At 48.3% G+C, this 67,962-nt stretch overlaps 7 protein-coding genes across 7 annotated transcripts; all 7 read right to left on the bottom strand.

Moving 5' to 3' along the window:
• Nucleotides 1-23,484: 23,484 nt before the first annotated feature.
• Nucleotides 23,485-27,821, bottom strand: LOC100971047 (mucin-17). Its single transcript, XM_055115318.2, has 3 exons — nt 25,943-27,821; nt 25,766-25,818; nt 23,485-23,709 (listed from the first exon to the last, which is right to left on the bottom strand). The coding sequence occupies exons 1-3, from the start codon at nt 27,819-27,821 to the stop codon at nt 23,485-23,487; spliced, it is 2,157 nt and encodes a 718-aa protein (XP_054971293.2).
• Nucleotides 27,822-28,816: 995 nt separating this feature from the next.
• On the bottom strand, nt 28,817-31,538 carry LOC129398343 (mucin-17-like). The gene is made up of 3 exons (XM_055115317.1): nt 30,963-31,538; nt 29,483-30,809; nt 28,817-28,827 (listed from the first exon to the last, which is right to left on the bottom strand). Exons 1-3 carry the CDS (start codon nt 31,536-31,538, stop codon nt 28,817-28,819), a joined length of 1,914 nt encoding a protein of 637 aa, XP_054971292.1.
• A 274-nt stretch (nt 31,539-31,812) lies between these two features.
• Nucleotides 31,813-34,724, bottom strand: LOC129398342 (mucin-17-like). Its single transcript, XM_055115316.1, has 3 exons — nt 32,846-34,724; nt 31,961-32,013; nt 31,813-31,833 (listed from the first exon to the last, which is right to left on the bottom strand). The coding sequence occupies exons 1-3, from the start codon at nt 34,722-34,724 to the stop codon at nt 31,813-31,815; spliced, it is 1,953 nt and encodes a 650-aa protein (XP_054971291.1).
• A 2,725-nt stretch (nt 34,725-37,449) lies between these two features.
• LOC117981260 (mucin-17-like) lies at nt 37,450-45,884 on the bottom strand. The gene is made up of 3 exons (XM_055115315.1): nt 39,395-45,884; nt 38,156-38,208; nt 37,450-37,470 (listed from the first exon to the last, which is right to left on the bottom strand). Exons 1-3 carry the CDS (start codon nt 45,882-45,884, stop codon nt 37,450-37,452), a joined length of 6,564 nt encoding a protein of 2,187 aa, XP_054971290.1.
• A 613-nt stretch (nt 45,885-46,497) lies between these two features.
• LOC129398341 (mucin-17-like) lies at nt 46,498-47,993 on the bottom strand. Its single transcript, XM_055115314.1, has 3 exons — nt 46,823-47,993; nt 46,646-46,698; nt 46,498-46,518 (listed from the first exon to the last, which is right to left on the bottom strand). The coding sequence occupies exons 1-3, from the start codon at nt 47,991-47,993 to the stop codon at nt 46,498-46,500; spliced, it is 1,245 nt and encodes a 414-aa protein (XP_054971289.1).
• Nucleotides 47,994-48,444: 451 nt separating this feature from the next.
• Nucleotides 48,445-50,294, bottom strand: LOC106634424 (mucin-17-like). Its single transcript, XM_055115313.1, has 2 exons — nt 48,621-50,294; nt 48,445-48,498 (listed from the first exon to the last, which is right to left on the bottom strand). Exons 1-2 carry the CDS (start codon nt 50,292-50,294, stop codon nt 48,445-48,447), a joined length of 1,728 nt encoding a protein of 575 aa, XP_054971288.1.
• An 805-nt stretch (nt 50,295-51,099) lies between these two features.
• On the bottom strand, nt 51,100-52,961 carry LOC117981258 (mucin-17-like). The gene is made up of 2 exons (XM_055115312.1): nt 51,294-52,961; nt 51,100-51,123 (listed from the first exon to the last, which is right to left on the bottom strand). The coding sequence occupies exons 1-2, from the start codon at nt 52,959-52,961 to the stop codon at nt 51,100-51,102; spliced, it is 1,692 nt and encodes a 563-aa protein (XP_054971287.1).
• Nucleotides 52,962-67,962: the final 15,001 nt, after the last annotated feature.

Genomic DNA, 67,962 nt, shown 5'->3' with positions numbered 1-67,962 from the left:
CGTGTTAGTCAGGATGGTCTCGATTTCCTGACCTCGTGATCTGCCCGCCTCGGCCTCCCAAAGTGCTGGGATTACAGGGGTGCGCCACTGCGCCTGGCCCAGTTGCTCTTGACCTTAGCACACCACAGCTCCTGGAACTCCACCTTGATGATGCTGACTTGACTGCCTGCCCCCTCTTCCCCTGCACTGCCTCCTGCCCTTGGCTCCCACCAGGAGGCACTGAGCTAATCAGGCTGATGATCACCCAGGTTCAATTCCACTTTCCCTGGCTACGACCTGCTGTAAATTTCCTTAGCTTCCTGGCTCCCCTGTGAGTCCTGCCTCTCGTCAGGCGGCCTGACTTAGGAAGCCGCCAGCTCCCCGACCTGCTGTATCATCGCAGATGAATCAGGCCTGCCTACCTTGGGGGTGTCATTTCAACAGGCCCTACAGAGTCACATCACCCACCGCAGCAAAGCACGACTGGTCACGTCTTCCCCCAGGTCTAGCACAACCTCTGGAGATCTAAACGGCAAGACCCCTCCTGTTCTTCAAAAGCTGTGTTATAATCTGCCTGCAAGAGAGCTGAATTTTACAAGATGCTTTGGAAAATGATTTCCCTCATCTCCATGCATCTCCAGGGTGGGGGAGAGGCATACATTTTCATTTATTGGTCAGGAGATGGTCCTTGAACTTCCAGCCTCCTGTCATTCTTGCCCCACCCCCAGGGTGTCTGGTGACTGAGGGTGACCTGAAAAGACTCAGAGGAGGAGAAGGAGAAAGATCAGACGCTGTGTTTATGCTCAAGCCAAGGGCCCCCTGGGATGCAGAAATAAGCTCTGCTTACCATTCCATTTGTCTTGATCCCTTCCAGAAAGGGAGAGGCTCGGCCGTGGGAGGAAAGCAGAAGACAGAGAGCCCCAGGGGGCCCACAGCTTGCACTGCCTGAGCTGGGCTCTGTGGCCCACAGGGGCTGGCTTTCTGTGGGGTTGGTGTAAGCATGCGTGAAGTAACCAGAACAAGTGAGAACTTGGTCACGTCGTGTTGATACAAGCCCAAAAGGATTATAAGAAGGACAGGGTGAATGTAACAGGAGACGGTTTTTTGTTTTTGTTTGAGACAGAGTCTCCCTCTGTTGCCCAGGCTGGAGAGCAGTGGCATGATCTCGGCTCAATACAACCTCTGCCTCCCAGGTTCAAGCAATTCTTCTGCCTCAGCCTCCCAAGTAGCTGGGATTACAGGCACCCGCCATCATGCCCGGCTAATTTTTGTATAGCTGGAGTTTCACCATGTTGGCCAGGCTGGTCTTGAACTCCTGCGCTCAGGTGATCCATCCACCTCGGTCTTCCAAAGTGCTGGGATTACAGCGTGAGTCACTACGCCCAGCCAGTAGATGTTTAAAAAACTTTGTGGATACGCCTGTAATCCCAGCACTTTGGGAGGCCAAGGCGGGTGGATCACTTGAGGTCAGGAGTTCGAGACCAGCCTGGCTAACATGGTGAAACCGCCCCCCCATCTCTACTAAAAATAACAAAAATTAGCTGGTGTGATGGCAGATGCTTGTAATCCCAGCTACTAGGGAGGCTGAGGCAGGAGAATTGCTTGAACCTGGGAGGTGGAGGTTGCAGTGAGCTGAGATCATGCCACTGCACTCCAGCCTGGGTGACAGAGTGAGACTCTGTCTTAAGAAACAAAACAAAACAAACAAACAAACAAAAACAACTTTGTGGAGATGAGTTGTTTTTGTTTTTTGTCTTGAGATGGGATCTTGCTCTGTGGCCCAGACTGGAGTGCAGTGACATGATCATAGCTCACTGCAGCCTCCAACTCCTGGGCTCAAGTGATCCTCCCACTTCAGCCTCCCGAGTAGCTGGGACTACAAGTGTGCACCACCATGCCTGGCTAATTTTTTGTAGAGATGGGGTCTTGCTATGTTGTCCAGGCTGGTCTTGAACTCCTGGGCTCAAGCAATCCTGCTGCCTTGGCCTCCCAAAGTGTTGGGATTACAGGCATGAGCCACTGTGCCTGGCCAAGAGAGATGAGTTTGTTTGTTTGTTTGTTTTTGAGACAGGGTCTCACTCTGTTGCCCAGGTTGAAGTGCAGTGGTGTGATCTCAGCTGACTGCAGCCTCGACAATCCAGGCTCAAGCAATCCTCTCACCTCAGCTCCCCAAGTAGCTGGGACTACAGGCACGCACCACCATGCCCAGCTAATTTTAAAACTTTTTGTAGAGATGGAGTATCACCATGTTGCCCAGGCTGGTCTTGAACTCCCAAGCTCAAGTGATTCTCCTGCCTCAGCCTCCCAAAAAGGGGAGGGATTACAGGCATGAGCCACTGTGCCTGGCCAAGGGAGAGAAGTTTTAATTAAAGTTAACAAGCATTCACGGCATCTTCTATGCACAAGGCACGGTGTTAGGTGCTGTGGGGTACAGAAAGTAACAAAGCCTCATCCTCACCCTGGAGCGAACAAGGGGAAATGATGAACGCAATGAGAGAAGTAGACAAAGGTGGTATCAGAGAGGGCTTCCTGGAGGAAGTGGAATTGGAGTTGCAGGATGGGTCAGGTTCTAGAGAGAGATATGTGGGAAGAGGAGGGTAGAGAAGCGGCCGGGAGGCCGAGTGCAGTGGCTCATGCTTATAATCCCAGCACTTTGGGAGGCCGAGACAGGCGGATCGCCTGAGGTCAGGAGTTCGAGATCAGCCTGGCCAACATGGAGAAACCCCGTCTCTAATAAAAATACGAAAATTAGCTGGGTGTGGTGGCATGTGCCTGTAATTCCAGCTACTGGGGAGGCTAAGGCAGGAGAATCACTTGAGCCTGGGAGGCGGAGGTTGCAGTGAGCCGAGATCACACCACTGCACTCCAGCCTGGGCGACAGAAGGAGACTCTGCCTAAAAAAAATAAAAAAAAAAAAAGAAGGAGCTGCAGGGTGGCAGTTCGACAACCCACGTGCCACGTGGCCTGGGACATGGGTGGGTGGTGGAAGAGATGGAGTCAGGAGGAAAATGAGATCAGATTCCAGGGACATTGAAAACCATGCTGAGGTGGAGATATTGCTTTAATCAGAAGGCCAGGGCGTTAGTGTTGGAGCAGGTGAACCGCATAACTGGGAAGGCAATGGTGGGCTGTGGCAGGAAACAGTGATTGGCAGTGGGACAGACCACAGGGAGAGCAGCCAGTGGACGCCATGGGCTGGGTGCAAGGAGATGCCTGTGAACAGACTCAAGGGTCGGCAGGAGCGGCGCTGAAGGTCAAGCAGTGGTACGTGTGCACCTGCGTGACGGTGAGGAACGGTGCAGGTGACCCGAGGTGAGCCCGGAGGGGTGGTCCCTGAGTGCCTCTTTGCCTTTAGGTCCTGTGTTAGTCCGTTTTTACGTTGCTATAAAGCAACACCTGGGGCTGGGTAATTTCTCAAGAAAAGAGGTTGTATTTTGGCTCTCGGTTCTGCTGGCTGTCTGAGAAGCATAGTGGCATCTGCTTCTGTTGAGGGCCTTAAGAAGGCTCACAAACATGGAGGAAGGCGAAGACAGAGCCAGTCACATGGCGCACGCGAGATAGAGACACAGAGAGAGAGAGAGAGAGAGAGAGAGAGAGAGAGAGAAAGACAGAGAAAGTGCTTTTCTTTTCTTTTTTTTTCTTTTTTTTTTTTCTTTTTGAGATGGAGTCTCGCTCTGTCGCCCAGGCTGGAGTGCAGTGGTGCAATCTCGGGTCACTGCAACCCCCACCCCCCAACAGGCTCAAGTGATTCTCCTGCCTCAGCCTCCGGAGTTGCTGAGATTACAGGCGCGGGCCACCACACCCTGCTAATTTTTGTATTTTTATTAGAGACGAGGGTTTCTCTATGTTGGCCAGGCTGGTCTCGAACTCCTGACTTCAAGTGATCCACCTGCCTCGGCCTCCTAAAGTGCTGGGATTACAGGCACGAGCCACCATGCCCGGCTTATTTGGAGACAGGCTCTCCCCCTGTCACCCATGCTGGAGTGCAGTGGTGCGATCATAGCTCACTGCAGCCTCAACCTCCCAGGCTCATACAATCCTCCCGCCTCAGCCTCCTGAGTAGCTGGGATTACAGGTGTATGCCACCATGCCTAGCTAATTTTTTTAACTTTTGGTAGAGATGGGGGCAGGGAGGTCTCACTAGGTTGCCCAGGCTTGTCTCAAACTCCTAGGTTCAATCAATCCTCCCGTCTTGGCCTCCCAAAGTGCTGGGGTTACAGGCATGTGCCACTTTGCCTGGCCTAAACTCTTTTGAACAACCAGATCTCCCATGAACTAACTGAGTCAGAGCTCATTCGTTTCCAAGGGGATGGTGCTGAGCCATTCATGAGGGATCTGCCCCGATGACTCAGTGCCACTAGGCCCCACTACCGACATCGGGGATAACATTTCAACATGAGATTTGGAAGGGACACGCATCCAAACCATATCAAGCCCTCACCAGACCCCTCTTTCTGTGACTTAGTGTATCTGCCTCCAACTATCTCTTTGCATCTCTATGCATTTGGATTTCTTGGTTTCTGCAAAGTGACAGGGCCAGCCTTCTGTCTTGCTTCAAGTCCAGCCATCACTCTTGTATGGTTGGAGGAGAGAGAAGAAACTTAAGAGGGATGAGCTGCAAAGAGAGAATTATGACAGGGAAGCTGATGTAGCAATAGCTCATGTTTTCTCTCTCCCACTCTTTCTCTTTTAGAATTTTTTATATGCCAGAATTTGTTCCAAGCATTTTACATGTATTAACCCAGTTTATCCCAAGAGTGGTCCCACGGGGAGGGCACATAAGTGATAGATAAGAACGCAGACTTGAGTCGGGCACTGTGGCTCACACCTGTAATCCCAGAACTTTTGGGAGGCCGAGGTGGTAGGATCATTTGAAGTCAGGAGTTCGAGACCAGCCTGGGCAACATAGCAAGACCCCTGTCTCTATTTTAAAAATGTTAAAAATTAGCTGAGCATGGCAATGCACACCTGCAACTACTTAGGAGGCTGAGGCAAGAAGATTGCTTGAGCCCAGAAGTTTGAGGCTGCAGTGAACCGTGATCTCACCACTGCACTCCAGCCTGGGTAACAGAGCAAGACCCTGTCTCAAAAAAAAAAAAAAAAAGAACACAGGTTTGACCAGATGCCACCCTGTTTTCTAATCCCAGCCTCATACCCATTGGTTTCATGATCTTGGGCAAGTTGCTAGGATGTCTGCCTTGGTTGCCCTCATTGGTGGACTGGGAATGATGAAAGGTACTTTGCACATGGTAGGTGGTCATTGGGCTTATTTTTCTTTTTGAATACAGAGTTGTTTTGCTCTTATTGCCCTGGCTGGAGTGCAATGGTGCAATCTCGGCTCACTGTAACTTCTGCCTCCTAGGTTCAAGTGATTCTTCTGCCTCAGCCTCCCAAGTAGCTGGGGTTACAGGTGTGTGCCACCACACCTGGCTAATTTTCCTATTTTTAGTAGAGACGGGAATTCACCATGTTGGCCAGGCTGGTCTCAAACTCCTGACCTCAGGTGATCCACCCGCCTCAGCCTCCCAAAGTGCTGAGATTACAGATGTGAGCCACCACGCCCAGCTACTCAGTTTTTTTGTTGTTGTTGTGTTTTGTTTTGTTTTTTTTTTTTTACAGCTGAGGGAGCAGAGGTTCAGAGAGAAGAAGTTACTTTCCCAAGCTCACGCAGGTAGTAAATGGCTCACCAAGAGTGGACCTGGGCAGCCTATGGGTCTGGGTGCTCTGTCCTGCCTCTCCGTTTCACAGATAAGATGAGAGAGTGGGAAGGTGCTGAGATTTCAGTTCCAGATGGGATGTGGGGTCTGTAGCCCTGTTAAGTCCCCCCTCCCATGGCCACAGATGCCTATGGGAGGCAGGAGGCAGGTCTGAAAGTGAAGATGTATGAATTCAGCTCAGTTTTGGGAACTGAGGATTGTTCATTACTGGGTATGTACTCCAAGGAAAAATAAACTATTCTACCCCCAACACACCTGCACCTGTACGTTTATTGCAGCACTATTCACAGTAACAAAGACATGGAATCAGCCTAGGTGCCCATCAATGGTGGATTGGGTAAAGAAAATGTGGTACATGTACACCATGGAATACTATGCAGCCATAAATAAAACAATGAAATCGTCCTTTGCAGCAACGTGGATGCAACTAGAGGCCATTATCCTAAATGAATTAACACAAAGACAGAGAACCAAATACCGCATGTTCTCGCTTATAAGTGAGTGCTAAACGTTGAGTGTACATGGACGCAAATATGGGAACAGTTGACACTGGGGACCCCAAAATCAGAGAAGGAGGGAGAGGGTCAAGGGTCGGAAAAGTACCTATTGGGGCCGGGTGTGGTGGCTCATGCCTGTAATCTCAGCATTTTGGGAGGCCAAGGCAGGCAGATCACTTGAGGTCAGGCATTCGAGACCAGCCTGGCTAACATGTCAAAACAACGTCTCTACTAAAAATATAAAAATTAACCAGGCATGGTGGTGCACGCCTGTAATCCCAGCTACTTGGGAGGCTGAGGCAGGAGAACCACTTGAACCCGGGAGGCAGAGGTTGCAGTGAGCTGAGATTGTGCCACTGCACTCCAGCCTGGGTGACCGCGAGTCTCGGTCTCAAGAAAAAAAAAGAAGAAGAAAAGAAAAAAAAAGAAAAACTACCTATTGGGTACTATGCTCACTACCTGTGTGACAGATTTATTCATACTCTAAGCCTCAGCACCACACAATATACCTTTGAAACAAACCTGCACATGTACCCCTTGAGTCTAAAATTTAAAAAAAAAGGTCAGGTTCGTGGTAATTTTCTATTTGTAACTTTTCTAATTTTTAATTTCCAATTTTGCGTAATTCGAAAAAATACATACCACTTTAGAGCAAATAGGACACAACGTTAACAACTGATAACTCCAGGTGAAGGTTATATGGGGTTCACTGTTATATATACATATATATGTGTAATTTTTTTTTTTTTTTAAGACAGACTCTGTCTGTCACCCAGGCTGGAATGCAGTGGTACGATCTCCGCTCACTGCAACCTCCGCCTCCCAGGTTCAAGCCATTCTCCTGCCTCAGCCTCCTAAGTAAGTGGGATTACAGGCATGCGCCACCATTCCCGGCTAGTTTTTGTATTTTTAATAGAGTCAGGGTTTTACCATGTTGGCCAGGCTGGTCTTGAACTCCTGACCTCAGGTGATCCGCCTGCCTCGGCCTCCCAAAGTGGTAGGATTACAGGCGTGAGCCACCACGCCCAGGTAGGGTTCACTTTTTTAACTTTATTGTTTTAACTTCCCTGTAGATTTGCAAATTTTCAAAATTAAAAAAAAAAAAAAAAAGGCCGGGCATAGTGGCTCATGCCTGGAATCCCAGCATTTTGGGAGACAGAAGTGGTTGGATCGTTTGAGCCTAGGAATTCAAGACCAGCCTGGACAATACAGCGAAACCCCGTCTCTACGAAAAAATAAAAAATTAGCCGGGCGTGGTGGCCGGCATCTGTGGTCTCAGTTACTTGGGAGGCTGAGGCTGGAGGAATTCTTGAGCCCAGGAGCTCAAGGTTGCAGTGAGCAGTGATCACACCACTGTGCTTTGGCCTTTGCGAAAGAGTGAGACTTTGTCTCAAAAAAAGGAAAAGAAAATAAACAGAATTTTGATGGCAAATATGGAAATGATCAAGTGTAACGGAATATTTTTGTCACAGGAGAGGCCAGAAGGGGACCGCTGAGAAACGGCATGGTGCCTGCAGGTGCTCAGAGCGTCCAGTAGGGGGAAGCAGAGTCCAGGTTCTGTCTCAGGTTAGGCTTTGAAGCGGGTGGCGGGTGGGACAGACTTTCAAGAATACAATGAATCCTGAGCGGCATGGCTGGAATAACAATAATTATTAAAAAGCGTCCTAGGAATATTAAGAAGGACAGCGATGAAAGAGGCTTTAGAAATAACCTAGTCCTTATTCGGCAGAAGGCAAGACTGAGTCCAAATAGATTTTTCCCAGATTTAACCCAAGGAATTCACGAGAAGGCTGGAAATAGAACCCAGGTCTCTATCTCTTTAGATGCATGGAAAGAAATAAAAGCCCGTTTTCAGAAGGAGAGCTTGGAAAAGTTGGTTTTCTTTGGTAGGAAGTGAGTCTCTCTCTCTCTCTCTCTCTCTCTCTCCCCCTCTGTGTGTATGTGTATGTGTGTGTGTGTGTCTGTCTGTCTGTCTGCCTTGCCTCTTGGACACCAGCAAATGGTGTCAGTGGAGTTCAAGGAATGGTCCTCTTTCCACTGCAAATCTCTCTCTTGTTGTCTTGAACCCCAAAAGCATCCGATTTTATGTTCTGGAGGAGAGAGAGAGAGTCTGGGAGGTTAGAAACAGGAGCAATGGGAAACAGGAGGAAAAGATCTGGGAACCATGAAAATTGTAATAAAATTGCTTTATTATTTTTAGTTACTACAAATATATATTATAATATTTACTAAGGAAAAAATCAGAACTCATAACAATAAGAACTTAAAAAATACCCACAATCTTATATACCAAAGGTAAATGCTCTATATTTAAATACAGGTGTTTTTCATGAAGATGGTATGCAATAATTCTTATGAGAGCATTTTGTGATATGTAAAGTGCATGCAGTCCAGTGTCCAAGGGGTCATGGTTGTAAACAGCCGGTCGAGGGCGCTGTCCATGGTACTGAACCCGGGGAGACGAGGGGAGGAACATCTCTGAGCTTGTTTGGAAGTGCTAGCAGGGAAGTCCAGATAGGTACTTGTATGCCTTTGACTGAAGCGTGGTCCTCCTCTATCAGAGAAGGTCGTCCTCTCGTCCTCTTCAACTGAGCATGCAGCTTTAGGAGGGACACATATGGGGCAGCGAGGGAGGACGGGGACACCCGCCTACTCAGCCAGATCAACCAAATCAATCCTGGCGATCAATGGGGTGATAGATGTTGCAGTCAGAGTACCCTCAAATCTGGAGCCTAGCCTGATATCATGACAAGCCCATTGGAGCTTCCACGGGTTTCTATTTGAGAATCTCCCAGCACTGCTGTCTCTCCTCTTTCTCCTTGGTAAGTACAGGGCTTGTTTCCTGTACTTACAATGGGAACATTGAGTTCCCATGGAAGGCTCTCAATGGGAAAATGCTCCACCAAGCTTAGCCGGACTGGGATCTCCTCACTCCCAGACTTCTCACCTCCATGCCTTAAAATGATGTCGTCATTACCTGAGGCCTCTGAATTCGGATCTGAAAAGAGAGATAAAACCAAGTGAGGGCTCAGCCCATGAGGAATTTGGGATTCTGGAAGCATAAGGAAGATTGGGATAGGAAGTGTTCTGTTTAATTATTTTTATTTTTTATTATTTTTTTGAGACAGGGTCTTACTCTGCCATCCAGGCTGGAGTGCAGTGGCACAATCACGGCTCACTATGGCCTGTAACTTCTGGCCTCAAGCGATCCTCCCACCTCAGCCTCCCAAGTAGCTAGGACTACATGTGCACACAACCACACCTGAATAATTTTTAAATTTTTTGTAGAGATGAGGTTTCACTATGTTGCCCAGGGTGATCTCAAACTCCTGGGCTCAAGCAATCCATTCACTTCAACCTCCCAAAGTGCCGGGATTACAGGTGTGAGCCACTGTACCTGGCTATGATTATTATTTCTTTTATAGCAACAGAGTCTCACTTTGTTGCCCAGGCTGGTCCTAAACTCCTGACTTCAGACAATCTTCCTGCCTTGGCCTCACGAAGTGCTGGGATTGCAGGCATGAGCCACCGCACCTGGCCTAAGTGGTTGGTTTAGAATTTGTCCCATTACCTGGATTCTAGCACAAACCAATTGTGCCTTCCCCTCCCCGCCAGGTAGGTTTACAGTTATCCTTGCTGGAGATTTCATCCTTGCCCAAAGGGCTATGTCAAGGGAGCATAGCACCTGAAGACGTTCACACTTGTTATTTCTCCTACCCTCAAATATCCATCTAGTTTAAATCATATTAAGGCAGTGATCAGGGAGTGGTCACTTTTTGCCCAAGTGACCAATCTTGGCCTTAATCATGAGGGGAAAACCTGATGTTATATACTTGTTGAAGTGAGGCGATAGCATTATCTATGATATAACAAAAATGTTTAATCTGATTCCAGTTAAGCCTCTAGACCCAACCTCCAGTATTTCCAATCCTAGAATACCTCTAATACCTCTGATACTAAGGATGGGGGGACAAGTTAGGTGACACCATGAAACAAACCAGGAGTGTGAGACATTTTTCAAGACAACCATCCTAGACTCTTAAAAAAAGCAGTATGTTAAAAAATGTAGGAGCCCATTCTAGATTAAAAGACCAAAGAGACATAACAGAAGTCAGTGAGTGAAATCTGTTATATCTACATCTGAGAAAAAAAATAGTAATAAAAGATGTTCTTGGGCTAATTGGAAACACTGGGTACCAGACGATATTGTGAAGTTATGATCAATGTATTGGATATAATCGTGGTATTGGGAAGTGTGTGCTGAAATGGTTAGAGATCAAGTGTCATAATGTTGGCAGCTGACTTCCAAATTATTCAGCAAAAATTAGTGAATAGATCAATACAAAGAAAGAAACATATGGCATGTTAAGCCTTGTTGAGCTAGATGGAATATGTAAGTATTTACTGCACTGCTATTTTGACTTTTATGTGTGTTTACAAATTAAAATAACTAAGTAAGTTGGCCATCAAGGATGTACTTAGAGTAGGGAAGGAAACCTCCGAACCTGAAGCCTCAGGGGTCAAAGGAAAGTGATTCCACCTTGCTACTTAGCTTTTATTCTTCCCCGGAGTTAGGCTTGTTTCCTGGCAGTATGGACCTGGGAGGATCACCTGGACCAATAAACAGTAAACATGGTTCTGTTTTTCTGAAGGTCCTACCATGTAGGAAAGGAGAAGAAGAAAGTCGCAGGGTTGGGGGAGGCCAGCATCCCATCCAGGCCCTTCTTACCTTTGTTTCAGGGTCTATGTGTCTCAAGGAGGGCTGGAAATTACTATAGATGGACTCCAGGTGGATGGAATCATCATCTTGTGGAGGGATGGAAAGCACCATGGAAACAGGAGGTTAGAAGGACAAACTTTCATCTCTCCCTTTAATCCCATCTGATGGAGGATGAGACAGTTTTTCTCTACCCCTAGGAAACTGCAAACCCTTGAAAATGTGACAAACTGTCAACATTACCTGACTCAGCACCTCCCTAATACAGGCATATTAAGGCTATGAATTTTCTGAGTACAGCTGTAGCTGCATCCCACAAGTCTTGACACTAATTTCTCACTTTCACTATAATCTCTTATCTGATCCATACATTATTTAGACACTTGAAAAAAATTTCCAAAGATACGGGATTTTTGTTTTTGTTTTCCAAAACTATTTTTGTTATTGATTTCTAACATACTTGCATTATGGTCAGATAATATCATCTGATTTAAATAATTTTTTATAAGTTTTTTGAGGCTTTTTTAATGGTCTGTGTATGGCCATCCTTAAAAGTTTTCTTGTGGACTCAGGTAATAAATATGCACCCTCTATTTGTTGAATGTGGTGTTCTGTATTGTATTAAGGCTAATTATTTTGTACAAAAGTTCTGTAATCCTCACTGACTTTTGTCAATTACCAAGAGAGGCGTTTTAAAAATCTCTTACCATGTTGGTGAATTTGTTAATTTTTTTCTTGCAGCTTTGTCAGTTTTTGCTTTATCTATTTCGAGATTGTACTAACAGAGCATACAAATTAGACTTGTGTCTAACAGAGTAAGCCATTTCCTAATATTGATCATTTTTATACCTAGTAATTCTTTTTGCTTTAAAGTTTATGTGCCTGCAATGAGTACAGCTATACACAAAACAACAGACACTTTGTTTAGTATTACCCTGTTTTGTCTTTTCTACACTTTTGTTTCTAACCTTTGTGTTTCTATTTAACATGTACCTCCCACCGACAGTGGATACCTAGATTTTTTTTTTAATCCTTTTTAAACTAGAGTTTAATCTACTTATATGTATTATGATTTGTGATATATTTGCATTACGTCCTATCATTTTATTTTCTATTTTCTATGTGTCCTATCTCCTCTTCCTCTTCCCCTTCCTCCTCCTCCTCCTCCTCCTTCTACGGAATCTTGCTCTGTTGCCCAGGCTGGAGTGTAGTGGTGCGATTTCAGCTCACTGCAGCCTCCACTTCCCAGGTTCCAGCGATTCTCCTGCCTCAGCCTCCCAGGTGGTTGGGATTACAGGCACATGCCACCACGTCCAGCTAATTTTTGTGTTTTTAGTAGAGACGGGGTTTCACCATGTTGGCCAGGTTGGTCTCCTGACCTCAGGTGACCCACTAGCCTCAGCCTCCCAAAGTGCTAGGATTACAGGCATGAGCCACATTTTTTTTTTTTTGTTTTGTTTTAGAGACAGGGTCTTGCTCTGTTGCCCAGGTTGGAGTGCAGTGGTGCAGTCATAGCTCACGCAGCCTTGACCTCCTGGGCTCAAGTGATCCTCCTGACTCAGCCTCCTGAATAGCTAGGATTACAGGCATGCACCACTGTGCCTGGCTAATTTTTTTAATTTTTTGAACTCGTTATGTTGCCCAGGCTGGTCTTGAACTCCTGGCCTCAAGAGATCCTCCAGCCTCGGCCTCCCAAAGCATTGGGACTGTAAGCATGAGCCACTGCGTCTCACCTCCTTTTTCTTTTTCTCCCTTTCCTGCCTCTTTGTGGGTTGACTCGACTTTTCCTCATTCTAATCTTCCCCTTCTTTAGAATTTAAAGACTATTTTGAGAAATTTCTCATTCCACATATTTCCTTCTTTAGAATTTAAAGACTCTATTTTTAGACATTTTAACATGTGCCTTTAACCTAGCAAAATCTAATGTTAGTCTCTTTACTGAGGTACAACTCCCCTGCTAATGAGCTCACCCACTCCTGAGCACTAATCTGTGCACTAGAGAAATCTACCACCCTCAAGGAACCTGTGTCTCCCCAGTGGTTCAGTTCACTATGCCCCATCCAGGGTCTCACAGGAGTCAGTAATGGAAATAAGGTTTTAGCTGTGGAGCCAAACATTTTGGAGTGGGAAATATTTTCCCCCTTCACTCTATAAGCCTCAGGGTCTTCCCAGGTGCCTCCTATGTACTCTTTTTTTTTTTTTTTTTGACAGGGTCTTGTTCTGTTGCCCAGGCTGGATTGCAGTGGTACAATCACGGCTCACTGCAGCCTCCATCTCCCAGGCTCAAGCAATTCTCCTGCCTCAGCCTCATGAGTAGTTGGGACTTCAGGTGCATGCCACCATGCTCAGATAATTTAAATTTTTTTTTCTTTTTTTTTTTTTGAGACGGAGTTTCGTGCTTGTTGCCCAGGCTGGAGTGCAATGGCACAATCTCGGCTAACTGCAACCTCTGTCTCCCAGGTTCAAGTGATTCTCCTGCCTCAGCCTCCCGAGTAGCTGGGATTACAGGCAGCTGCCACCACGCCCAGCTAATTTTTTTGTATTTTCAGTAGAGACAGGGTTTCACTATGTGGTCCAGGCTGGTCTCAAACTCCTGACCTCAAGTGGTCCACCTGCCTCAGCCTCCCTTTTTTATTTTTATTTTTTATTTTTTTTTAAGAGATAGAGTTTTGCTGTGTTGTTGCCCAGGTTGATCTTGAGCTCCTGGCCTCAAGTAATACTCCTGCCTTGGCCTTTCAAAGTGCTGGGATTACAGGTGTGAGCCCACCGCACCCAGCCTGTTTCCACATTTTGAGCCATTCTGAGTTCAGAGAGGAAGGCCAATACCTCGGCAGATGTCAAAGCCAATGTTTTGGAAGGTCCCAGGAGCTGGTCCACCGTCCTCTTCTTGCCACTTGTATAACTGAGACAATCTGTACTTTTGCCTATTGATGGAAACATCAGAGAGACCCCATTAGGATTGGGGAACAGGAATAAGGACCAGGGACAAGCTGTATCCCCATTTTTAGCTGCCCCCGCTGCCCACCTAGACTATGAAGTGATTAGAGACAGAGGGTTCAGAGGAAGAGGAGGAGCTGGAGGGAGTTGGAAGAGGAGGTGGTAGGGGCTCGCTCACCGTTTCACCTCTCTCTTGGAGCGGAAAACGAGCATCAGGAGAGCTACCAGGATGATCAGCATCAGCACGACCCCTGCCCCCACGAGGCCATACACCAGACTCTTCTGGGTGCCCTGGTTACAGGCCTCCCCACTGTACCAGTGAGTTTCCGTGGTCACGAAGCTGAGATGGGAGAGAAGCGGCAGGTTGGGGAGAGAGAACGGAGTCAGCACCAGCTTCAGACCTGGGCCCTGCCCAGTGGGTGTTTAATGAAGAGGAGGCAAGAAGAGATTGCCAGGGGGCATAAAGCAAGGCACCCCGAGGGGATGAACAGAGATGAAGACCAGCATCCCTGGAGGTGGTCCTCAAATGAGCTCAATTCCCACTCCAAGCTTTTAGATTTTGCCTCCAGTTGCAACCCAGGACCTAGGATGGTTGGCCCAACCCTGGGTCTTCCCTGGGCTGCACCCCCAGGGACTCCAGGACCCCACAGTGATCTTGCATCCACCCATTAACCTCCTCACTTCCAGCCTTCCTCTCTGTCAAGAAAGCCAGGCTGCAGCCCTGATCCAGAGCTCCCACTACACCCCTGAAGCTCTTCTTCCCTGCTGCCTTGAGATGCCCTCTCTAAGCCCTGTTCCTTTCTTCCCCTTTCCAGCTTGTGACCCCCTCTTCCAGGAAGCCTTCCCAAATTAACTACTCAGGTCTTTGCCCACATGTGGCTTCTTCCCGCACCTGATACTCCAGCTGTTCTCTCTCTTTGGTTCTGTTTAAAGTGACAATGTTTTTCTTCGCTTTCCTACCTCTGTGACTGGGCTAGAGGGCTTCTCCCCACTCCCCATATGGGTGTGTAACCTTCTGTTTCTATTTCACCAGCAGAGGATCTTGTTCTCTCTCTGGAGAGAGAGCAAGGCTCTGTCTCTGTTCCCTCTGTCGGACAACCTTCCCAGGAGGTTGTCACCGTCCTCAGCCCTCCTTTGCACACAGAGGACATGATTAGGCTGTTCTGGACACAGCCTTGGAGCTCAACTACTCATGTTTTTACCTTATCCCCAACCCAATTCCTCTGCAGCTGGACACATTCAGGAGACGCTGGGACCTAGTCCCATGACCTTGGTCTCCAGGCAATGCCTGGGGTGAAGCCCTGCAGGGGAGGGGAGGACCAGGACGTCTGGGCTGGGCTGGAGGAGATGGGGGAGCACTCACAGGCACTGGGGTCCACTTAGAGACATCTGGCACTTGCCGAGGCTACAGTTCTTGGAGACATTGAAGCCAGGCTCACAGGGGCTGATGCAGTATGGCTTCTGGTCCCGGTACTCCACTACGAAGTAGTCTCCATATTCCTTGGCCATCTTCCGGCAGTCCTCTGGTGGGGGGTGCAGGGACAGGGAGCAGCCGTGATCAGAGGGCTGGGGGGACACTGTCCCACTCCTCCTGGGCTCCCCACCTCTCCAGCCTTCCCCCAAACCCCTTGTGTTATCACCTACCTTCAGGGTCGTACTGGGTCACCGTAATGTTTTGCACTTGGGTGCCAGTGGTGTTGAAACACATCATGGCTGTGAAAGAGACACATAAAACCCCTCACGACACATACACGCTTGTTCTGCGTCCTCAGGGAGCTGAGACATGTGTGTGTGTGAGAAGGGGGTTGGCTGCGATGGGGAGGTGGGAATCCGGCCCCGGCAGAGGGGCAGCATCAGCCTCGCGTCCAGTGACCCTCCAAGTGTCCTGAGCCTTTTTGTCCTATGCCTCCCTTTTCTCTCTTATTTTCTTTCTTTCTCTCTCTCTTTTTTTTTTTTTTGAGATGGAGTATTGCTCTGTCACCCAGGCTAGAGTACAGTGGTGCAATCTCAGCTCACTGCAACCTCTGCTTCCCGGTTTCAAGCGATTCTCCTGTCTCAGCCTCCCAAGTAGCTAGAACTACAGGCACCTGCCACCATGCCTGGCTAATTTTGTATTTTCAGTAGAGATGGGGTTTCACCATGTTGACCAGGCTGGTTTCGAACTCCTGGCCTCAAGTGATCTGCCCGTCTCAGCCTCCCAAAGTGCTGGGATTACAGGCGTGAGCCACCATGCCTGCCCAATGCCTCCTTCTTCCCTCTTCTGCCATGATCCACACACTTAGATGAACCCCTGTGTAACGAGGCCCATGGGTCCTCATTTCCAGCAGACTCCCCTGTCCTATAGCCGTTAGTCCTGGTGCCCTGCAAGATCTGGTCTGCTTGTATGTCTGGCCTTGCAGGTTCCGGGACGAATTCCTGGATCTCCATGTTCTCCTGCTCTCTCCATTTGCCTTTGTCCCTTCCCCTACCCCAGGGAAAAAAATGGGCCAGAGGATGATGAAGATTAAAGACTCTCTCGGCCCAATCCTGGGGCTTCTTTGCGCTGCAACCCCAGGGACTCTAGGACCCCACAGTGATTCTTGCACCCACCCATTAACCATCCTCACTCCCAGCCCTCCTGTCTATTAAGAAAGTCATGCCCCAGCTCTGATGCCTTCTCCCTTCCCTCCCTGGAAGCCCAGAGTTCACCTGAGCAAATATCATTAATCATTATTTGCTGTGCGGTCACATTTGTGATTTTCTCTTTCACTACTTCGGTGGCATTGTCCAATACTGTCTTGTATTCTGGTGTGTACTTGGTTCTTAGGAGGACGTCATGCTCCACCACCACACTGCCAAGACTGAAGAGGGAAGGGAAGACGTCCTGGGGTCAGAATTGGGTGCTTACCTCTAGAATCTGTACCAGGCAAGCTTCACCCTCTCTGATCCCAAGGGAAGGCAGAGCTGGGGGCAGGACAGTTGGGGTGATGACTCTGTCCTAGGCATTTGGGGCAGGACAGTTTGGGGTGATGGCTCTGTCCTACACACTGCACTGGGCCCCCTGCTATAGGAGTTCTCCCAGCAGCCTGTGCCTAAGAGAACTTTCCACAAAGGGAGTCTCTGGGAGGTCTTAGGGAAGCCCCAGCGATGAAGATGGATGGAGGAATGGGAACCACAGAAGAGGCCATCCTTGAGGTTTTTGGGTTTTTTGTTTTAGAGACAGAGTCTTACTCTGCTGCCCAGGCTGGAGAGCAATGGTGCGATCCTGGCTTACTCTAGCCTCTGACTCCTGGGCTCACGTGATCCTCCTGCCTCGGATTCCTGAGTAGCTAGGTCTACAGGTGTATACCACCATGCCCTGCTAATTTTTGTATTTTTTGTAGAGACAAGGTCTTGCTATGTTGCTCAGGCTGGTCTTGTGCTCCCGGCCTCAAATAATCCTTCCACCTCGGCCTCCCAAAGTGCTGGGATTACAGGTGTGAGCTACTGCACCTGGTGCCTCCTACATTTATATATTGAAGCCCTAACCTCCAGAACCTCAGAATGTGACTATATTTGGAGATAGGGTCTTTAAAGAGGTGAGTAAATTAAAATGAGGCCATTAGTGTAGGCCCTCATCCAGTCTGACTGGTGTCCTTATAAGGGGAAATTTGGATATGCAGAGACAGCAGGGAGATGTGCACAGAGGAAAGACCATGCAAAGACACAGCAAGAAGGCAGCCACCCACAAGCCAAGGAGAGAGGCCTCCAGAGAAACCACACCCACCCACACCTTCATCTTAGACCTCCAGCCCCTAGAACTGGGAGAAATAGATTTCTGTTGTTTAAGCCGCCCCATCGGTGGTATTCTGCAATAGCTGCCTGGGCACAGTAATGCAGGGGGCACAGTTCTAATTGCCTTTATAACTATGACCACTGCTTCCACGCCACAGACCCTCTTCCCACGGGCCCAGACACTTACCGTAGCTTTGTGATGTTCACCCCGACATACTCAGGGATCCCGGAATACACAATATTCATCTGAAAGGCAAGGGGCCACTGTGTCATCCCAGAGGGACCACGGGGCCTTTCCGTGGGACATCAGGAGGTCACAGGACCAGGGGATGATCCTGTCCCGCAGCATCATAGCACACTCATCAAATGGAGTGGTTTCTTTCCAGAGACCTGCTCCCCCCCAGGGGCCTCCTGAAGCCCCCAGGTAAAACCTGGCCTCATCTCTTCCCTCCTCCACTGGCAAGCCCTGAGGACGTGGGGGCCTGAGAGAACTCCCACACATCTAACAAGGGAACAGCCCCCAGCTACCTTCTTACCCTACAGACTCTGCTCTGGGGGGAACTGAGTAGCCATGGGGCCTTGCTCTCCCAGACTTACCTGTTCCGTGAATGTCTGATTGAACTCCTGGAATTCCTGGGAAGAGTGGTTTTTTAGCTCTTCGGTGAACTTCACACTGGTCACTGTCAAAGTCAGTTCCATTTGGGCAGAGATAGTCTCCGGTGGCCCTGAGGCGGGTAGACTTACTGAGCAAAGCATCTCTGAGTTTCCTACTCAGAAGATCTGCCCCCAGCCTGGGTGGAGGGAGTGAGCTCCATTGTATTTTATGGTAAAGTTTTGTGCCAAATTTGTATCCAAAATACACCTTCTTGTTTTATTTCCTTTTCTTTCCTTTTTATTCATTTTCTGTTCTTTCTTTATCTCTTTCCCTCTTTCTTTCTTTCTTTTTTCCTTCCTTCCTTCCTTCTTTCTTTTTTGTGACAGGGTATTGTTCTGTTGCTCAGGCTGGAGTGCAGTGGTGAGATCATAGCTCAGTGCAGTCTTGACCTCCTGGGCTCAAGCAATCCTCCCACATCAGCCTCCCAAGCAGCTAAGACTACAAGTATGCACCACCACACCCAGTCAAGTTTTTTTTTTTTTAAATAAATAAATTAGATCTCAGTATGTTGCCCAGGCTGGTCTCGAGCTCCTGGCCTCAAGTGATCCTGCCTCAGGCTCCCAAAGCACTGGAATTACAGGCGAGAGCCACCGTGCCTGGCCTATTTTATTCATTTTGTAATGCTTTAGCATTCATAGCACTGGGTGGAAACAAAACAAAACAAAACAAAAAACACCACAGCCCAGAAGAGGCGCTATTCCTGGCCTCACATCAAGGTGGGGCAGGAACTGTTGCTTGTATGGAGGTCGGGTCCCAGGGCACGGGGTGGGGGAAGGCCTGGGGTTGCACTCACCTATGTCAATGCTGCTGACCACCTCCTCACACAACTCCCCATAATAGAGGTTGGGACACTGGCACTTGAGCCCATCCCAGGTGCCTCCATTCTCGCAGCGAGAGGCCGTATTCTGGCACCCATCTCCAAAGCCTGTGGAACAATCACAGAAGTTTTCTTTCCAAGTTCCTCCATTGAGGCACCTCACTGGAAGGAGCAGGGATCTACTGTGGTTACATGTTGAGCACAGCACTTTACAGCTTACAATGCGTTTGCACGGACACTGTCTAATTTGTTTGTTTTTTGAATCCGAGTTTTACCCTTGTCACCCAGGCTGGAGTGCAATGGCGCAATCTTGGCTCACTGCAACCTCCACCTCCCAGGTTCAAGTGATTCTCCTGCCTCAGCCTCCTGAGTAGCTGAGATTACAGGCGCGTGCCACCACACCCAGCTAAGTTTTTGTATTTTTAGTAGAGACGGGGTTTCACCAGTTTGGCCAGGCTGGTCTCAAACTCCTGACCTCAGGTGATCTGCCCACCTCAGCCTCCCAAAGTGCTGGGATTACAAGCGTGAGCCACTGCGCCCGGCTCCGACACTGCCTAATATGATACTCTCATGAGACCCCAGGGGTGCACAGGACAGTTACTATTATCCTCACTTCACAGATACGCAAAGTGAGTCAGAGAGAGGCTAAGCCACCTCCCGATGGGTCCGAGTGCAGGCTACACTCCACCCAGTCCTAGTCCAGCATGCTTGACTTTACACCAAAAACGTGAAGAAAGAGAAACCTGGTATTGTGAGAGGTGAGCGACACAGTCAGGGCTGAGGAAGGGAGAACCCGGGTGAACTTGAACAGTCTAGATTCCACCCAGGTTGAGAATTAGATGGTCGTTGTTCCTCAACACCAGCTTTGGAAAAGCCCATACTGGCAATCGTTACTGTTATGACTCATTCTGATTCTTTTTTAATTTACTGGGATGTGGAGTTTGAGGGAGGAGTTTAGATCTTATTTTATTTATTTTTATTTTTTTTTTTTATTTTTATTTTTTTTTTTGAGACGGAGTCTTGCTCTGTCGCCCGGGCTGGAGTGCAGTGGCGTGATCTCGGCTCACTGCAAGCTCTGCCTCCCAGGTTCACGCCATTCTCCTACCTCAGCCTCCCAAGTAGCTGGGACTACAGGCATGCCTGCCACCACGCCCAGCTAATTTTTTGCATTTTTAATACAGACGATGTTTCACCGTGTTAGCCAGGATGGTCTTGATCTCCTGACCTCGTGATCCACCCACCTCAGCCTCCCAAAGTGCTGGGATTACAGGTGTGAGCCACTGTGCCGGGCATTTTATTATTTTTTTTTTTTGAGAGAGAGTCTCACCATCTCGTTCAGGTTGGAGCGCAGTGGTGCAATCATAGCTCACTACAGCCTTGACCTCCTGGGCTTAAGCAATCCTCCCACCCTAGCCTCCCAAGTAACTGGGACTGCAGGCATGAATCACCATGCCTGGCTAATTTTTAAATTTTTTCTGTGGAGATGGGGTATTGCTCTGTTGCTCAGGCTGGTCTCAAACTCCTGGCCTTAACAAATTCTCCAGTCTCGGCCTCACAAAATCCTGGGATTACAGGTATGAGCCATCATGCCCAGCCTAACAACTCCTTTTTAAATTGCAATTCCACAAATAAACTCTTAGTTTAAATAGGTAGGAAGTAGTGATAGCCAACTCTAGAATATCGGTGCCAATCAACCTGGAAAATCTAAAGCTCTGTTTTCTTTGGCTATTCTTGAAACTCGCTTTGCCTGGGTAGATCAGTATTCAAGGTGTAATTTGTCTGGGGAAGTGCACGAGGTATGTATAGACTCTGCAAAGACCTGCCTCACCTCTGCCTTCCGGTTTACCCTAAACAGACTCAGAGAGCAGGATCCACACTTGTGAAAATCACAGCATGCAGCCTCTATTTATGGGCTTTTGCTCCAAGACATTTGGAAAGAATAGAAGAGAGAAGTCAAGAGTCCTGGGCACACTGGAAACCCATACATCCTAAATCAGTCTCCTCCCTCTATCTCTCTCCCGCTTTCACTACTGAAGACGTCCAGACCTGAGCTAAGTGCCAAAACACAGGCTAGTCAGAAACAACAGAAGCAGATGCTGGGGCGCGTTCACCCATTGCTCAACAGTCTAAGGGAAGGCCAATCTCTGGTGAAGAAGAGGAAGACAGAAGGAGGACAATCTGCTTCAAAGATGTGACCGACACCAGATGGTGGGTCCAGTGGCATTGCAGCCACCTGGCCTTTGTCGTGAGACACCTACGAGGCTTCCTGGAAATACAAGGTCCAGATCTCCCACCTGAAAATTCTCAGACCACTCATCTGAGAATCAGAGAGCTCAAGAAGACAAAGATATATTGGAGACAATCCAGAGAAAAAAGCCATATGATAGAAAATCCAGCCAGGCACGGTGGCTAACACCTGTAATCCTAACACTTTGGGAAGCTGAGGCGGGTGGATCACCTGAGGTCAGGAGTTCAAGAACAGCCTGGCCAACATGGTGAAACCCTGTCTCTACTAAAAATACAAAAATTAGCTGGATGTGGTGGTGTGCTCTGTAATCCCAGCTACTTGGGAGGTTGAGGTGAGAGAATCGCTTGAACCCGGGAGGTGGAGGTTGCAGTGAGCCGTGATCGCGCCATTGCACTCCAGCCTGGGCAACAAGAGTGAAACTCCATCAAAAAAAAAAAAAAAAAAAGAAAAAAAGAAAAGAAAAGAAAAGAAGAAAGTTCAGGCAAAGTAGAATTCAGCAAAGGAAAAAAATCACAAAGTCCAGAGAAAACGTAGTAGTCAAAAGCTGAAGAACCACCCTTCATCATCATCAATTCAAGATGGGATTGGGCAGTTCTGTGGGCAGACACAGATCATATACCTGTGAGCCTATTCATCTAAATAAATCAGTGTTTTCAAGTATTTTAATTAGCATACTTTAAAAAATGTATGCAAAATATTCTTAATCTGGGAGTCATACTCACAGGTCTATTAGTGTATTACATGATTCATGTAATAAAATATACAGGATATTATAATAGCAGGTATTGAATGGTGCAACGCTCACCCTAACATGAGAGAAGAAGGCTGAGTGAAAGTTCTTGAGTCAGAGAAAGGAAAGGGATACGTAAGGACAGCAAAACACTCATAGGCATTGGAGGTAGAATTCAGAGCTGACAGAAGTGAAGGAATCTTCTTTTGCTTCTATAGTGGGTGCTCAGAGGATAAGATGAATCAAAATAAAAGTGAATGGTGGCAGAGATACTTGACAAAGGTACACATGAATGAATTGGCAAAAACCTTCTGCAAAAAAAAAGTTCATACTTTAGTATGAACAAAATCAATGAGAAAATCCACTAGAAAGTTTACAAAGTAAACTGAAAAGTTTAAAAGAAAACAAACCACTCAGAGTTAATAACATCGTGGCATACAAAGTGCAATGGAATAGAGACCTGCAGAATACAAAAGAGAGAAAATAGGACTTCTGGACAGAATACTGGAGATCGAGGTGCCCAGGCAAAGAGAGGTAATGCTTTGTTCAAAAAAGGGGAACTTGTGCAAGAAACAGTGAGAGCAGAGAAGTGAGAGAGTGCTGAGACAGAAAACCTTGATGCAGGTTTTATCAAAGGGAAAACAAGTAAGTCAGAGCAAAAGGAGTTTAGGAGTAAATGTTTAAGAAGAAAACCACAAAAAGTAGTGAGTGGAGATTGAAAAGAAAGGTTAGTTTCAAAAAGGAAAATTCTTTTGAAAAGTGTCTGTTCTTATCCTTTGCCCACTTTTTGATGGGGTTGTTTGATTTTTTTCTTGTAAATTTGTTTAAGTTCTTTGTAGATTCTGGATATTAGCTCTTTGTCAGATGGGTAGATTGCAAAAATTTTCTCCCATTCTGTAGGTTGCCTGTTCACTCCATGGAATACTATGCAGCCATTAAAAAAGGATGAGTTCACATCCTTTGTAGGGACATGGATGAAGCTGGAAACCATCATTCTGAGCAAACTATCACAAGGACAGAAAACCAAACACCACATGTTCTCACTCATAGGTGGGAATTGAACAACAAGAACACGTGGACACAGGGCAGGGAACATCACACACCAGGGCCTGCCATGGGGTAGGGGGATGGGGGAGGGATAGCATTAGGAGATATACCTAATGTAAATGATGAGTTAATGGGTGCAGCAAACCAACACGGCACACGTATACATAGGTAACAAACCTGCACATTGTGCACATGTACCCTAGAACTTACAGCATAATTTAAAAAAAAAAGGAAAATTCAAGAAATCACTTACATGTTGTGGTTGTTGGCACAGTAGGAGTTGAGGTGGGGTTGCTCTTAATTGTAGTATTCACGGTGGTGGTCACCGTGGGGGAGGAAGTGGTCCGTGTGCTGGGTTTTGTCCTGGTGGTCATGGTAGTGACAGCCTCAGGGTTCACAGTCGTGGAGGAGGCAGAGGTTGTTGGAGGTGTACTGGAGTGAGCAGGAGAAAATATAGGTGGGATGGTGTGAGAAGTAATTGTTGACGGCCTGCTGGATTCTGATGAAGGGGTCACAGGACGGGTGGTGACAGAAGTAGAGGTGTGAGGTGTACTCGTTGCAGAAAGCATTGATGCAGAAGTAGTGCAGCCTCTGCTGGTTGTGCTGGGTGTGCTGGGGGCAGTAGACATGGTCACATATGTGAGGGGAGCTGCAGTAGTCATTGCAGTTGTTGTATGTTCCTTAGTAGTTGAAAAAGATGTGGTGGTACTACTACTAGAGGTTGATGGTGTGTTTAGTTCAGTGGAAGTTATCACAGGGGTTGATACAGCACCAGTTGTTGCAGGAATGACATCAGCAGTAGAACTGGTGGCAAGAGTGCTGGGAATAAAAATGGTTGTCCCAGGTGTGCTTCCTTCTGTGATCACTGATACAGATATGGTGGTGGCTACAGGAATTGTGGGAGTTGAGGCAGTGTCAGTAGAAGGGGTAAAAGTTGTGCTTGTGGCAAGAGGAGGTGTTGAAGCTGTGCTGGCCCCAGGAAAGCTAGTTGGAAGTGTGGTGCTGACAAGGAGAGTTGTTAATGGAGTGCTTCTTTCACTGGTAGTTGAAATACGTATGGTAGTGACTTCAGCAGGTATGGAGAATGAACCGGCTTCGGTAGAGGTGAGCAAAGGTGTGCTGGTATCACCAGGAGGTGTTGAAAGTGTGCTGGCCTCAGAAGGACTCGTCACAGATATAGGGCTGATGAGGAGAGTTGTCAATAAAGTGCTTCTTTCACTCGTAGTTGACATAGGCATGGTGGTGGTGCCTTCAAGAGTTGTAGGAGATGAACTGCCTTCAGAGGCAGTGGTCATGGACATGCTGGTGTCAACAGATGGTATGGAAGGGGTGCTACTCTCAGGAAACCTCGTAACAGGTGTGGTACTGACAAGAATAGTGGTCCCAAGGGTGCTTATTTCCATGGGCATTGACACAGACATGGTGGTGCTGTCAAGAGTTGCAGAAGATGAAATGGCTTCAGTAGAAGTGGTCACAGGTGTGCTGGTGACAACAGAAGGTGTTGAAAGGGTGCTGCCCTCAGAGCTGGTCACATGTGTGGTGCTGACAGGCATAGTTGTTAATGGAGTGCTTCCTTCACTAGGCGTCCGGATTGGCATGGCGGTACCTTCAGGAGTCACAGGAGATGAACTGACTTGGGTAGAAGTGATCACAGGTGTGCTGGTGTCAACAGGAAGTGCTGAAGCTGTGCCAGCCTCAGAAATGGTCACCGATGTGGTGCTGACAGGCATAATGGTTAATGGAGTGCTTACTTCACTAGGAGTTGACATTGGCAGGGTGATAACTTCAGGAGGTGTAGGAGTAGAACTGCTCTGAGTAGAAGTGGTCACAGGTGTGCTTCTGTCAACAGAAGGTGTGGAAGGTGTGCTAGCCTCAGAACTGGTCACATACGTGCTGCTGAGGAGCACAGTTGTTGATGAAGAGCTTCCTTTACTTGGAGTAGACATACGCATAGTGGTGACCTGAAGAGTTGCTGGAGATGAACTGGCTTGACTAGAACTGGTAACAAAAGTGTTGGAGTCAACAGGAGTTGTTGAAAGGGTGCTAGCCTCAGAACTGGCCAACGGGGTGTTGCTGACAGGTACAGTAGTTAATGGAGTCGTTCCTTCACTAGGAGTTGAGGTTGGAATGCTGGTACCTTCAGCAGTTGTAGGAGATGAAGTGGCTTCAGTAGAAGTGGTCAAAGGAGTGTTGGAGTCAACAGGAGTTGTCGAAAGGGTGCTAGCCTCAGAACTGGCCCCCGGTGTGGTGCTGACAGGTATACTTGTTGATGGAGTCGTTCCTTCATTAAGAGTTGAGATTGGCATACCAGTACCTTCAGCAGTTGCAGGAGATGAACTGGATTCAGTAGAAGTGGTCACAAGTGTGCTGGTGCCAACAGGAGTTGTTGAAAGGGTGCTAGCCTCAGAACTAGCCACCAGCATGGTGCTGACAGGTATACTTGTTAATGGAGTGCTTCTTTCACCAGGAGTGGAGGTTGGCACGCTGGTAACTTCAGCAGATGTAGGACATGAACTGGCTTCAGTAGAAGTGGTCACAGGGGTCCTGGTGTCAACAGGAGTTGTTGAAAGGGTGCTAGCCTCAGAACTGGCTACTGGCATGGTGCTGACAATTATACTTGTTAATGGAGTACTTACTTCACTACGAGTTGAGATTGGCATGCTGGTACCTTCAGCAGTTGTAGGAGAAGAACTGCCTTCAGTAGAAGTGGTGACAGGTATGCTGGTATCAACAGGAGTTGCTGAAAGGGTGCTAGCCTCAGAAATGGCCACTGGCGTGGTTCTGACAGGTGTACTTGTTAATGGAGTGCTTCCTTCACTAGGAGATGAGGTTGGCATGCTGCTACCTTCAGAAGTTGTAGGAGATGAATGGGCTTCAGTAGAAGTGGTGACAGGTGTCCTGTTGTCAACAGGAGTTGTTGAAAGGGTGCTAGCCTCAGAACTGGCCACTGGCATGGTGCTGAGAGGTATATTTGTTAATGGAGGGCTTCCTTCACTAGGAGTTGAGGTTGGCATGCTGGTACATTCAGAAGTTGTAGGAGATGAATGGGCTTCAGTAGAAGTGGTCACAGGTGTGCTGGTGTCAACAGGAGTTGTTGAAAGGGTGCTGATTGCAGAACTGGCCATCGGTGTGCTGCTGACAGGCATACTTGTTAATGGAGTTCTTCCTTCACTATAAGTTGAGGTTGGCATGCTGGTATCTTCAGCAGGTGTAGGAGATGAACTGACTTCAGTAGAAGTGACCACAGGACTGTTGGAGTCAACAGGAGTTGTTGAAAGGGTGCTAGCCTCAGGACTGGCTACCGGCGTGGTGCTGACAGGTACACTTGTTAATGGGGTCGTTCTTTCACTAGGACTTGAGGTTGGTATGCTGGTACCTTCAGCAGTTGTAGGAGATGAACTGGCTTCAGTAGACGTGGTCACAGGTGTGCTTGTGTCAAGACGAGTTGTTGAAAAGGTGCTAGCCTCAGAACTGGCCACTGGCATGGTGCTGACAAGTATACTTGCTAATGGAGTGCTTCCTTCACTATAAGTTGAGGTTGGCATGCTGCTACCTTCAGCAGATGTAGCAGATGAACTGACTTCAGTAGAAGTGACCACAGAACTGTTGGAGTCAACAGGAGTTGTTGAAAGTGTGCTAGCCTCAGGACTGGCCACGAGCGTGGTGCTGAGAGGTATACTTGTTAATGGAGTGCTTCCTTCACTAGGACTTGAGGTTGGCATGCTGGTAACTTCAGCAGTTGTAGGAGATGAACTGGCTGCAGTAGAAGTGGTCACAGGTGTCCTGGTGTCAACAGGAGTTGTTGAAAGGGTGCTAGCCTCAGAACTGGCCACCGGCATGGTGCTGACAGGTATACTTCTTAATGGAGTGCTTCCTTCACTAGGAGTTGAGGTTGGCATGCTGCTACCTTCAGAAGTTGTAGGAGATGAATGGGCTTCAGTAGAAGTGGTCACAGCTGTGCTGGTGTCCACAGGAGTTGTTGAAAGGGTGCTGATTGCGGAACTGGCCACCGGTGTGGTGCTGACAGGCATACTTGTTAATGGAGTGCTTCCTTCACGATAAGTTGAGGTTGGCATGCTGGTATCCTCAACAGGTGTAGGAGATGAACTGACTTCAGTAGAAGTGACCACAGGACTGTTGGAGTCAACAGGAGTTGGTGAAAGGGTGCTAGCCTCAGGACTGGCCACCGGCGTGGTGCTGACAGGTGTACTTGTTAATGGGGTCGTTCTTTCACTAGGAGTTGAGGTTGGTATGCTGGTACCTTCAGCAGTTGTAGGAGATGAACTGGCTTCAGTAGACGTGGTCACAGGTGTGCTGGTGTCAACAGGAGTTGTTGAAAAGGTGCTAGCCTCAGAAATGGCCACTGGCATGGTGCTGACAAGTATACTTGTTAATGGACTACTTCCTTCACTAGGAGTTGAGATTGGCATGCTGGTACCTTCAGCAGTTGTAGGAGAAGAACTAGCTTCAGCAGAAGTGGTGACAGGTGTCCTGGTGTCAACAGGAGTTGTTGAAAGGGTGCTAGCCTCAGAACTGGCCACTGGCGTGGTGCTGACAGGTATACTTGTTAATGGAGTGCTTCCTTCACTATAAGTTGAGGTTGGCATGCTGGTACGTTCAGAAGTTGTAGGAGATGAACGGGCTTCAGTAGACGTGGTCACAGGTGTGCTTGTGTCAAGACGAGTTGTTGCAAAGGTGCTAGCCTCAGAACTGGCCACTGACATGGTGCTGACAAGTATACTTGTTAATGGAGTACTTGCTTCACTAGGAGTTGAGATCGGCATGCTGGCATCTTCAGCAGTTGTAGTAGAAGAACTGGCTTCAGTAGAAATGGTCAAAGTAGTGTTGGACTCAGCAGGAGTTGTTGAAAGAGTGCTAGCCTCAGAATTGGCCAACAGCTTGGTGCTGACAACTATACTTGTTAATGGAGTATTCACTTCACTAGGACTTGAGATTGGCATGCTGGTATCTTTAGCAGTTGTAGGAGAAGAACTGCCTTCAGTAGAAGTGGTGACAGGTATGCTGGTGTTAACAGGAGCTGTTGAAAGGGTCCTAGCCTCAGAACTGGCCACTGGCATGGTGCTGACAAGTATACTTGTTAATGGAGTGCTTCCTTCACTATAAGTTGAGGTTGGCATGCTGCTACCTTCAGAAGTTGTAGGAGATGAATGGGCTTCAGTAGAAGTGGTCACAGCTCTGCTGGTGTCCACAGGAGTTGTTGAAAGGGTGCTGATTGCAGAACTGGCCACCGGTGTGGTGCTGACAGGCATACTTGTTAATGGAATGCTTCCTTCATGATAAGTTGAGGTTGGCATGCTGGTATCTTCAACAGGTGTAGGAGATGAACTGACTTCAGTAGAAGTGACCACAGGACTGTTGGAGTCAACAGGAGTTTTTGAAAGGGTGCTAGCCTCAGGACTGGCCACCGGCGTGGTGCTGACAGGTGTACTTGTTAATGCGGTCATTCTTTCACTAGGAGTTGAGGTTGGTATGCTGGTACCTTCAGCAGTTGTAGGAGATGAACTGGCTTCAGAAGACGTGGTCACAGGTGTGCTGGTGTCAACAGGAGTTGTTGAAAGGGTGCTAGCCTCAGAATTGGCCACCAGCATGGTGCTGACATGTATAATTGTTAATGGAGTGCTTCTTTCACCAGGAGTTGAGGTTGGCATGCTGCTACCTTCAGCAGTTGTAGGAGATAAGCTGATTTCAGTAGAAGTGGTCACAGGTGTCCTGGTGTCAACAGGAGTTGTTGAAAGGGTGCTAGCCTCAGAACTGGCCACCGGCGTGGTGCTGACAGGTATACTTCTTAATGTAGTGCTTCCTTCACTAGGAGTTGAGGTTGGCATGCTGCTACCTTCAGAAGCTGTAGGAGATGAATGGGCTTCAGTAGAAGTGGTCACAGCTGTGCTGGTGTCCACAGGAGTTGTTGAAAGGGTGCTGATTGCAGAACTGGCCACTGGTGTGATGCTGACAGGCATACTTGTTAATGGAGTGCTTCCTTCACGATAAGTTGAGGTTGGCATGCTGGTATCCTCAACAGGTGTAGGAGACGAACTGACTTCAGTAGAAGTGACCACAGGACTGTTGGAGTCAACAGGAGTTGGTGAAAGGGTGCTAGCCTCAGGACTGGCCACCGGCGTGGTGCTGACAGGTGTACTTGTTAATGGGGTCGTTCTTTCACTAGGAGTTGAGGTTGGTATGCTGGTACCTTCAGCAGTTGTAGGAGATGAACTGGCTTCAGTAGACGTGGTCACAGGTGTGCTGGTGTCAACAGGAGTTGTTGAAAAGGTGCTAGCCTCAGAAATGGCCACTGGCATGGTGCTGACAAGTATACTTGTTAATGGACTACTTCCTTCACTAGGAGTTGAGATTGGCATGCTGGTACCTTCAGCAGTTGTAGGAGAAGAACTAGCTTCAGCAGAAGTGGTGACAGGTGTCCTGGTGTCAACAGGAGTTGTTGAAAGGGTGCTAGCCTCAGAACTGGCCACTGGCGTGGTGCTGACAGGTATACTTGTTAATGGAGTGCTTCCTTCACTATAAGTTGAGGTTGGCATGCTGGTACGTTCAGAAGTTGTAGGAGATGAACGGGCTTCAGTAGACGTGGTCACAGGTGTGCTTGTGTCAAGACGAGTTGTTGCAAAGGTGCTAGCCTCAGAACTGGCCACTGACATGGTGCTGACAAGTATACTTGTTAATGGAGTACTTCCTTCACTAGGAGTTGAGATCGGCATGCTGGCATCTTCAGCAGTTGTAGTAGAAGAACTGGCTTCAGTAGAAATGGTCAAAGTAGTGTTGGACTCAGCAGGAGTTGTTGAAAGAGTGCTAGCCTCAGAATTGGCCAACAGCTTGGTGCTGACAACTATACTTGTTAATGGAGTATTCACTTCACTAGGACTTGAGATTGGCATGCTGGTATCTTTAGCAGTTGTAGGAGAAGAACTGCCTTCAGTAGAAGTGGTGACAGGTATGCTGGTGTTAACAGGAGCTGTTGAAAGGGTCCTAGCCTCAGAACTGGCCACTGGCATGGTGCTGACAAGTATACTTGTTAATGGACTACTTCCTTCACTCGGAGTTGAGATTGGCATGCTGGTACCTTCAGAAGTTGTAGGAGATGAATGGGCTTCAGCAGAAGTGGTGACAGGTGTCCTGGTGTCAACAGGAGTTGTTGAAAGGGTGCTAGCCTCAGAAATGGCCACTGGCATGGTGCTGACAGCTATACTTGTTAATGGAGTGCTTCCTTCACTATAAGTTGAGGTTGGCATGCTGGTACGTTCAGAAGTTGTAGGAGATGAATGGGCTTCAGTAGAAGTGGTCACAGGTGTGCTGGTGTCAACAGGAGTTGTTGAAAGGGTGCTGATTGCAGAACTGGCCACCGGTGTGGTGCTGACAGGCATACTTGTTAATGGAGTTCTTCCTTCACTATAAGTTGAGGTTGGCATGCTGGTATCTTCAGCAGGTGTAGGAGATGAACTGACTTCAGTAGAAGTGACCACAGGACTGTTGCAGTCAACAGGAGTTGTTGAAAGGGTGCTAGCCTCAGGACTGGCTACCGGCGTGGTGCTGACAGGTATACTTGTTAATGGGGTCGTTCTTTCACTAGGAGTTGAGGTTGGTATGCTGGTATCTTCAGCAGTTGTAGGAGATGAACTGGCTTCAGTAGACGTGGTCACAGGTGTGCTTGTGTCAAGACGAGTTGTTGAAAAGGTGCTAGCCTCAGAACTGCCCACTGGCATGGTGCTGACAAGTATACTTGTTAATGGAGTGCTTCCTTCACTATAAGTTGAGATTGGCATGCTGGCATCTTCAGCAGTTGTAGGAGAAGAACTGGCTTCAGTAGAAATGGTCAAAGTAGTGTTGGACTCAACAGGAGTTGTTGAAAGGGTGCTAGCCTCAGAACTGGCCAACGGCTTGGTGCTGACAGGCACATTTGTTAATGGAGTGCTTCCTTCATTATAAGTTGAGGTTGGCATGCTGGTACTTTCAGCAGGTGTAGGAGATGAACGGACTTCAGTAGAAGTGCCCACAGGACTGTTGGAGTCAACAGAATTTGTTGAAAGGGTGCTAGCCTCAGAACTGGCCACCGGCGTGGTGCTGACAGGTATACCTCTTAATGTAGTGCTTCCTTCACTATAAGTTGAGGTTGGCATGCTGCTACCTTCAGCAGTTGTAGGAGAAGAACTGGCTTCACCAGAAGTGGTGACAGGTGTGCTGGTGTCAACAGGAGTTGTTGAAAGGGTGCTAGCCTCAGAATTGGCCACCAGCGTGGTGCTGACATGTATACTTGTTAATGGAGTGCTTCTTTCACCAGGAGTTGAGGTTGGCATGCTGCTACCTTCAGCAGTTGTAGGAGATGAGCTGATTTCAGTAGAAGTGGTCACAGGTGTCCTGGTGTCAACAGGAGTTGTTGAAAGGGTGCTAGCCCCAGAACTGGCCACTGCCATGGTGCTGACAAGCATACTTGTTAATGGAGTATTTACTTCACTAGGACTTGAGGTTGGCATGCTGGTATCTTTAGCAGTTGTAGGAGAAGAACTGCCTTCAGTAGAAGTGGTGACAGGTATGCTGGTGTCAACAGGAGTTGTTGAAAGGGTGCTAGCCTCAGAACTGGCCACTGGCATGGTGCTGACAAGTATACTTGTTAATGGAGTGCTTCCTTCACTATAAGTTGAGGTTGGCATGCTGCTACCTTCAGCAGATGTAGCAGATGAACTGACTTCAGTAGAAGTGACCACAGGACTGTTGGAGTCAACAGGAGTTGTTGAAAGTGTGCTAGCCTCAGGACTGGCCACCAGCGTGGTGCTGACAGGTATACTTGTTAATGGAGTGCTTCTTTCACTAGGAGTTGAGGTTGGCATGCTGGTACCTTCAGCAGTTGTAGGAGAAGAACTGGCTTCACCAGAAGTGGTGACAGGTGTCCTGTTGTCATCAGGAGTTGTTGAAAGGGTGCTAGCTTCAGAACCGGCCACTGGCATGGTGCTGACAAGCATACTTGTTAATGGAGTACTTACTTCACTAGGAGTTGAGATTGGCATGCTGGTACCTTCAGCAGTTGTAGGAGAAGAACTGCCTTAAGTAGAAGTGGTGACAGGTATGCTGCTATCAACAGGAGTTGTTGAAAGGGTGCTAGCCTCAGGACTGGCTACCGGCGTGGTGCTGACAGATATACTTGTTAATGGGGTCGTTCTTTCACTAGGAGTTGAGGTTGGTATGCTGGTACCTTCAGCAGTTGTAGGAGATGAACTGGCTTCAGTAGACGTGGTCACAGGTGTGCTTGTGTCAAGACGAGTTGTTGCAAAGGTGCTAGCCTCAGAACCTGCCACTGACATGGTGCTGAGAAGTATACTTGTTAATGGAGTACTTCCTTCACTAGGAGTTGAGATTGGCATGCTGGCATCTTCAGCAGTTGTAGTAGAAGAACTGGCTTCAGTAGAAATGGTCAAAGTAGTGTTGGACTCAACAGGAGTTGTTGAAAGGGTGCTAGCCTCAGAACTGGCCAACGGCTTGGTGCTGACAACTATACCTGTTAATGGAGTATTTACTTCACTAGGACGTGAGATTGGCATGCTGGTATCTTTAGCAGTTGTAGGAGAAGAACTGCCTTCAGTAGAAGTGGTGACAGGTATGCTGGTGTTAACAGGAGCTGTTGAAAGGGTCCTAGCCTCAGAACTGGCCACTGGCATGGTGCTGACAAGTATACTTGTTAATGGAGTGCTTCCTTCACTATAAGTTGAGGTTGGCATGCTGCTACCTTCAGAAGTTGTAGGAGATGAATGGGCTTCAGTAGAAGTGGTCACAGCTCTGCTGGTGTCCACAGGAGTTGTTGAAAGGGTGCTGATTGCAGAACTGGCCACCGGTGTGGTGCTGACAGGCATACTTGTTAATGGAATGCTTCCTTCATGATAAGTTGAGGTTGGCATGCTGGTATCTTCAACAGGTGTAGGAGATGAACTGACTTCAGTAGAAGTGACCACAGGACTGTTGGAGTCAACAGGAGTTTTTGAAAGGGTGCTAGCCTCAGGACTGGCCACCGGCGTGGTGCTGACAGGTGTACTTGTTAATGCGGTCATTCTTTCACTAGGAGTTGAGGTTGGTATGCTGGTACCTTCAGCAGTTGTAGGAGATGAACTGGCTTCAGAAGACGTGGTCACAGGTGTGCTGGTGTCAACAGGAGTTGTTGAAAGGGTGCTAGCCTCAGAATTGGCCACCAGCGTGGTGCTGACATGTATACTTGTTAATGGAGTGCTTCTTTCACCAGGAGTTGAGGTTGGCATGCTGCTACCTTCAGCAGTTGTAGGAGATAAGCTGATTTCAGTAGAAGTGGTCACAGGTGTCCTGGTGTCAACAGGAGTTGTTGAAAGGGTGCTAGCCTCAGAACTGGCCACCGGCGTGGTGCTGACAGGTATACTTCTTAATGTAGTGCTTCCTTCACTAGGAGTTGAGGTTGGCATGCTGCTACCTTCAGAAGCTGTAGGAGATGAATGGGCTTCAGTAGAAGTGGTCACAGCTGTGCTGGTGTCCACAGGAGTTGTTAAAAGGGTGCTGATTACAGAACTGGCCACCGGTGTGATGCTGACAGGCATACTTGTTAATGGAGTGCTTCCTTCACGATAAGTTGAGGTTGGCATGCTGGTATCCTCAACAGGTGTAGGAGACGAACTGACTTCAGTAGAAGTGACCACAGGACTGTTGGAGTCAACAGGAGTTGGTGAAAGAGTGCTAGCCTCAGGACTGGCCACCGGCGTGGTGCTGACAGGTGTACTTGTTAATGGGCTCGTTCTTTCACTAGGACTTGAGGTTGGTATGCTGGTACCTTCAGCAGTTGTAGGAGATGAACTGGCTTCAGTAGACGTGGTCACAGGTGTGCTGGTGTCAACAGGAGTTGTTGAAAAGGTGCTAGCCTCAGAAATGGCCACTGGCATGGTGCTGACAAGTATACTTGTTAATGGACTACTTCCTTCACTAGGAGTTGAGATTGGCATGCTGGTACCTTCAGCAGTTGTAGGAGAAGAACTGGCTTCAGCAGAAGTGGTGACAGGTGTCCTGGTGTCAACAGGAGTTGTTGAAAGGGTGCTAGCCTCAGAAATGGCCACTGGCATGGTGCTGACAGCTATACTTGTTAATGGAGTGCTTCCTTCACTATAAGTTGAGGTTGGCATGCTGGTACGTTCAGAAGTTGTAGGAGATGAATGGGCTTCAGTAGAAGTGGTGACAGGTGTGCTGGTGTCAACAGGAGTTGTTGAAAGGGTGCTGATTGCAGAACTGGCCATCGGTGTGGTGCTGACAGGCATACTTGTTAATGGAGTTCTTCCTTCACTATAAGTTGAAGTTGGCATGCTGGTATCTTCAGCAGGTGTAGGAGATGAACTGACTTCAGTGGAAGTGACCACAGGACTGTTGGAGTCAACAGGAGTTGTTGAAAGGGTGCTAGCCTCAGGACTGGTTACCGGCGTGGTGCTGACAGGTATACTTGTTAATGGGGTCGTTCTTTCACTAGGAGTTGAGGTTGGTATGCTGGTACCTTCAGCAGTTGTAGGAGATGAACTGGCTTCAGTAGACGTGGTCACAGGTGTGCTTGTGTCAAGACGAGTTGTTGCAAAGGTGCTAGCCTCAGAACTGGCCACTGACATGGTGCTGACAAGTATACTTGTTAATGGAGTACTTCCTTCACTAGGAGTTGAGATTGGCATGCTGGCATCTTCAGCAGTTGTAGGAGAAGAACTGGCTTCAGTAGAAATGGTCAAAGTAGTGTTGGACTCAACAGGAGTTGTTGAAAGGGTGCTAGCCTCAGAACTGGCCAACGGCTTGGTGCTGACAGGCACATTTGTTAATGGAGTGCTTCCTTCATTGTAAGTTGAGGTTGGCATGCTGGTACTTTCAGCAGGTGTAGGAGATGAACGGACTTCAGTAGAAGTGCCCACAGGACTGTTGGAGTCAACAGAATTTGTTGAAAGGGTGCTAGCCTCAGAACTGGCCACCGGCGTGGTGCTGACAGCTATACCTCTTAATGTAGTGCTTCCTTCACTATAAGTTGAGGTTGGCATGCTGCTACCTTCAGCAGTTGTAGGAGAAGAATTGGCTTCACCAGAAGTGGTGACAGGTGTGCTGGTGTCAACAGGAGTTGTTGAAAGGGTGCTAGCCTCAGAATTGGCCACCAGCGTGGTGCTGACATGTATACTTGTTAATGGAGTGCTTCTTTCACCAGGAGTTGAGGTTGGCATGCTGCTACCTTCAGCAGTTGTAGGAGATGAGCTGATTTCAGTAGAAGTGGTCACAGGTGTCCTGGTGTCAACAGGAGTTGTTGAAAGGGTGCTAGCCCCAGAACTGGCCACTGCCATGGTGCTGACAAGCATACTTGTTAATGGAGTATTTACTTCACTAGGACTTGAGGTTGGCATGCTGGTATCTTTAGCAGTTGTAGGAGAACAACTGCCTTCAGTAGAAGTGGTGACAGGTATGCTGGTGTCAACAGGAGTTGTTGAAAGGGTGCTAGCCTCAGAACTGGCCACTGGCATGGTGCTGACAAGTATACTTGTTAATGGAGTGCTTCCTTCACTATAAGTTGAGGTTGGCATGCTGCTACCTTCAGCAGATGTAGCAGATGAACTGACTTCAGTAGAAGTGACCACAGGACTGTTGGAGTCAACAGGAGTTGTTGAAAGTGTGCTAGCCTCAGGACTGGCCACCAGCGTGGTGCTGACAGGTATACTTGTTAATGGAGTGCTTCCTTCACTAGGAGTTGAGGTTGGCATGCTGGTACCTTCAGCAGTTGTAGGAGATGAACTGGCTGCAGTAGAAGTGGTGGCCAGTATGCTGGTATCAACAGGAGTTGTTGAAAGGGTTCTAGCCTCAGAACTGGCCACCGGCGTGGTGCTGACAGGTATACTTCTTAATGTAGTGCTTCCTTCACTACGAGTTGAGGTTGGCATGCTGCTACCTTCAGCAGTTGTAGGAGAAGAACTGGCTTCACCAGAAGTGGTGACAGGTGTCCTGTTGTCATCAGGAGTTGTTGAAAGGGTGCTAGCTTCAGAACCGGCCACTGGCATGGTGCTGACAAGCATACTTGTTAATGGAGTACTTACTTCACTAGGAGTTGAGATTGGCATGCTGGTACCTTCAGCAGTTGTAGGAGAAGAACTGCCTTCAGTAGAAGTGGTGACAGGTATGCTGCTATCAACAGGAGTTGTTGAAAGGGTGCTAGCCTCAGGACTGGCTACCGGCGTGGTGCTGACAGGTATACTTGTTAATGGGGTCATTCTTTCACTAGGAGTTGAGGTTGGTATGCTGGTACCTTCAGCAGTTGTAGGAGATGAACTGGCTTCAGTAGACGTGGTCACAGGTGTGCTTGTGTCAAGACGAGTTGTTGCAAAGGTGCTAGCCTCAGAACTGGCCACTGACATGGTGCTGAGAAGTATACTTGTTAATGGAGTACTTCCTTCACTAGGAGTTGAGATTGGCATGCTGGCATCTTCAGCAGTTGTAGTAGAAGAACTGGCTTCAGTAGAAATGGTCAAAGTAGTGTTGGACTCAACAGGAGTTGTTGAAAGGGTGCTAGCCTCAGAACTGGCCAACGGCTTGGTGCTGACAACTATACTTGTTAATGGAGTATTTACTTCACTAGGACTTGAGATTGGCATGCTGGTATCTTTAGCAGTTGTAGGAGAAGAACTGCCTTCAGTAGAAGTGGTGACAGGTATGCTGGTGTTAACAGGAGCTGTTGAAAGGGTCCTAGCCTCAGAACTGGCCACTGGCATGGTGCTGACAAGTATACTTGTTAATGGAGTGCTTCCTTCACTATAAGTTGAGGTTGGCATGCTGCTACCTTCAGAAGTTGTAGGAGATGAATAGGCTTCAGTAGAAGTGGTCACAGCTCTGCTGGTGTCCACAGGAGTTGTTGAAAGGGTGCTGATTGCAGAACTGGCCACCGGTGTGGTGCTGACAGGCATACTTGTTAATGGAATGCTTCCTTCATGATAAGTTGAGGTTGGCATGCTGGTATCTTCAACAGGTGTAGGAGATGAACTGACTTCAGTAGAAGTGACCACAGGGCTGTTGGAGTCAACAGGAGTTTTTGAAAGGGTGCTAGCCTCAGGACTGGCCACCGGCGTGGTGCTGACAGGTGTACTTGTTAATGCGGTCATTCTTTCACTAGGAGTTGAGGTTGGTATGCTGGTACCTTCAGCAGTTGTAGGAGATGAACTGGCTTCAGAAGACGTGGTCACAGGTGTGCTGGTGTCAACAGGAGTTGTTGAAAGGGTGCTAGCCTCAGAATTGGCCACCAGCGTGGTGCTGACATGTATACTTGTTAATGGAGTGCTTCTTTCACCAGGAGTTGAGGTTGGCATGCTGCTACCTTCAGCAGTTGTAGGAGATAAGCTGATTTCAGTAGAAGTGGTCACAGGTGTCCTGGTGTCAACAGGAGTTGTTGAAAGGGTGCTAGCCTCAGAACTGGCCACCGGCGTGGTGCTGACAGGTATACTTCTTAATGTAGTGCTTCCTTCACTAGGAGTTGAGGTTGGCATGCTGCTACCTTCAGAAGCTGTAGGAGATGAATGGGCTTCAGTAGAAGTGGTCACAGCTGTGCTGGTGTCCACAGGAGTTGTTGAAAGGGTGCTGATTACAGAACTGGCCACTGGTGTGATGCTGACAGGCATACTTGTTAATGGAGTGCTTCCTTCACGATAAGTTGAGGTTGGCATGCTGGTATCCTCAACAGGTGTAGGAGACGAACTGACTTCAGTAGAAGTGACCACAGGACTGTTGGAGTCAACAGGAGTTGGTGAAAGAGTGCTAGCCTCAGGACTGGCCACCGGCGTGGTGCTGACAGGTGTACTTGTTAATGGGCTCGTTCTTTCACTAGGACTTGAGGTTGGTATGCTGGTACCTTCAGCAGTTGTAGGAGATGAACTGGCTTCAGTAGACGTGGTCACAGGTGTGCTGGTGTCAACAGGAGTTGTTGAAAAGGTGCTAGCCTCAGAAATGGCCACTGGCATGGTGCTGACAAGTATACTTGTTAATGGACTACTTCCTTCACTAGGAGTTGAGATTGGCATGCTGGTACCTTCAGCAGTTGTAGGAGAAGAACTGGCTTCAGCAGAAGTGGTGACAGGTGTCCTGGTGTCAACAGGAGTTGTTGAAAGGGTGCTAGCCTCAGAAATGGCCACTGGCATGGTGCTGACAGCTATACTTGTTAATGGAGTGCTTCCTTCACTATAAGTTGAGGTTGGCATGCTGGTACGTTCAGAAGTTGTAGGAGATGAACGGGCTTCAGTAGAAGTGGTGACAGGTGTGCTGGTGTCAACAGGAGTTGTTGAAAGGGTGCTGATTGCAGAACTGGCCATCGGTGTGGTGCTAACAGGCATACTTGTTAATGGAGTTCTTCCTTCACTATAAGTTGAAGTTGGCATGCTGGTATCTTCAGCAGGTGTAGGAGATGAACTGACTTCAGTGGAAGTGACCACAGGACTGTTGGAGTCAACAGGAGTTGTTGAAAGGGTGCTAGCCTCAGGACTGGTTACCGGCGTGGTGCTGACAGGTATACTTGTTAATGGGGTCGTTCTTTCACTAGGAGTTGAGGTTGGTATGCTGGTACCTTCAGCAGTTGTAGGAGATGAACTGGCTTCAGTAGACGTGGTCACAGGTGTGCTTGTGTCAAGACGAGTTGTTGCAAAGGTGCTAGCCTCAGAACTGGCCACTGACATGGTGCTGACAAGTATACTTGTTAATGGAGTACTTCCTTCACTAGGAGTTGAGATTGGCATGCTGGCATCTTCAGCAGTTGTAGGAGAAGAACTGGCTTCAGTAGAAATGGTCAAAGTAGTGTTGGACTCAACAGGAGTTGTTGAAAGGGTGCTAGCCTCAGAACTGGCCAACGGCTTGGTGCTGACAGGCACATTTGTTAATGGAGTGCTTCCTTCATTGTAAGTTGAGGTTGGCATGCTGGTACTTTCAGCAGGTGTAGGAGATGAACGGACTTCAGTAGAAGTGCCCACAGGACTGTTGGAGTCAACAGAATTTGTTGAAAGGGTGCTAGCCTCAGAACTGGCCACCGGCGTGGTGCTGACAGCTATACCTCTTAATGTAGTGCTTCCTTCACTATAAGTTGAGGTTGGCATGCTGCTACCTTCAGCAGTTGTAGGAGAAGAATTGGCTTCACCAGAAGTGGTGACAGGTGTGCTGGTGTCAACAGGAGTTGTTGAAAGGGTGCTAGCCTCAGAATTGGCCACCAGCGTGGTGCTGACATGTATACTTGTTGATGGAGTGCTTCTTTCACCAGGAGTTGAGGTTGGCATGCTGCTACCTTCAGCAGTTGTAGATGAGCTGATTTCAGTAGAAGTGGTCACAGGTGTCCTGGTGTCAACAGGAGTTGTTGAGAGGGTGCTAGCCCCAGAACTGGCCACTGCCATGGTGCTGACAAGCATACTTGTTAATGGAGTATTTACTTCACTAGGACTTGAGGTTGGCATGCTGGTATCTTTAGCAGTTGTAGGAGAACAACTGCCTTCAGTAGAAGTGGTGACAGGTATGCTGGTGTCAACAGGAGTTGTTGAAAGGGTGCTAGCCTCAGAACTGGCCACTGGCATGGTGCTGACAAGTATACTTGTTAATGGAGTGCTTCCTTCACTATAAGTTGAGGTTGGCATGCTGCTACCTTCAGCAGATGTAGCAGATGAACTGACTTCAGTAGAAGTGACCACAGGACTGTTGGAGTCAACAGGAGTTGTTGAAAGTGTGCTAGCCTCAGGACTGGCCACCAGCGTGGTGCTGACAGGTATACTTGTTAATGGAGTGCTTCCTTCACTAGGAGTTGAGGTTGGCATGCTGGTACCTTCAGCAGTTGTAGGAGATGAACTGGCTGCAGTAGAAGTGGTGGCCAGTATGCTGGTATCAACAGGAGTTGTTGAAAGGGTGCTAGCCTCAGAACTGGCCACCGGCGTGGTGCTGACAGGTATACTTCTTAATGTAGTGCTTCCTTCACTACGAGTTGAGGTTGGCATGCTGCTACCTTCAGCAGTTGTAGGAGAAGAACTGGCTTCACCAGAAGTGGTGACAGGTGTCCTGTTGTCATCAGGAGTTGTTGAAAGGGTGCTAGCTTCAGAACCGGCCACTGGCATGGTGCTGACAAGCATACTTGTTAATGGAGTACTTACTTCACTAGGAGTTGAGATTGGCATGCTGGTACCTTCAGCAGTTGTAGGAGAAGAACTGCCTTCAGTAGAAGTGGTGACAGGTATGCTGCTATCAACAGGAGTTGTTGAAAGGGTGCTAGCCTCAGGACTGGCTACCGGCGTGGTGCTGACAGGTATACTTGTTAATGGGGTCATTCTTTCACTAGGAGTTGAGGTTGGTATGCTGGTACCTTCAGCAGTTGTAGGAGATGAACTGGCTTCAGTAGACGTGGTCACAGGTGTGCTTGTGTCAAGACGAGTTGTTGCAAAGGTGCTAGCCTCAGAACTGGCCACTGACATGGTGCTGAGAAGTATACTTGTTAATGGAGTACTTCCTTCACTAGGAGTTGAGATTGGCATGCTGGTATCTTCAGCAGTTGTAGTAGAAGAACTGGCTTCAGTAGAAATGGTCAAAGTAGTGTTGGACTCAACAGGAGTTGTTGAAAGGGTGCTAGCCTCAGAACTGGCCAACGGCTTGGTGCTGACAACTATACTTGTTAATGGAGTATTTACTTCACTAGGACTTGAGATTGGCATGCTGGTATCTTTAGCAGTTGTAGGAGAAGAACTGCCTTCAGTAGAAGTGGTGACAGGTATGCTGGTGTTAACAGGAGCTGTTGAAAGGGTCCTAGCCTCAGAACTGGCCACTGGCATGGTGCTGACAAGTATACTTGTTAATGGAGTGCTTCCTTCACTATAAGTTGAGGTTGGCATGCTGCTACCTTCAGAAGTTGTAGGAGATGAATAGGCTTCAGTAGAAGTGGTCACAGCTCTGCTGGTGTCCACAGGAGTTGTTGAAAGGGTGCTGATTGCAGAACTGGCCACCGGTGTGGTGCTGACAGGCATACTTGTTAATGGAATGCTTCCTTCATGATAAGTTGAGGTTGGCATGCTGGTATCTTCAACAGGTGTAGGAGATGAACTGACTTCAGTAGAAGTGACCACAGGGCTGTTGGAGTCAACAGGAGTTTTTGAAAGGGTGCTAGCCTCAGGACTGGCCACCGGCGTGGTGCTGACAGGTGTACTTGTTAATGCGGTCATTCTTTCACTAGGAGTTGAGGTTGGTATGCTGGTACCTTCAGCAGTTGTAGGAGATGAACTGGCTTCAGAAGACGTGGTCACAGGTGTGCTGGTGTCAACAGGAGTTGTTGAAAGGGTGCTAGCCTCAGAATTGGCCACCAGCGTGGTGCTGACATGTATACTTGTTAATGGAGTGCTTCTTTCACCAGGAGTTGAGGTTGGCATGCTGCTACCTTCAGCAGTTGTAGGAGATAAGCTGATTTCAGTAGAAGTGGTCACAGGTGTCCTGGTGTCAACAGGAGTTGTTGAAAGGGTGCTAGCCTCAGAACTGGCCACCGGCGTGGTGCTGACAGGTATACTTCTTAATGTAGTGCTTCCTTCACTAGGAGTTGAGGTTGGCATGCTGCTACCTTCAGAAGCTGTAGGAGATGAATGGGCTTCAGTAGAAGTGGTCACAGCTGTGCTGGTGTCCACAGGAGTTGTTGAAAGGGTGCTGATTACAGAACTGGCCACCGGTGTGATGCTGACAGGCATACTTGTTAATGGAGTGCTTCCTTCACGATAAGTTGAGGTTGGCATGCTGGTATCCTCAACAGGTGTAGGAGACGAACTGACTTCAGTAGAAGTGACCACAGGACTGTTGGAGTCAACAGGAGTTGGTGAAAGAGTGCTAGCCTCAGGACTGGCCACCGGCGTGGTGCTGACAGGTGTACTTGTTAATGGGCTCGTTCTTTCACTAGGACTTGAGGTTGGTATGCTGGTACCTTCAGCAGTTGTAGGAGATGAACTGGCTTCAGTAGACGTGGTCACAGGTGTGCTGGTGTCAACAGGAGTTGTTGAAAAGGTGCTAGCCTCAGAAATGGCCACTGGCATGGTGCTGACAAGTATACTTGTTAATGGACTACTTCCTTCACTAGGAGTTGAGATTGGCATGCTGGTACCTTCAGCAGTTGTAGGAGAAGAACTGGCTTCAGCAGAAGTGGTGACAGGTGTCCTGGTGTCAACAGGAGTTGTTGAAAGGGTGCTAGCCTCAGAAATGGCCACTGGCATGGTGCTGACAGCTATACTTGTTAATGGAGTGCTTCCTTCACTATAAGTTGAGGTTGGCATGCTGGTACGTTCAGAAGTTGTAGGAGATGAATGGGCTTCAGTAGAAGTGGTGACAGGTGTGCTGGTGTCAACAGGAGTTGTTGAAAGGGTGCTGATTGCAGAACTGGCCATCGGTGTGGTGCTGACAGGCATACTTGTTAATGGAGTTCTTCCTTCACTATAAGTTGAAGTTGGCATGCTGGTATCTTCAGCAGGTGTAGGAGATGAACTGACTTCAGTGGAAGTGACCACAGGACTGTTGGAGTCAACAGGAGTTGTTGAAAGGGTGCTAGCCTCAGGACTGGTTACCGGCGTGGTGCTGACAGGTATACTTGTTAATGGGGTCGTTCTTTCACTAGGAGTTGAGGTTGGTATGCTGGTACCTTCAGCAGTTGTAGGAGATGAACTGGCTTCAGTAGACGTGGTCACAGGTGTGCTTGTGTCAAGACGAGTTGTTGCAAAGGTGCTAGCCTCAGAACTGGCCACTGACATGGTGCTGACAAGTATACTTGTTAATGGAGTACTTCCTTCACTAGGAGTTGAGATTGGCATGCTGGCATCTTCAGCAGTTGTAGGAGAAGAACTGGCTTCAGTAGAAATGGTCAAAGTAGTGTTGGACTCACCAGGAGTTGTTGAAAGGGTGCTAGCCTCAGAACTGGCCAACGGCTTGGTGCTGACAGGCACATTTGTTAATGGAGTGCTTCCTTCATTGTAAGTTGAGGTTGGCATGCTGGTACTTTCAGCAGGTGTAAGAGATGAACGGACTTCAGTAGAAGTGCCCACAGGACTGTTGGAGTCAACAGAATTTGTTGAAAGGGTGCTAGCCTCAGAACTGGCCACCGGCGTGGTGCTGACAGCTATACCTCTTAATGTAGTGCTTCCTTCACTATAAGTTGAGGTTGGCATGCTGCTACCTTCAGCAGTTGTAGGAGAAGAACTGGCTTCACCAGAAGTGGTGACAGGTGTGCTGGTGTCAACAGGAGTTGTTGAAAGGGTGCTAGCCTCAGAATTGGCCACCAGCGTGGTGCTGACATGTATACTTGTTAATGGAGTGCTTCTTTCACCAGGAGTTGAGGTTGGCATGCTGCTACCTTCAGCAGTTGTAGATGAGCTGATTTCAGTAGAAGTGGTCACAGGTGTCCTGGTGTCAACAGGAGTTGTTGAGAGGGTGCTAGCCCCAGAACTGGCCACTGCCATGGTGCTGACAAGCATACTTGTTAATGGAGTATTTACTTCACTAGGACTTGAGGTTGGCATGCTGGTATCTTTAGCAGTTGTAGGAGAACAACTGCCTTCAGTAGAAGTGGTGACAGGTATGCTGGTGTCAACAGGAGTTGTTGAAAGGGTGCTAGCCTCAGAACTGGCCACTGGCATGGTGCTGACAAGTATACTTGTTAATGGAGTGCTTCCTTCACTATAAGTTGAGGTTGGCATGCTGCTACCTTCAGCAGATGTAGCAGATGAACTGACTTCAGTAGAAGTGACCACAGGACTGTTGGAGTCAACAGGAGTTGTTGAAAGTGTGCTAGCCTCAGGACTGGCCACCAGCGTGGTGCTGACAGGTATACTTGTTAATGGAGTGCTTCCTTCACTAGGAGTTGAGGTTGGCATGCTGGTACCTTCAGCAGTTGTAGGAGATGAACTGGCTGCAGTAGAAGTGGTGGCCAGTATGCTGGTATCAACAGGAGTTGTTGAAAGGGTGCTAGCCTCAGAACTGGCCACCGGCGTGGTGCTGACAGGTATACTTCTTAATGTAGTGCTTCCTTCACTACGAGTTGAGGTTGGCATGCTGCTACCTTCAGCAGTTGTAGGAGAAGAACTGGCTTCACCAGAAGTGGTGACAGGTGTCCTGTTGTCATCAGGAGTTGTTGAAAGGGTGCTAGCTTCAGAACCGGCCACTGGCATGGTGCTGACAAGCATACTTGTTAATGGAGTACTTACTTCACTAGGAGTTGAGATTGGCATGCTGGTACCTTCAGCAGTTGTAGGAGAAGAACTGCCTTCAGTAGAAGTGGTGACAGGTATGCTGCTATCAACAGGAGTTGTTGAAAGGGTGCTAGCCTCAGGACTGGCTACCGGCGTGGTGCTGACAGGTATACTTGTTAATGGGGTCATTCTTTCACTAGGAGTTGAGGTTGGTATGCTGGTACCTTCAGCAGTTGTAGGAGATGAACTGGCTTCAGTAGACGTGGTCACAGGTGTGCTTGTGTCAAGACGAGTTGTTGCAAAGGTGCTAGCCTCAGAACTGGCCACTGACATGGTGCTGAGAAGTATACTTGTTAATGGAGTACTTCCTTCACTAGGAGTTGAGATTGGCATGCTGGCATCTTCAGCAGTTGTAGTAGAAGAACTGGCTTCAGTAGAAATGGTCAAAGTAGTGTTGGACTCAACAGGAGTTGTTGAAAGGGTGCTAGCCTCAGAACTGGCCAACGGCTTGGTGCTGACAACTATACTTGTTAATGGAGTATTTACTTCACTAGGACTTGAGATTGGCATGCTGGTATCTTTAGCAGTTGTAGGAGAAGAACTGCCTTCAGTAGAAGTGGTGACAGGTATGCTGGTGTTAACAGGAGCTGTTGAAAGGGTCCTAGCCTCAGAACTGGCCACTGGCATGGTGCTGACAAGTATACTTGTTAATGGAGTGCTTCCTTCACTATAAGTTGAGGTTGGCATGCTGCTACCTTCAGAAGTTGTAGGAGATGAATAGGCTTCAGTAGAAGTGGTCACAGCTCTGCTGGTGTCCACAGGAGTTGTTGAAAGGGTGCTGATTGCAGAACTGGCCACCGGTGTGGTGCTGACAGGCATACTTGTTAATGGAATGCTTCCTTCATGATAAGTTGAGGTTGGCATGCTGGTATCTTCAACAGGTGTAGGAGATGAACTGACTTCAGTAGAAGTGACCACAGGGCTGTTGGAGTCAACAGGAGTTTTTGAAAGGGTGCTAGCCTCAGGACTGGCCACCGGCGTGGTGCTGACAGGTGTACTTGTTAATGGGCTCGTTCTTTCACTAGGACTTGAGGTTGGTATGCTGGTACCTTCAGCCGTTGTAGGAGATGAACTGGCTTCAGTAGACGTGGTCACAGGTGTGCTGGTGTCAACAGGAGTTGTTGAAAAGGTGCTAGCCTCAGAAATGGCCACTGGCATGGTGCTGACAAGTATACTTGTTAATGGACTACTTCCTTCACTCGGAGTTGAGATTGGCATGCTGGTACCTTCAGCAGTTGTAGGAGAAGAACTGGCTTCAGCAGAAGTGGTGACAGGTGTCCTGGTGTCAACATGAGTTGTTGAAAGGGTGCTAGCCTCAGAAATGGCCACTGGCATGGTGCTGACAGCTATACTTGTTAATGGAGTGCTTCCTTCACTATAAGTTGAGGTTGGCATGCTGGTACGTTCAGAAGTTGTACGAGATGAATGGGCTTCAGTAGAAGTGGTGACAGGTGTGCTGGTGTCAACAGGAGTTGTTGAAAGGGTGCTGATTGCAGAACTGGCCATCGGTGTGGTGCTGACAGGCATACTTGTTAATGGAGTTCTTCCTTCACTATAAGTTGAAGTTGGCATGCTGGTATCTTCAGCAGGTGTAGGAGATGAACTGACTTCAGTAGAAGTGACCACAGGACTGTTGGAGTCAACAGGAGTTGTTGAAAGGGTGCTAGCCTCAGGACTGGCTACCGGCGTGGTGCTGACAGGTATACTTGTTAATGGGGTCGTTCTTTCACTAGGAGTTGAGGTTGGTATGCTGGTACCTTCAGCAGTTGTAGGAGATGAAGTGGCTTCAGTAGACGTGGTCACAGGTGTGCTTGTGTCAAGACGAGTTGTTGAAAAGTTGCTAGCCTCAGAACTGGCCACTGGCATGGTGCTGACAAGTATACTTGTTAATGGAGTGCTTCCTTCACTATAAGTTGAGATTGGCATGCTGGCATCTTCAGCAGTTGTAGGAGAAGAACTGGCTTCAGTAGAAATGGTCAAAGTAGTGTTGGACTCAACAGGAGTTGTTGAAAGGGTGCTAGCCTCAGAACTGGCCAACGGCTTGGTGCTGACAGGCACATTTGTTAATGGAGTGCTTCCTTCATTATAAGTTGAGGTTGGCATGCTGGTACTTTCAGCAGGTGTAGGAGATGAACGGACTTCAGTAGAAGTGCCCACAGGACTGTTGGAGTCAACAGAATTTGTTGAAAGGGTGCTAGCCTCAGAACTGGCCACCGGCGTGGTGCTGACAGGTATACCTCTTAATGTAGTGCTTCCTTCACTATAAGTTGAGGTTGGCATGCTGCTACCTTCAGCAGTTGTAGGAGAAGAACTGGCTTCACCAGAAGTGGTGACAGGTGTGCTGGTGTCAACAGGAGTTGTTGAAAGGGTGCTAGCCTCAGAATTGGCCACCAGCGTGGTGCTCACATGTATACTTGTTAATGGAGTGCTTCTTTCACCAGGAGTTGAGGTTGGCATGCTGCTACCTTCAGCAGTTGTAGGAGATGAGCTGATTTCAGTAGAAGTGGTCACAAGTGTCCTGGTGTCAACAGGAGTTGTTGAAAGGGTGCTAGCCCCAGAACTGGCCACTGCCATGGTGCTGACAAGCATACTTGTTAATGGAGTATTTACTTCACTAGGACTTGAGGTTGGCATGCTGGTATCTTTAGCAGTTGTAGGAGAAGAACTGCCTTCAGTGGAAGTGGTGACAGGTATGCTGGTGTCAACAGGAGTTGTTGAAAGGGTGCTAGCCTCAGAACTGGCCACTGGCATGGTGCTGACAAGTATACTTGTTAATGGAGTGCTTCCTTCACTATAAGTTGAGGTTGGCATGCTGCTACCTTCAGCAGATGTAGCAGATGAACTGACTTCAGTAAAAGTGACCACAGGACTGTTGGAGTCAACAGGAGTTGTTGAAAGTATGCTAGCCTCAGGACTGGCCACCAGCGTGGTGCTGACAGGTATACTTGTTAATGGAGTGCTTCCTTCACTAGGAGTTGAGGTTGGCATGCTGGTACCTTCAGCAGTTGTAGGAGATGAACTGGCTGCAGTAGAAGTGGTGACCAGTATGCTGGTATCAACAGGAGTTGTTGAAAGGGTGCTAGCCTCAGAACTGGCCACCGGCGTGGTGCTGACAGGTATACTTCTTAATGTAGTGCTTCCTTCACTACGAGTTGAGGTTGGCATGCTGCTACCTTCAGCAGTTGTAGGAGAAGAACTGGCTTCACCAGAAGTGGTGACAGGTGTCCTGTTGTCATCAGGAGTTGTTGAAAGGGTGCTAGCTTCAGAACCGGCCACTGGCATGGTGCTGACAAGCATACTTGTTAATGGAGTACTTACTTCACTAGGAGTTGAGATTGGCATGCTGGTACCTTCAGCAGTTGTAGGAGAAGAACTGCCTTCAGTAGAAGTGGTGACAGGTATGCTGCTATCAACAGGAGTTGTTGAAAGGGTGCTAGCCTCAGGACTGGCTACCGGCGTGGTGCTGACAGGTATACTTGTTAATGGGGTCATTCTTTCACTAGGAGTTGAGGTTGGTATGCTGGTACCTTCAGCAGTTGTAGGAGATGAACTGGCTTCAGTAGACGTGGTCACAGGTGTGTTTGTGTCAAGACGAGTTGTTGCAAAGGTGCTAGCCTCAGAACTGGCCACTGACATGGTGCTGACAAGTATACTTGTTGATGGAGTACTTCCTTCACTAGGAGTTGAGATCGGCATGCTGGCATCTTCAGCAGTTGTAGTAGAAGAACTGGCTTCAGTAGAAATGGTCAAAGTAGTGTTGGACTCAACAGGAGTTGTTGAAAGGGTGCTAGCCTCAGAACTGGCCAACGGCTTGGTGCTGACAACTATACTTGTTAATGGAGTATTTACTTCACTAGGACTTGAGATTGGCATGCTGGTATCTTTAGCAGTTGTAGGAGAAGAACTGCCTTCAGTAGAAGTGGTGACAGGTATGCTGGTGTTAACAGGAGCTGTTGAAAGGGTCCTAGCCTCAGAACTGGCCACTGGCATGGTGCTGACAAGTATACTTGTTAATGGAGTGCTTCCTTCACTATAAGTTGAGGTTGGCATGCTGCTACCTTCAGAAGTTGTAGGAGATGAATGGGCTTCAGTAGAAGTGGTCACAGCTCTGCTGGTGTCCACAGGAGTTGTTGAAAGGGTGCTGATTGCAGAACTGGCCACCGGTGTGGTGCTGACAGGCATACTTGTTAATGGAATGCTTCCTTCATGATAAGTTGAGGTTGGCATGCTGGTATCTTCAACAGGTGTAGGAGATGAACTGACTTCAGTAGAAGTGACCACAGGACTGTTGGAGTCAACAGGAGTTTTTGAAAGGGTGCTAGCCTCAGGACTGGCCACCGGCGTGGTGCTGACAGGTGTACTTGTTAATGCGGTCATTCTTTCACTAGGAGTTGAGGTTGGTATGCTGGTACCTTCAGCAGTTGTAGGAGATGAACTGGCTTCAGAAGACGTGGTCACAGGTGTGCTGGTGTCAACAGGAGTTGTTGAAAGGGTGCTAGCCTCAGAATTGGCCACCAGCATGGTGCTGACATGTATACTTGTTAATGGAGTGCTTCTTTCACCAGGAGTTGAGGTTGGCATGCTGCTACCTTCAGCAGTTGTAGGAGATAAGCTGATTTCAGTAGAAGTGGTCACAGGTGTCCTGGTGTCAACAGGAGTTGTTGAAAGGGTGCTAGCCTCAGAACTGGCCACCGGCGTGGTGCTGACAGGTATACTTCTTAATGTAGTGCTTCCTTCACTAGGAGTTGAGGTTGGCATGCTGCTACCTTCAGAAGCTGTAGGAGATGAATGGGCTTCAGTAGAAGTGGTCACAGCTGTGCTGGTGTCCACAGGAGTTATTGAAAGGGTGCTGATTACAGAAATGGCCACCGGTGTGATGCTGACAGGCATACTTGTTAATGGAGTGCTTCCTTCACGATAAGTTGAGGTTGGCATGCTGGTATCCTCAACAGGTGTAGGAGACGAACTGACTTCAGTAGAAGTGACCACAGGACTGTTGGAGTCAACAGGAGTTGGTGAAAGAGTGCTAGCCTCAGGACTGGCCACCGGCGTGGTGCTGACAGGTGTACTTGTTAATGGGCTCGTTCTTTCACTAGGACTTGAGGTTGGTATGCTGGTACCTTCAGCCGTTGTAGGAGATGAACTGGCTTCAGTAGACGTGGTCACAGGTGTGCTGGTGTCAACAGGAGTTGTTGAAAAGGTGCTAGCCTCAGAAATGGCCACTGGCATGGTGCTGACAAGTATACTTGTTAATGGACTACTTCCTTCACTCGGAGTTGAGATTGGCATGCTGGTACCTTCAGCAGTTGTAGGAGAAGAACTGGCTTCAGCAGAAGTGGTGACAGGTGTCCTCGTGTCAACAGGAGTTGTTGAAAGGGTGCTAGCCTCAGAACTGGTCACTGGCATGGTGCGCACAGGTATACTTGTTAATGGAGTGCTTCCTTCACTATAAGTTGAGGTTGGCATGCTGGTACGTTCAGAAGTTGTAGGAGATGAATGGGCTTCAGTAGAAGTGGTGACAGGTGTGCTGGTGTCAACAGGAGTTGTTGAAAGGGTGCTGATTGCAGAGCTGGCCATCGGTGTGGTGCTGACAGGCATACTTGTTAATGGAGTTCTTCCTTCACTATAAGTTGAAGTTGGCATGCTGGTATCTTCAGCAGGTGTAGGAGATGAACTGACTTCAGTAGAAGTGACCACAGGACTGTTGGAGTCAACAGGAGTTGTTGAAAGGGTGCTAGCCTCAGGACTGGCTACCGGCGTGGTGCTGACAGGTATACTTGTTAATGGGGTCGTTCTTTCACTAGGAGTTGAGGTTGGTATGCTGGTACCTTCAGCAGTTGTAGGAGATGAACTGGCTTCAGTAGACGTGGTCACAGGTGTGCTTGTGTCAAGACGAGTTGTTGCAAAGGTGCTAGCCTCAGAACTGGCCACTGACATGGTGCTGACAAGTATACTTGTTAATGGAGTACTTCCTTCACTAGAAGTTGAGATCGGCATGCTGGCATCTTCAGCAGTTGTAGGAGAAGAACTGGCTTCAGTAGAAATGGTCAAAGTAGTGTTGGACTCAACAGGAGTTGTTGAAAGGGTGCTAGCCTCAGAACTGGCCAACGGCTTGGTGCTGACAACTATACTTGTTAATTTAGTATTTACTTCACTAGGACTTGAGATTGGCATGTTGGTATCTTTAGCAGTTGTAGGAGAAGAACTGCCTTCAGTAGAGGTGGTGACAGGTATGCTGGTGTTAACAGGAGCTGTTGAAAGGGTCCTAGCCTCAGAACTGGCCACTGGCATGGTGCTGACAAGTATACTTGTTAATGGAGTGCTTCCTTCACTATAAGTTGAGGTTGGCATGCTGCTACCTTCAGAAGTTGTGGGAGATGAATGGGCTTCAGTATAAGTGGTCACAGCTCTGCTGGTGTCCACAGGAGTTGTTGAAAGGGTGCTGATTGCAGAACTGGCCACCGGTGTGGTGCTGACAGGCATACTTGTTAATGGAGTGCTTCCTTCATGATAAGTTGAGGTTGGCATGCTGGTATTTTCAACAGCTGTAGGGGATGAACTGACTTCAGTAGAAGTGACCACAGGACTGTTGGAGTCAACAGGAGTTTTTGAAATGGTGCTAGCCTCAGGACTGGCCACCGGCGTTGTGCTGACAGGTGTACTTGTTAATGGGGTCATTCTTTCACTAGGAGTTGAGGTTGGTATGCTGGTACCTTCAGCAGTTGTAGGAGATGAACTGGCTTCAGTAGAAGTGGTGACAGGTGTCCTGGCGTCAACAGGAGTTGTGGAAAGGGTGCTAGCCTCAGAACTGACCACCGCCGTGGTCCTGACAGGCACACTTGTTATTGGAGTGCTTCCTTCACTATAAATTGAGGTTTGCATGCTGGTATCATCAGCAGTTGTAGGAGATGAACCGGCTGGAGAATAAGTGGTCACAGGTGTGCTGCTGTCAGCAGGAGTTGTTGAAAGTGTGCTCGTTTCCAAACTGGCCACCATTGTGGTGCTGACAGGCATACGTGTTAATGGAGTGCTTCCTTCACTAGAAGTTGAGGTTGTCATGCTGGTACCTTCAGCAGTGGGAGGAGGTGAACTGGCTTCAGTAGAAGTCGTCAAAGGAGTGTTGGAGTCAACAAGAGTTGTTGAAAGGGTGCTAACCTCAGAATTGGCCACCAGCGTGTGGCTGACAGGTATACTTGTTAATGGAGTCGTTCCTTCACTAAGAGTCGAGGTTGGTATGCTGGTACCTTCCGCAGTTGTAGGAGATGAAGTGGCTTCAGTAGAAGTGGTCACAGGTGTGCTGATGTCAACAGGAGTTGCTGAAAGGGTGCTAGCCTCAGAAGTAACTACCGGCTTGGTGCTGACAGGCATACTTGTGAATGGATTGCTTCCTTCACTAGGAGTTGAGGTTGATATGCTGGTACCTTCAGTAGGTATAGGAGATGAACTGACTTCAGTAGAAGTGATCACAGTACTGTTGGAGTCAACAGGAGTTGTGGAAAGGGTGCTAGCCTCAGGACTGGCCACCAGCGTGGTGCTGACAGGTATACTTGTTAATAGACGACTTCCTTCACTAGGAGTTGAGATTGGCATGCTGCTACCTTCAGCAGTTGCAGGTGAACTGGCTTCAGTAGAATTGGTCACCTGAGTTTTGGAGTCAACAGGAATTGTTGAAGGGGTGTTACCCTCAGAACTGACCACAAGCGTGGTGCTGACAGGTATACCTGCTAATGGAGTGGTTCGTTCACTAAGAGTTGAGGTTTGTATGCTGGTACCTTCTGCAGTTGTAGGAGATGAACTGCCTTCAGTAGAAGTGGTGGCAGGAGTGCTGGTGTCAACAGGAGTTGTGGAAAGGGTGCTAGCCTCAGAACTGACCACCAGCGTGGTGCTGAGAGGCATACTTGTTAGTGGAGTGCTTCCTTCACTATAAGTTGGGGTTGGCATGCTGGTACCGTCAGCAGTTGTAGGAGATGAACTGGCTTGAGAATAAGTGGTCACAGGTGTCCTGGTGTCAGCAAGAGTTGTTGAAAGCGTGTTGATTTCAGAACTGGCCACTGTTGTGGTGCTGACCGGTATACTTGTTAATGGAGGCCTTCCTTCCCTAGGAGTTGAGGTTGGTATGCTGGTACCTTCAGCAGGTGTAGGAGATGAACTGATTGCAGTAGAAGTGACCACAGGACTGTTAGAGTCAACAGGAGTTGCTGAAAGGGTGCTAGCCTCAGAACTGACTACCGGCGTGCTGCTCACAGGTATACTTGTTAATGGAGTGCTTCCTTCACTAGGAGTTGAGTTTGGCATGCTGGTACCTTCAGAAGTTGTAGGAGATGATCGGGCTTCAGTAGAAGTGGTCACAGGTGTGCTGTTGTCAACAGGAGTTGTTGAAAGGGTGCTGATTGCAGAACTGGCCACCGGTGTGGTTCTGACAGTTATACTTGTTAAAGGAGTTCTTCCTTCACTATAAGTTGACGTTGGCATGCTGGTACCTTCAGCAGGTGTAGGAGATGAACTGACTTCATTAGAAGTGACCATAGGAGTGTTAGTGTCAACAGGAGTTGTTAAAAGGGTGCTAGCCTCAGGACTGGCCACCAGCGTGGTGCTGACAGGCATACTTGTTAATAGAGTACTTCCTTCACTAGTAGTTGAGGTTGGCAAGCTGGTACCTTCAGCGGATGTAGGAGAGGAACTGGTTTCAGCAGAAGTGGTCACAGCTGTGCTGTAGTCAACAGGAGTTTTTGAAAGGGTGCTAGCCTCAGAATTGGCCACCAGCATGTGGCTGACAGGTGTGCTTGTTAATGGAGTCATTCCTTCACTAAGAGTCGAGGTTGGTATGCTGGTACCTTCAGCAGTTGTAGGAGATGATGTGGCTTCAGTAGAAGTGGTCACAGGTGTGCTGGTGTCAACAGGAGTTGCTGAAAGTGTGCTAGCCTCAGAACTGACTACCGGCGTGGTGCTATCAGGCATACCTGTTAATGGAGTGCTTCCTTCCCTAGGAGTTGAGGTTGGCATGCTGGTACCTTCAGAAGTTGTAGGAGATGAATGGGCTTCAGTAGAATTGGTCACAGGTGTGCTGGTGTCCACAGGAGTTGTGGAAAGGGTGCTAGCCTCAGAACTGACCACCAGCCTGGTGCTGACAGGTATACTTGTTAGTGGAGTGCTTCCTTCACTATAAGTTGAGGTTTGCATGCTGGTACCGTCAGCAGTTGTAGGAGATGAACTGGCTTGAGAATAAGTGGTCACAGGTGTGCTGGGGTCCGCAGGAGTTGTTGAAAGGCTGTTGATTTCAGAACTGGCCACTGTTGTGGTGCTGACAGGCATACTTGTTAATGGAGTGCTTCCTTCACTAGGAGTTGAGGTTGGCATGCTGGTACCTTCAGCAGTGGGAGGAGGTGAACTGGCTTCAGTAGAAGTCGTCAAAGGAGTGTTGGAGTCAACAGGAGTTTTTGAAAGGGTGCTAGCCTCAGAATTGGCCACCGTCATGTTGCTGACAAGTATACTTGTTAATGGAGTCATTCCTTCACTAGGAATTGAGGTTGGTGTGCTGATACCTTCAGCAGTTGTAGGAGATGAAGTGGCTTCAGTAGAAGTGGTCACAGGTGTGCTGGTGTCAACAGGAGTTGCTGAAAGGGTGCTAGCCTCAGAACTGACTACCGGTGTGTTGCTGAGAGGTATACTTGTTAATGGAGTGCTTCCTTCACTAGGAGTTGAGGTTGGCATGCTGGTACCTTCAGAAGTTGTAGGAGATGAATGGGCTTCAGTAGAAGTGGTCACAGGTGTGCTGGTGTCAACAGGAGTTGTTGAAAAGGTGCTGATTGCAGAACTGGCCAGCAGTGTGGTGCTGACAGGCATACTTGTTAAAGGGGTTCTTCCTTCACTGTAAGTTGAGGTTGGCATGCTGATGCCTTCAGCAGGTGTAGGAAATGAACTGACTGCAGTAGAAGTGACCACAGGACTGTTAGAGTCAACAGGAGTTGTTAAAAGTGTGCTAGCCTCAGGACTGGCCACCAGCGTGGTGCTGACAACTATACTTGTTAATAGAGTACTTCCTTCACTAGGAGTTGTGGTTGGCATGCTGCTACCTTCAGCAATTGTAGGAGAGGAACTGGCTTCAGTAGAAGTGGTGATATGTGTGCTTGTGTCAAGAGGAGTTGTTGAAAGGGTGCTAGCCTCAGAACTGGTCAACAGCATTTTGCTGACAGGCATACTTGTTAATGGAGTGCTTCCTTCACTAGGAGTTGAGGTTGGCATACTGGCACCATCAGCAGTTATAGGAGAGGAACTGGTTTCAGTTGAAGTGGTCACAGGTGTGCCGGTGTCAACAGGAGTTGTTGAAAGGGTGCTAGCCTCAGAACTGGCCACCAGTGTGGTGTTGACAGGGATACTTGTTAATGGAGTGCTTCCTTCAGTATAAGTTGAGGTTGGCATGCTGGTACCTTCCGCAGTTGTAGAAGATGAAGTGGCTTCAGTTGAAGTAGTCACAGGAGTGTTGGAGTCAACAGGAGTTGTTGAAAGCGTGCTAGTCTCACAACTGGCCACCAGTGTGGTGCTGACAGACATACTTGTTATTGTAGTGCCTCTTTCACTGTAAGTTGAGGTTGGCATGCTGGTACCTTCAGCAGTTGTAGAAGATGAACTAGCTTCACTAGAAGTGGTCACAAAAGTGTTGGAGTCAGCAGGACTTGTTGAAGTTGTGCTAGCCTCAGAACTGACCACCAGCCTGGTGCTGACAGTCATGTTTGTTAATGGAGTGCTTCCTTCACTAGGAGTTGAGGTTGGTATGCTGGTACCTTCAAGAGTTGTAGAAGATGAACTGGCTTCACTAGAAGTGGTCACAGGTGTGCTGGTGTCAACAGGAGTTGTTGAAGGGGTGCTAGCCTCAGAACTGGCCACCGTCATGGTGCTGACAGGCATACTTGTTAATGGAGTGCTTCCTTCACTAGGAGTTGAGGTTGGCATGCTGTTAACTTCAGCAGTTGGAGGAGATGAACTGGCTTCAGTAGAAGTGGTCACCTGAGTTTTGGAGTCAACAGGAGTTGTTGAAAGGTTGGTAGCCTCAGAACTGGCCACTGGCATGGTGCTGACAGGCATATTTGTTAATGGAGTGCTTCCTTCACTAGGAGTTGAGGTTGCAATGCTGGTATCTTCAGCAGTTGTGGGAGATGAGCTGGCTTCACTAGCAGTGGTCACAAAAGTTTTGGAGTCAACAGGAATTGTTGAAGTGGTGCTAGCCTCAGAACTGGCCACCAATATGGTGCTGACAGGCATATTTGTTAATGGAGTGCTTCCTTCACTAAGAGTTGAGGTTGGCATGCTGGTAGCTTCAGCAGTTGTAGGAAGTGAACTGGGTTCAGTAGAAGTGGTCACAAGTGTGCTGGTGTCAACAGGAGTTATTGAAAGTGTGCTCATTTCAGAAGTGGCAACCGGCGTGGTGCTGACAGGCGTACTTGTTAATGGAGTGCTTCCTTCAGTATAAGTTGAGGTTGGTATGCTGGTGCCTTCAGCAGTTGTAGGAGATGAACTGGCTTCAGTAGAAGTGATCACAGGAGTGTTGGAGTCAGCAGGAGTTGTTGAAAGGGTGCTATCCTCAGAACTGACCACCAGCATCATGCTGAGAGGCATTCTTGTTAATGGAGTGCTTCCTTCACTAGGAGCTGAGTTTGACAGGCTGGGACCTTCAGCAGTTGTAGGAGATGAGCTGGCTTGAGCAGAAATGGTCACAGGTGTGCTGATTTCAACAGGAGTTGTCAAAAGGGTGATAGCCTCTGAACTGGCCACCTGCATGGTGCTGGCAGGCATACTTGTTAATGGAGTGCTTCCTTCACTGTTAGTTGATTTGGGTATGGTGGTGCTTTCAGGAGTAGTAGGAGATGAACTTGCCTGAGTAGAAGTGGTCAGAGGTGTGCTCATATCAACCTTATATGTTAAAGATGTGTAGGCCTCAAAATTGGGAAGAGGTGCGGTGCTGACAAAAGCCATTGTTGATGAAGTGCTTTCTTCACTTGGTGTTGACATGGGCACGTCGGTGCCTTCAGGAGTTGTAGGAGATGAAGTGTCTTCAGTAGATCTGGGGAAAAGTGTGGTGCTGTCACTGGTAGATTCTGAAGTTGTTCTGGATTCTGTTGGTGTCATCCTGGTACTGGAGACACCAGGAGTGTCTGAAGTCACACTGGACTCAATCAAGGTCATCTCAGTGTTGGTGCTGTAACTCAAATACATTCTTGGCTCCACGACATTTGTAGATGTTGTACCTGTGGCGGTGTTTGCCACAGAACCTGTTTAAGATACGATGATATTTTGTTTAGAAGTTTCTTAGGGTTCTGTATGTCAGGAGTGATTGTTGTAGTTGGGCTTTTTACTGAAAATGTGTTCAGATGAGGGATGTCATCCATTTTCAGGAAGAAGTGGAATTAGTTTCTCCAGTGTGTTAGTCTCTCCTGCCTTCCCTTCTATGCGGTTAGGAATTGAACTCAACCCCTTTCTTCCACAGTCCCTGCCTGGGTGATTCCACATCTGCCTTGTAATTCCTGGCCCCAGATCTCAAGCCGTCACACATTGTAAAATATGGCAGCTTCACCAGCCTGGCAGGGGTCGCTCTAGCCCTTTCGCAGGTGAGCCACCTTCCCAGATAGATCTTGGAGTCTGTTGCCTTACCTGTCCTAACGTGCTGAGACAGCTGCTGGCACTGACGGTTCAAGACGTCCCCTTGGGAGATGCACCCTCCTCCATCCCACACAGCCCTGTTCACACTGAGGTCTGAAAGAGACAAAGGGGAGTTAGTATCCCAGAGCCATGATCTTCCTTCATTCTCTTGAAGACTCTGAGTCTCTACTCCCTGCCCTGGAAAGTCCCTGGCCCCTGAACCAGCCTGCTGATTTCAGTTAGAAATCAGCCATCAGGACACTGCCCCAGAAAGTAAAGCAAGAAGATGGTACAGGGGATTTGCTCCCCAGCCTGGAGGAGGTCCAGCAATGTCAAATTGTGCAGGTGGCATGTGCCCGTAGTTCCAGCACTTTGGAGGCTGGGGGGAGAGGATCGCTTGAGCCCAGGAGGTCAAGGCTACAGTGAGCTATGATTGCACTACTGCACTCCAGCCTAGGTGACAGAGTGAGACCCTGTCTCTACAAAATTTTATAAAAATTAGCTGGGGATGGTGGCACATGCCTGTAGTCCCAGCTACCCAGGAGGCTGAGGCAGGAGGATCACTTGAGCCCAGGAGATCATGTTCATAATGAGCTATGATGGCACCACTGCACTCTAGCCTGGGTGACAGAGTGAGACCTTGTCTCTAAAATGAATAAATAAATATTTTTAAAAAGATAGAATATGACCTATTAGAATAACATGCCAACTGACTGGGCGTGGTGGCTCATGCCTGTAATCCCAGCACTTTGGGAAGCTAAGGCAGGTGGATCACGAGGTCAGGAGTTCAAGACCAGCCTGGCCAACAAGGCAAAACCCTGTCTCTACTAAAAATACAAAAATTAGCTGGGCATGGTGGCATGTGCACCTGTAGTCCCAACTACTTGGGAGGCAGAGGCAGGAGAATCGCTTGAACCTGGGAGTCAGAGGTTGCAGTGAGCCAAGATCACACCACTGTACTCCAGCCTGGGTGACAGGGCAAGACTCAAAAAAAAAAAAAAAAGCCAACATTGTAATTGCTATTTGAAATATATAAGTGAGTGGTTGATTTAGATTTGTGATTTTCCATTAGAACATTGCTAAGATTGTAAACTGTTAAAACATTTAAGAGAACTTAAGGTTCAACACACGTAAACATTTAATTAGACCCGTAGAACAATCTATGTGTGGGGAAGTTTTAAAAATATATACATTTAATTTGTTAGATTTATGGAATTTCTTAAGTACTTGGGAAGTTTAATTTATTAATCAGACAACTGAAGTCCTTCAATAGAAAATACAGTGTACAGTCACATATTCTTAGCTAGAAAATTTACTAAAAAAAAAATAAAAGAGGCCGGGCACGGTGGCTCACGCCTGTAATCTCAGCATTTTGAGAGGCTGAGGCAGGCGGATTACCTGAGGTCAGGAGTTCAAGACCAGCCTGGCCAACATGGTGAAACCCTGTCTCTACTAAAAATACAAAAATTAGCCGGGTGCGGCGGCGTGCACCTATAATCCCAGCTACTCGGGAGGCTGAGGCAGGAGGATTGCTTGAGCCTGGGAGACAGAGGTTGCAGTGAGCTGAGATCGTGCCACTGCACTCCAGCCTGGCCAACAGAGTGAGACTCTGTCTCAAAAAAAATAATAATAATAATAAATAAATTAAAAAACGGAATGCAAAAATTCCCAGCACCCAACAAGGTAAAATTCACAACATCTGGCATGAATCATTACTGAGTATGAACAGTCAAGAAAACATGAATGATGGAGAGAAAAATAATCAACCTATGGAAACCTACCCAGAATGGACACAGACATAAGAATCTTCAGAGAAAGGCATTTAAGTAGTATGTGTGTATGTATGTATACATGTATGTATGTACGTATTTAGAGACAGAGCCTCACTCTGTTGCCCAGGCTGGAGTGCAGTGGTGCGATCTCTGCTCACTGCAACCTCTGCCTCCCAGGTTCAAGCAATCCTCCTGCCTCAGCCTCCTGAGTAGCTGGGATTACAGACATCTGCCACCGTGTCCAGCTATTTTTTTTTTTCTTTTTTGAGATGTAGTTTTGCTCCTGTTGCCCAGGCTGGAGTGCAATGGTGTGATCTTGGCTCACCACAACCTCTGCCTTCTGGGTTCAAGTGATTCTCCTGCCTCAGCCTCCCGAGTAGCTGGGATTACAGGCATGCGCCACCACACCCCAACTAATCTTGTATTTTTAGTAGAGATGGGGTTTCTCCACGTTGGTCAGGCTGGTCTCGAACTCCCGACCTCAGGTGATCTGCTGGCTTTGGCCTCCCAAAATGCTGGGATTACAGGCATGAACCACCACGTCCGGACTTATTTATTAATTTTTAAGAGAGAGTGTCTCTCTGTATCGCCCAGGCTGGAGTGCGGTGGGGCAATCATAGCTTACTGCAACCTCAAATTCCTGGGCTCAAGCAATTCTTCCACTTCAGCCTCCTGAGTAGCTGGCACTACAGGCATGAGACACCACGCCTAGCCAGTTTTTTTAAAGTTTTTTTTTTGTAGAGACAGGGGTCTCACTATGCTGCCCAGGCTGCTCTTGAACTCTGGGCCTCAAGGGATCCTGCTGCCTCAGCCTCCCAAAGTGCTGGGATTACAGGTATGAGCCACCGCATCCAGTCCAAAATAGCTTCTATAACTGTGTTCTATATGTGCAATAATCCAATAGAAACATGGAAAAATGTGTATATAAACAAACAGAACTTCTAGAGATAAAAAAATAACACTAGATGGGATTAAGGACAGATTAGACATTGAAGAAGAAAATAAATAATGATGTGAAGGGATGGCAATAGAAACTATCCACACTGAAAGACGTAAAGAAAAAATGAGCCGGGCGCGGTGGCTTATGCCTGTAATCCTAGCACTTTGAGAGGCCGAGGCGGGCAGATCACAAGGTCAGGAGTTCGAGACCAGCCTGGCAAATATGGTGAAACCCTGTCTCTACTAAAAATACAAAAATTAGCTGGGCGTGATGGCATACACCTGTAGTCCCAGCTACTCGGGAGGCTCAGGCAGAAGAATCACTTGAACTGGGAGGCGGAGGTTGCAGTGAGCCAAGATCGCGCCACTGCACTCCAGCCTGGGTGACGGAGCAAGACTCCATCTCAAAAAAAAAAAAAAAAAGAATTAAAAAAAAATTTAAGGGTGAGGTGCGGTGGCTCACACCTGTAATCCCAGCACTTTGGGAAGCCCAGACAGGCAGATCAATTGAGCCCAGGAGTTCGAGACCAGCCTGGGCAACATGATGAAACCTCCATCTCAAAAAAAAATACAAAAATTTGCTGGGCATCATGGCATGCACCTGTAGTACCAGCTACTTGAGAGGCTGAGACAGGAGAACTGCTTGAGCCCTAAAGGCGGAGGTTGCAGTGAGCTCAGATTGCATCACTGCACTCCAGTCTGGGCAATGGAATGAAACCCTGTCTCAAAAAAAAAAGAAAAAATTTTTTAAAGATTATCAGTAAGTGTTGGGACAACTTTAAGCAGCCTAATATATAGGAGTCCCTAAAGGCAAGGAGAAAAAGGGGTAACTAAAAAATATGTGAAGAAACAATGGCCCCAAGTTTTCAAACTTGATAAAAACTATAAGCCCACAGCTCCAAAAAATTCAACAACTCCAAACACAAGAAACATGAAGAAAACTACCAGGGCACTCAGATTCTACAGATGTTAAAATGGAGATCTGTAAGCAACTTCATGCCAATAAATTTGACAACTTAGATGAAATGAACAAATTCTCTGGAAGACACAAACTAGAAAAGCTCACTCAAGAATAAATAGATTGGCCAGGCATGGTGGTTCATGCTTGTAATCCCAGCCCTTTAGGGGACGGAGGGGCGGTGGATCACTTGAGACCAGGAGTTCGAGACCAGCCTGAGCAATAGCGAGAAACCTCATCTCTACAAGAAATATAAAATATAAAAATTAGGGCTGGGCATGGGCCCTAGGTGCCCCACCCCCAACCTCACTTACTACCTTTCATCCACACTGGATTCATGCAAATTAGTATAATATAATATAATATAATTTCTTTTTATTACTTTTAATAGACATACAGATGGGGTCTTGCTATGTTGCCCAGATAGTCTCAAGCTCTGGGTCCAAAGTGATCCTCCAGCCTCGGCCTCCCAAAATGCTGGAATTACAGACATGAGCCACTGTGTCTGGCATATTATCTTTCAATAATGAAAAAATAAAATAGGCCAGGCGTGATGGCTCACACCTGTAATCCCAGCACTTTGGGAAGCCAAGTGGGGAGGGTTGCTTGAGGCCATGAGTTTGAGACCAGCCTCAGAAACATAGCAAGACCTTGTCTGTACTAAAAATAAAAAAAATTAGCTGGGCATGGTGGTGCGTGCCTGTAGTCCCAGGTACTCAAGAGGCTGAGGTAGGTGGATCACTTGAGGCCACAGTTTGAGATCAGCCTAGGCAACATGGTGAGATGCTACCTCTACTAAAAAACAATTAATCGGGCGTGGTGGTGCTTACCTCTAGTCCCAGCTAATTGGGAGGCTGAGGCGGGAAGACCACTTGAGCCCAGGCGTTCAAGGCTGCAGTGAGCTATGATGGCACAACCGCACTCCAGCCTGGGCAACAGAGCGAGGTCATATCTCTTAAAAACCACTAGAAATCTTTGAATAAAGGGCCTTGCATGTCCATTTTGCTCTGGGCCCTAAAATTATGTAACCAGTTTCGTCTAGAACCAGATGAGAGGTCTCAGCCCCATTATCTCAGCACTATGAGCTGCATGAAGTCGCTTAGTCTGTGGGGTGCTAGTGGCTGGGGTTGGCTACCTAAGACAGTGTGCCAGGGATGGAGTGACAAGGCCAAGTTACCAAGGCCAGCGAGGCTTCATGGCTCCCATAGCCAGCCCTCCTTATGGCAAAGCCAGGCCATAGGCCCAGGCCCACAGCAGGACTTCCTGGAAACAGCATACCCCTGTCCCTGCCTGGGCCTGGCCCCTGCAGGTAAATCCAGGCAGATATAGGAGGCCAAGGGCTCCCCGTGAGCATCTTCACTCCACTGTGCCCGGTAGGCCCTGATCCACTGACCCCCAAGAGGTGGGAAGAGGGTGGAGTCAGAGGGAAGTAAGAAAGCTTTGCAGGGGTGAGTATAGGAGACAAGGGGAGAGAAGGGACTGGGACTTGGACAGTGTTATTGGGGTGAGTCCACCACACACAGCAAGCACTCAGTTCCACAACATCCACTGTGTGGGCTCCTCCATAACTGCTTTCTTTTATTTTTATTTTTTCTTTCTTTCTTTTTTAAGACAAGGTCTCACTGTTGCCCAGGCTGGAGTGCAGTCTTGGCTCACTGCAATCTCCGCCTCCTGGGTTCAAGCAATCCTTCAACTTCAGTCTCCCAAGTAGCTGGGACTACAGGCATGCATCACCATGCCCAGCTTTTTTTTTTTTTTTTTTTTTTTTTTTGAGAGAGATCTCGCTCTGTCACCCAGGCTGGAGCGCAGTGGCATGATCCTGGCTCGCTGCAACCTCCACCTCCCAGGTTCAAGAGATTTACCTGCCTCAGCCTCCTGAGTAGCTGGGATTACAGGGGCACATAACTACACCTGGCTAATTTTTTTGTATTTTTAGTAGAGGCGGGGTTTCACCATGTTGGCCAGGCTGGTCTCGAACTCCTGACCTCATGCGATCTGCCCGCCTTGGCCTCCCAAAGTGCTGGGATTACTGGTGTGAGCCACCGTGCTTGGCCTATATTTTTTGTACAGACGGATTTTCACCATGTTAGCCAGGCTGGTCTTGAACTCCTGGCCTCAAGTGATCCGCCTGCCTTGGCCTCCCAAAGTGCTGGGATTACAGGTGTAAGCCACCATGCCAAGCCTCTTTTTTTTTTTTTTTCTTAAGATGGAGTCTCCCTCTGTCACCCAGGCTGGATTGCAGTGGTGCAAACATGGCTTATTGCAGCCTCCACCTCCTGGCCTCAAGTGATCCTCCTACCTCAGCCTCCCAAGTAGCTGGGACCACAGGCGCACACCACAATGCCTAATTTTTACATTTTTTTGTAGAGATGAAAGTCTCCCTGTGTTGCCCAGGCTGGTCTCAAACTTCTGGGCTCAAGCGATCCTCCCACCTCAGCCTCCCAAAGTGCTGGGATTCCAGGCATGAACCACCCATGCCTGGTCCTCTAATTGTTTTTATGTTGGCTCTGTTCTCCCCAACCCCATTAAATTTTTCTTTTTTTTAGAGACGTGGTCTCCGTCTGTTACCCAGGCTGGAGTGCAATGCTCAAGTGGGGTGCTGGTGGCCGTGGTCAGTTACCTAAGACAGAGTGTGCCAGCCTCCCAAAATGCTAAGATTACAGACATAAACCACTGCTCCTGGTCAACGATTTCTTTTTTTAAAAGAAGGCCTGCTCCCTCCCATCAAGATGGAGGTGGAGGTTGCAGTGAGCTGACATCGCGCTACAGCACTCCAGCCTGGGCGACAGGGCAAGGCGCCATCTCAGGAAAAAAAAAAAAAAAAAAAGGAGGAGACAGAGCGGGGAGGAGGTTTGGGAGTGAAATAAAATATCAGTGCTCAAGTGCTATTCTCCATTAATTTTGACCAATTACAGAGAAATAGATTGTTCGTGTTGAAGCCAAAGCGTTCATCTGATCTTAGAAGGTTAGGGCAATGGGTTGGGTTGAGGCCCCGCAGACCAGGCAACTACCTCCCCACTGGAGGGCCATGGGAGGTGGGAGGATGGGGATGGAAGAGAAGGAGGCAGAAGCAGTTGCGGTCACAACCCCCCTTCTCCTCACTTGTTTCCTCCCTTGCCGTTTTGTTCCAGCTATTAGCAATTTCTTCTTTTTCTTTTTTTTTTTTGAGATACAGACAGAGTCTCACTTTGTCGCCCAGGCTGGAGTGCAGTGATGCCATCTCGGCTCACGGCAACCTCTGCCTCCCAGGTTCAAGTGATTGTCGTGTCTCAGCCTCCTGAGGGGCTGAGATTACAGGCTTGTCACACCATGCCCAGATAATTTTTCTACTTTTAGTAGAGATGGGGTTTTGCCAGGTTGGCCAGGCTGATCTTGAACTCCTGACCTCAAGTGATCCACCGCCTCAGCCTCCCAAAGGGCTGGGATTACAGGCATGAATCACTACTCCTGGTCAGCAATTTCTCTTTAAAAAAAAAAAAAAAAAAAGCCTGCTCCCTCCCATCAAAAAGTGGGCAAAGGTCATGAACAGACACTTCTCAAAAGAAGATCAACAAATGACCACCAAGCATATGAAAAAATGCTCAACATCACTAATCATCAGGGAGATGCAAATTGAAACCACAATGAGATATAGAATATATCCCAGTCACAGTGATCGTTATTAAAAAGCCAAAAAAAAAAAAACTGCAAATAGATGTTGGCATGGATGTGGTAAAAAGGGAATGCTTATACATTGCTGACAGGAAGTAAATCAGTACAACTTCTATAGAAAACAGTATGGAGATTTCTCAAAGAACTCAAAGTACATCTGCCATTTGATCCTGCAATCCCACTACTGGGTATCTAATGAAAAGAAAACAAGTCACTGTATCAGCCAGGGGCAGTGGCTCATGCCTGTAATCCCCACACTTTGGGAGGCTGAGGTGGACAAATCAGTTGAGGTCAGGAGTTCAAGACCAGCCTGGTCAACATGGCGAAACCCCCGTCTCTACTGAAAATACAAAAATTAGCCAGGCATAATTTAGCCAGCATTACAGGTGGTGGGCGCCTGTAATCCCAGCTACTCAGGAGGCTGAGGCAGGAGAATCACTTGAACCTGGGAGGCAGAGGTTGCAATGAGCTGAGATAGTGTCACTGCACTCCAGCCTGGGACAGAGTGAGACCCTGTCTTAAAAAAATATAAAAACCAAAAATATTTCTTTTTAATTTTGAAAGGTCTGCTCCTCATGCCCCACCCCGGCAGGGTCTCCCCTCATTCCTTTCTGTTGTGAGCTGAACTGAACCCTAATCCCCAGTGCCCCAGAAGGTGGCCTTATTTGGAGATAGGGTTTTTGCAGGGGATCGAGTTAAACTGAGGTCACTAGCATGGGTCCTAACCCAACACAGAGACAGACACACTCACAGCGAGATGAAGTAAAGATGGAGGCAAAGCGTCTACCATCCCAGGAATGCCAGAGATTGCCACCAACCACCCGCAACCAGGAAACAGGCCTGGGACAGACCCTTCCCTGGCGACTTCAGAGGGATCATGGCCCTGTGACACCTCGGTTTTAGATTCTGGCCTCCAGGACAGCAAGGCAATCCATTTCTGTTATTGTAAGGCACGGAGATTGCTGTGCTTTATAATGACAGCCCCAGGGAGCAAAAACTACAGTTTTTTCTGGTCCCCTGTGGTTGCAGGGGTGGGTTTGAGGCAAGGAGAGTTAGTGCAGATTCCTGGAAGGCTCCCTGGAGGAGGTGGGTGTTTTTGATTTTTTTTAGAGACAGGGTCTCACTCTGTCATCCAGGCTGGAGTGCAGTAGTGCAATCACAGCTCACTGCAGCCTCGACCTCCCAGGCTCAAGCAGTCCTCCCACCTCAGCCTCCCAGGTAGGTGGGACACAGGCGTGTACCACCATTTCCAGCTAATTTATTGTAGAGATGGGGTCTTGCTATGTTGCCCAGGATGGTCTCAAACTCCTAGGCTCAAGTGATCCTTCCAACTTGGCCTCCCAATATGCCTGGATTATAGGCATGAGCCACTGCACCTGGCCTGGGAGGAGACCCTTGTTGATGGGAGTAGGGAGCTGGGGTAGACATTTGAAGTTTCCTTAGAATCTCTCAGGAGGGTACTGGGTGCAGTGGCTCACACCTGTAATCCCAGCACTTTGGGAAGCCGAGGCAGGTGGATCACCTGAGATTCCGAGTTCAAGACCACCCTCGCCAACATGGCGAAACCCCGTCTCTACTAAAAATACACAAATTAGCTGGGTACAGTAGCGTGCATCCGTAATCCCAGCTACTCAGGAGGCTGAGGCAGGAGAATTGCTTGAACCTGGGAGGTGGAGGTTGCAGTGAGCTGAGATGGCGCCACCGCACTCCAGCCTGGGAGATAGACCGAGACTCCTCCTCAAAAAAAAAAAAAAAAAAAAATCTCTTGGGAGGAGGACAAGAGTGGGATGGTGATGGAAGTGCTAGATGGGGACAGAGCCCTAGACAGGGATGGGGGGAGGGCAAAGGGATACCTGCCATGGACAGGTGACTGAGCACCCAGGCCTTGGTGGCCCTCATGCTGGGTGTAGGGATGAGAGGGCATCTGTGATGGCAGGGCCGGGCTGGGCGAACAGACAGGACATTGTGTTTTGTTGACAAGCAATATAACCAGGTGATCTGCAGGATGAGAGGGTGTGTCTGCTGGGAAGGACCAGGCTGAGGCCACTGCAGCTCTCTCTCTAGATCCACGCCCTGCCCTGGTATCCCCAGCCCCATGACTTCAGCAGGGGTGAGGCTCTGGGTCCCTGGAGAAGGGACATGTAAAGGGTCAGAGGCTGCCCAAAGCTGGCCAGGGTCCCAAAGGACAGCCAATGCCAGGCACAGAGACGGAGGAGCCACAGAATCCTGTAGAGTAGGAACAGGGTCTGAAAAATCACATTCTACAAAGGCAGACTGAGGCTAGGGATGAAATCAATGATAACATGCAGAAAGTGGGGAGAGGCCAGGAGGGGGCCAAGGAGAGGTGGGGAGAAGAAGAGAGGGGGAAGGAAGGGGCTAGAAGAACCCAGGAAGAGGGAAGGGAGGAGCAGAGAGAAAGAAAGGAGGGGGCCAGGAGCGGTGGCTCACCCCTGTAATCCCAGCACTTTGGGAGCCCAAGGTGGGAGGACTACCTGAGATCAGGAGTTTGAGACCAGCCCGGTTAACATGGTGAAACCCTGTCCTTACTAAAAATATACAAAAACTAGCTGGGCATGGTGGCGTGTGGCTGTAATCCCAGCTACTCAAGAGCCTGAGGCGGGAGAATCGCTTGAACCCGGGAGGTAGAGGTTGCAGTGGGCTGACATCACGCTACAGAACTCCAGCCTGGGTGACAGAGCGAGGCTCTGTCTCAAAAAAAAAAAAAAAAAAAAAAAAAGGAGGAGACAGATGGGGGGTGAGGGTTGGGGAGGAAAACAAAAGATCATGTCTAAGATGCTGTTATTAGAGATACATCACCAAGGGTCTGGAAGGCACAGAAAGTGCAAGGAAAGGAGTGTTTTCATTACAATGAATGGGCTGGCAGATCTGGGTGAGATTGCCACAGGGTGACATCTCGAGGGGCAGGGACCCTGAGGTCTATGGGTCCAGTTTCTGTCTTGGTTCCCCTGAGCCCTTCTCTAGGGGCAGGTGAGGGGCAGAGGGAGCTCCCAGAGAGTCCAGCTGGAACCCACTGTCATCCCTCCTGCTCTGAGCCCCCCGGGGTCCCTGTGGCCATGAAGCCCAAAGCGGCTGAGCTGGAACGATCCTCAGAGGTCCTAATGCCTTGTCTTTTGGGGAGACTGAGGCAGGAGATGAACTGAGCGGCCCCAGGGTGCACAGCTGGTTCATGGCAGGATTAGAATCTGGGGCTCCTGAAACGCCATTTTGTGCCCATGTGGCTATGTCCCGGAAACATTCCTGGGGCACACAGCAGGGTGTGCTAGTGTGGGAGGTGACAGGGACTTGGCGGGAACATTCACTGGGTAAGGATAGACTCTAATATGGGTTGAGCACCAGTCTTGTGCCAGGGATCATGCCTCGGGGGAGAGCTCTTTTCAATCCTAGCAGCTGCCCTGAAAAGCAGGTGTTATTATTCTTACTTTCCGGAGGGGAGACTGAGGCTCGGAAGGGGAAACTAAGGCTCAGAGACCTCAACTGGAAGAGGCTCCAATGCCCTGGCTCTTCCCCCAAAGCTCGCTGGGGAGAGAAGAGAAGTCCAGGGGGTAGGCACAGGGCTGAGCTCCAGGCAGAGGGCACCCCCCTGTTGGTGTCCTGGAGGCAGCTCTCCCTCGGGGATGGGCAGACAGAGCAG

This window comes from Pan paniscus, chromosome 6 (assembly GCF_029289425.2).
Source record: "Pan paniscus chromosome 6, NHGRI_mPanPan1-v2.0_pri, whole genome shotgun sequence".
Classification (NCBI taxonomy): Eukaryota; Metazoa; Chordata; class Mammalia; order Primates; family Hominidae; genus Pan; species Pan paniscus.
The sequence above is the reverse complement of the archived record's forward strand: the minus strand, read 5'-3'. Positions and strand labels throughout refer to the sequence as shown.

Coding starts and splice junctions, on each gene's coding strand:
- LOC100971047 (XM_055115318.2), bottom strand. CDS start 27,821: ATGTCAGTGGCCAGTTCTGAGGCTAGCACCTTTGCAACAACTCGTCTT. Junction 25,819..25,942: donor ATCTCCTACAACTTCTGAAG/GTAGCAGCATGC, acceptor TGTTGATACCAG/CATACCTGTCACCACTTCTA. Junction 23,710..25,765: donor TTCTCCTACAACTGCTGAAG/GTACCAGCATGC, acceptor TACTGCCCCCAG/CACACCCAGCACAACCAGCA.
- LOC129398343 (XM_055115317.1), bottom strand. CDS start 31,538: ATGGCAGTGGCCAGTTCTGGGGCTAGCACCCTTTCAACAACTCCTGTT. Junction 30,810..30,962: donor GCACCCTTTCAACAACTCCT/GTTGAGTCCAAC, acceptor GGCAGTTCTGAG/GCTAGCACCTTTTCAACAAC.
- LOC129398342 (XM_055115316.1), bottom strand. CDS start 34,724: ATGTCAGTGGCCAGTTCTGAGGCTAGCACCTTTGCAACAACTCGTCTT. Junction 32,014..32,845: donor ATCTCCTACAACTTCTGAAG/GTAGCAGCATGC, acceptor TGATGACAACAG/GACACCTGTCACCACTTCTG. Junction 31,834..31,960: donor TTCTCCTACAACTGCTGAAG/GTACCAGCATGC, acceptor TGACTCCAACAG/TCCTGTGGTCACTTCTACTG.
- LOC117981260 (XM_055115315.1), bottom strand. CDS start 45,884: ATGCCTGTCAGCACCACACCGATGGCCAGTTCTGCAATCAGCACCCTT. Junction 38,209..39,394: donor CTCATCTACAACTGCTGAAG/GTAGCAGCATGC, acceptor TGTTGACACCAG/GACACCTGTCACCACTTCTG. Junction 37,471..38,155: donor TTCTCCTACAACTGCTGAAG/GTACCAGCATGC, acceptor TACTGAAATCAG/CTTATCTCCTACAACTGCTG.
- LOC129398341 (XM_055115314.1), bottom strand. CDS start 47,993: ATGTCAGTGGCCAGTTCTGAGGCTAGCACCTTTGCAACAACTCGTCTT. Junction 46,699..46,822: donor ATCTCCTACAACTGCTGAAG/GTAGCAGCATGC, acceptor TGTTGACACCAG/CACACCTGTCACCACTTCTG. Junction 46,519..46,645: donor TTCTCCTACAACTGCTGAAG/GTAGCAGCATGC, acceptor TGACTCCAACAG/TCCTGTGGGCACTTCTACTG.
- LOC106634424 (XM_055115313.1), bottom strand. CDS start 50,294: ATGTCAGTGGCCAGTTCTGAGGCTAGCACCTTTGCAACAACTCGTCTT. Junction 48,499..48,620: donor CTGTGGTCACTTCTACTGAA/GTCAGTTCATCT, acceptor TTCTGCAATCAG/CACCCTTTCAACAACTCCTG.
- LOC117981258 (XM_055115312.1), bottom strand. CDS start 52,961: ATGCCTGTCAGCACCACGCTGGTGGCCAGTCCTGAGGCTAGCACCCTT. Junction 51,124..51,293: donor CTGCTGACAGCAGCACACCT/GTGACCACTTAT, acceptor TGTTGACGCCAG/GACACCTGTCACCACTTCTA.